General features: G+C 41.7%; 4 protein-coding genes across 5 annotated transcripts; 3 read left to right on the top strand and 1 right to left on the bottom strand.

The window, feature by feature from the left end:
- Positions 1 to 14,746: 14,746 nt before the first annotated feature.
- LOC138208307 (TNF receptor-associated factor 2-like) lies at positions 14,747 to 27,276 on the bottom strand. 2 transcript variants are annotated; one of them, XM_069166098.1, is made up of 10 exons: positions 26,900 to 27,276; positions 25,361 to 25,439; positions 24,829 to 24,927; positions 23,734 to 23,895; positions 23,312 to 23,386; positions 23,077 to 23,151; positions 21,362 to 21,844; positions 20,777 to 20,954; positions 20,513 to 20,661; positions 14,747 to 20,033 (listed from the first exon to the last, which is right to left on the bottom strand). In XM_069166098.1, the coding sequence occupies exons 1-10, from the start codon at positions 27,085 to 27,087 to the stop codon at positions 19,815 to 19,817; spliced, it is 1,707 nt and encodes a 568-aa protein (XP_069022199.1). In that variant the 5' UTR covers positions 27,088 to 27,276; the 3' UTR covers positions 14,747 to 19,814. The 2 variants fall into 2 exon arrangements, with proteins under 2 accessions (XP_069022199.1, XP_069022200.1); XM_069166099.1 differs by lacking the exon at positions 23,077 to 23,151.
- Positions 27,277 to 28,428: 1,152 nt separating this feature from the next.
- On the top strand, positions 28,429 to 42,033 carry rabl6b (RAB, member RAS oncogene family-like 6b). The gene is given in 18 exon segments (XM_069166049.1): positions 28,429 to 28,578; positions 29,432 to 29,858; positions 29,963 to 30,097; positions 30,971 to 31,018; positions 31,183 to 31,212; positions 31,632 to 31,684; positions 31,775 to 31,863; positions 32,716 to 32,856; positions 33,658 to 33,763; positions 33,919 to 34,022; positions 34,664 to 34,904; positions 34,906 to 35,083; positions 36,271 to 36,421; positions 37,098 to 37,298; positions 37,388 to 37,652; positions 37,750 to 37,936; positions 38,842 to 38,900; positions 38,992 to 42,033. Coding segments are annotated over 17 exon segments (2,310 nt in total). The 5' UTR covers positions 28,429 to 28,578; positions 29,432 to 29,728; the 3' UTR covers positions 39,184 to 42,033.
- A 150-nt stretch (positions 42,034 to 42,183) lies between these two features.
- Positions 42,184 to 47,218, top strand: imp4 (IMP U3 small nucleolar ribonucleoprotein 4). The gene is made up of 9 exons (XM_069166133.1): positions 42,184 to 42,244; positions 43,286 to 43,394; positions 43,509 to 43,592; positions 43,729 to 43,838; positions 44,613 to 44,745; positions 45,149 to 45,303; positions 45,405 to 45,499; positions 45,616 to 45,689; positions 46,797 to 47,218. The coding sequence occupies exons 1-9, from the start codon at positions 42,242 to 42,244 to the stop codon at positions 46,907 to 46,909; spliced, it is 876 nt and encodes a 291-aa protein (XP_069022234.1). The 5' UTR covers positions 42,184 to 42,241; the 3' UTR covers positions 46,910 to 47,218.
- Positions 47,219 to 47,767: 549 nt separating this feature from the next.
- araf (A-Raf proto-oncogene, serine/threonine kinase) lies at positions 47,768 to 60,364 on the top strand. Its single transcript, XM_069166151.1, has 16 exons — positions 47,768 to 47,811; positions 49,650 to 49,943; positions 50,544 to 50,647; positions 51,508 to 51,610; positions 51,706 to 51,860; positions 53,449 to 53,547; positions 54,083 to 54,227; positions 54,335 to 54,359; positions 54,443 to 54,573; positions 54,665 to 54,867; positions 55,556 to 55,732; positions 56,210 to 56,256; positions 56,508 to 56,626; positions 56,826 to 56,957; positions 57,363 to 57,497; positions 58,253 to 60,364. Exons 2-16 carry the CDS (start codon positions 49,833 to 49,835, stop codon positions 58,391 to 58,393), a joined length of 1,827 nt encoding a protein of 608 aa, XP_069022252.1. The 5' UTR covers positions 47,768 to 47,811; positions 49,650 to 49,832; the 3' UTR covers positions 58,394 to 60,364.
- The last annotated feature ends 584 nt before the right edge of the window (positions 60,365 to 60,948 follow it).

A 60,948-nucleotide genomic window follows, 5' to 3' on the forward strand; every position in this document is an offset into this window, starting at 1 on the left:
TAGCGGAAAACCTGACTGCACCACAGGCCTGTCAATCAAACATACCTGCTTTTTGAGGCCTAATAGCTAATTGATGACGGGATTATTGTCAGTAGAGATGCCAGAAAATAGCTGAGTCTTCTGAAGCTACGTTTCTATACAGTCTATGTCAAAAAGTAATGATATGTCAGCGTTGTGTTTAAGGTGTTTTTGCTGCCCCCTAGTGGCCAAAGATGTATTATTGCAATTTATTGTTTTAAAGAATCTTTTATACATATGATGTCCAACAACTGACAAATAAAATAATTGACAAACCTGTGTGTCATATAGAGTGTAGGCTGAGCTATTGGACAAGCTTCTTATGATTTCCATGAAATATCAGGTTTCTAGTTTTCAACTATAATCCATTTAACTCACCGTGTTATGGACTTTTGCAGCTTTTCTGTCCACTAATAAGTAATTACAGCAGGATACCTCAGTCCAGTGAACCACACAGGTCTGTAGTAACCACCGGTGTCGAGGCCCCCCGTCTTATACGGCTCCCCGGGGGCATCTCTGGAATGACGCCCAATTTGCAGGGTCTCACCCCCCATAAATTGATTTCAGTGTGTGTGTGTGGGGAGGTGGGAGGGGGGGGGGCGAATGGGGTCGGTGTCAAAGATCTTTTAATTACTGATGTAAACATTTGTAGAAAGCGCGGCGTCTTCCCTGATTGAAATACGTGCCTCTGCGCCGGTTTTCACGGGTAAATCCCATTTAGCCTCGAAAAATGCAACGACTTTACAGCAGCAATAAAAAAAAAAATGCTTAAAAAGCATCCGGAGAAATTGCCACACAGTTAACTCGGTCGACTCCTTCAATACGTGCCACTAATTTGTTCCACACGGCTTTAAAATTCATCAAGTCTGTGACAACCTGCACGGTGAGAAAGCTCAGCCAATTCAGAAGGTTTGAACCAAATCAGTGAAATTATCTGCTTAGCTTCTCTTTTCTCTTTTTGTTTTATTGCTACAAAAAAGACAATCCACCAAGGGAATAACACAAAGACATTTGACGGAGGATGATGCATTTTCCATAGAGAAGTAACCTATTAGAAGGTTTTTCCGGTGTCTAATGTGTTCCTTGATTTCCGGCTCATGAGGATAGTTTTCTTGGCGATATTTCGGGCCACAAGGAGTAATCTCCTGTTTGTTTGCAACAGACACCTTTAAAATAAAAAAAAAATAAAAACCAACGTACATTTCCGATCACCTTCCTCTTAACCTCTTGTGAATCCTCTCCGCCGCTTCTGTTTCTGTAACCTAATGGTTCAGATGCTCCCATTCCACGTTAACAGCCACCTTTCAGACCGCGGCGGAGGGAAATAATAACTATTATTAGCACGAGGACAATCCAGGTGCTTCGTAGCGCGCCGCGTCTTTGAACGAGGACGATCAAAGTGTTTCCGGCGAGGGGGGGGGGGGGGGGGGGGGTAGTCGCCTGAAACGCAACACTGTCCTTTTTCAAAAAGTGAGCAGAACGTAGACAAGATGGGGTTTTTTTGTTTTTTTTAAACGGCACCTGCAACACTTGAGAGGTAAAAGTCCGACAACAGCGGTGGTGGCTTTCTTCTAATGAATGGTTACTTAAAACGCCGCATGTCATCCTGGCATTTTTAGTGAAGGTGTCATCATCAGGGCGGTGATTCAGAGGCAGGGCGTTGAAAGTGAGCCTCTTTTAGAAAATGTTTTGCTCTCAACTATAATAATCTATATAATCGCCCGATTTTGTAATATAACTTAAGTGTGCTAGTCTCCGAGCATCTGATCTTACAAAATTCAATTATGCTCCAAAAATGTGTGGGACAGTGTTAAAATAATTTTAGAGGGGCAATAAACTGTTGTTGTTTTTTTACACCAGATTTATATTGAATTTTAAGCAACACAATTTAGGTTAAGCTTTGAATTTTTTTTATGAGTTAATTATTTTTTTATAATTTATTTATCAGAATTATTTTTAAAAAAAAAGAAGAATAAACTGTGTATAATTCCAGCAATAAAAACAAAAACAAAAAACGAAGATGATGTGCTTCAGCTATCTGAAAATAATCTGAGCGCAGTTACAGCTGGCTTTAACCAAATCTAATCCTGACCTTTTTCAGGACCTGTTTTCTGTAATTGAATAATCAATTCTGATGGTCCAACATGTTATAAGGTGAATTTGTTTCACCATATAAATAAAGCATGAATTGAATGGAATTATAATGAAGAAAAGTAATATGGAGAGTTCTGCTAAAAGCTAACTAGCCTATCTTAGATAGCTTTTCTTTTCGTTTTTCATTACATTACAACAATAACTGACTTTCTGCACACAAATTTTCTTCCATCTCAATTTAATTATGATGGATATAAACTTACGTCACCACGACATCTTTCATTATGTTGCTTCTGGTTTAAAAACAGCTGGAGTTATGACAGTATAACAGTTAACAGTTGCGTTATGTTTGTTGTAAATATTGGAATTTTCTAATTTCACTGCTGCTGACTTTTTACAGTGAAAACCAACTTTGCCTGTTTAATTCTTATTGGAAAGTTCTTCCAGTTGTGCTGTAGACTATTATTTTAAAAATGTTGGAAGGTTTTGCATTTTTTGTTTTTTTTCCAAGACCAAAAAATATGAATAAAAGCTGAAGGGGACGGCTTTGCTTTTTTTTTTTTTTCTCAAGTGAAATATAACGTTCCCCTACCTGATCATAATCATTTTTCACAGTCCCTGACATGGTGCAGTTCGATGAAAACAGGCTGTTAAAAGTCTGAACGGGAGTAAAAGAGGCGGTGGGAACACGGGTGGAGGAGTTTGTGACCCCATTTTCTTATTTCACTCAAGACATGTGTCTTAATTATTATTTTTTTAAATAAGTAAAACACATCTGCAGGATATAAAAAATTCAGACCGAGTCACCGGAGGGGTCGACGGTTAAAGGGGCTGAGTCTAAATTAGATGACTTAACGTGATTTAAGTCCCTCTACATCACATGCAACAGGCACTCATTTCACAAAACAGCAACATCTGTGCAGCAGTCCCGCTTGCGGGAGCGAAGCCGGCCTCGTAAATCGAAAAGGTTCAGTACAGAACGTGTGATAATGAGAACCATACAGACGACGAGGGATTTTTTGTTTTTTTTGTTTTGCTCCCCCCGAATGTCACTCAAAAAAAAAAAAAACTCATGCTACTGCGGCTCGATCAGCGAGAGCGCGAGGCCTCGAAAAGAAAAACAGTAGCCGCCGACAGAAATAACACGAGCGAGAGGCCCTACGGTTTCTTTCTGAGGATACGGCGTCCAGCAGTGAAAACAAAGCCTCCTGTAAGTCCCAGATCATCTAGAGACAGACGGAGAGAGAAAAGCCTCTCAGAAGCCGACCGCACGGAGATCTGGAAGGAATGAATGTTCTGATGGTTATAAAACCCTCCGAAGAATAGAGGCTTTGTTAGAACATCTCCTGCAGGAGGAAAAAAAAAATGAAATTTTTTTTTTTTTTTATGTATCTGTGGAACAACAGAGCGGTTCAGGACGAGCGGTTCAGGACGAAGAGGTTTTGTCTTCAAACCCTACCGAGGACCTGGGTTGCATTAGTACTAGTGTTATTGATTGCCTTATTTCATAAGTGAGGCAATTGACTCTGGAAATCTCGCTCATACACCAGCAGAACTGCGGGTTATTTCATCATATACATTATCAATATAAAAAATAACAATCTATATTTCATAGATGTTTTCCTGAGAGAATAATTCTATAAAGTTGCAGTTTCAATTCAACTCTACAGAACATTTTGGCATCTTTTAGCTCGTTGTTTTTGTTTTTTTTAGCCGTCAACTTTATTGTTTTGATTCTGGCATTACACTAGCTAGAAACTAAACTGAAAGTAGCCCTCAACAATTTCTACTTTTCAAGGTCATTGTATGTCAAATTTGAAGCGTTTTTACTGTTCTTGTGTTCTGCCCCCCAAAGTGGCCAAAAAACAATTAAGAAATTAAAGGTTTACCGTACATTGATTTATATACTCTGAATGTCTATAGAGGATCCCCCCCACAGAGTCTGCCATGTTTTTTTTCAGAAGCCCAGAAGGGACGAATCAAACATCGGCTCGAGAGGAACAAAAGAAAACTACGTGACAAATTGGCATTTGTCACACGACTCTGTGGGATTATTACAAAATGCATAACATACTTTTGAACTTCAAAACAGAATCAATGGTCAATAAAACGAGATGCCACCTAAAGTCATTTAACTACTTCGGCAAGTTTCGCCGACGATCATAGAATCTACCTGAGCCCAATTCAGACCAAAAATTCATAACGAGACTAAACTGTTTGAGAAAATTTTAGGGAAAAGTTGAAACTGTGAGCGGGACCACCTCAGCTGATGGAGTCGCCTCCGATTCAGTTTTCCGAGTCAAAAGTCGGCGTGAGAGTTCGTGTTTTGTCGTGTTTTTTTTTTATGTTTACACCGTTTCATTGCTACGAAAAATGCAACCATTGCAAGCAACCAACCGTCACTGTGCACTGTACATCTCCCTGTACGCACCGTGTCCAGCAGATACCATGTAGTGGAGTATTTAACAGAAAGATGGTGACGACCAAAACAGAGCTAAAAGGAAGGAGATTGGCCTTAAATTCATGAGGCTGGTAGAAACTCTGTAATAAAAAGAAAATTACTTTAGCTTCTCTAACTAATCATAATTTTTTTTTATCCTTTGAGCTGGTCTCATTTCACATATCTGTTTCAGGACTTCATTCTTTAGCTGTTGCTCACATTTAGTTTTATTATTCATGTTTTGTTTGTTCTTAGTGGAACAGAACGTGAAGTCCTGAATATTATTGTGATTAAAAAGCTCAGATCCCGTTTCTCACAGTCCAGACTTTAGAGGCTCTTTCTCTGAAGTGAGGGGCTGAATAAGCTCTTTGGCACCCCAGATTGTCTCTTGCATTTCACAGAAAAGTACCTCTACAAATGCGCTATTCATCGTATTCAGCGTAGCATACCTGAAACTTTCTTTTTGGTCCAAGTCGGGTGTAGTTGACTGCATGTCTGTCAAATTTAATCAAGTCCTCAGTGTAAGGACGTGGCTGTAATGAAATCTGAGCATATTTTAGTGGACCGGGTTCTTTTATTGGAGGAAACTTTAAATCATAAGAGCACGTATAAAGCTGTTAGGATTAAAACTTTTGGTCCTTGGTGCAGAATGAGATCAATTTTGCTCTTCTATTTATATTTAAAATGAATAAAAAAAAAGTTCCCGACGTGATGGATTCTGCAAGAAGACGGTGAAATGTTCAAATGTTGCTCTGATTCTTCTTAATGTTCACATTAAACATATCTACACCGGTTATCAAAGGTGAAATAAACTGTATATTATAGCAGCTGAGCTTTGAAATAATCAAATTAATTCTAAATATATAAAAATTCCTTATTTATGGAAATCTTTCAATTTCAGGTCTCTTGAGCTCTGTTTCCTGGGCCAAATGGAGCTCGTGAGCTTGTAGTTACAACACGGGAAGTTCAGGGGGTTTAGTCATAAATACACTGTTGCTAGGCAACAGCAACGTGGCCGGTGTCTAGAAGCCCCAGAGGGTAAAATATTTAGCATGCTAACGGGGAGGGTAACGTAACGCAGGAAATGCAAAGGCCCAGAGGGAAAAGATGAGGCCGTTGGGAAGATCAACAAGACAAACTCTACGTGTCTAAAATCAAAATTTATTAGCTTCTCATTCAAGGAAAAATGAAATTCAATGACCTCTGACCTTTCTGTAAACATCACCAAACACGTCACAACTCGTGAACTCGAGGCTTATAGAAATTTTTTTAATTCTGAGGTTGTGAATGCCATAAGAGGGCGTTGCTCATATGGACTCCTTCTCATGTACACGATAAATACTAACCCATAATCGATAATCCACCGTTGACTCCTCCCCCACCTCGTCCAAATATGGTCACTTCTGGCTCCTAAATAGCAAGACGGCGACGGCTGAAATCCCGAACTCGGGACTTCAGAAACTGACAGGTGACGTCACGGTTTGTTGCTGCTTTCAGGGAAATAATGAATCAAAAGATGAACTATGGAGATCAGCTGGGGCTCAAAAACAAAAGTTTTGCCTCTGAGGTCCTCCAGGAGATGAATCCGGCCACGGTTGCATCACATGAAGGCTTTTAATATGCAAAAAAAAAGAAAAACTCTGTATTTGACTACCAAACATTTGCTTCATCCGAGACCAATTTGCATTTTAAAGAATTCTCTGACTACAAATGAAAATCCTTCCAACCCTTAATTTAGTTTCCACTCGTCTATCTCCTGATATAAACGTCTTCATCCGGTCGTTCTGAGCTCGGAATGAAATCTTTTCACATTATTACAAAAAAAAAAAAACCTCGTAGGTGTAATAATTTCAGAACACTGTTGCATTTCTAACAAAATACTGCAAGTCGTGAGCTGTCAGTACGAACACTCTGGAGGACGTTCCTCGTTATAAAATGAAAAATTGCCTCCACCGAGCGAGCGTCTTCAGACGGTAGCGTTACCATCCTCGTTCCCGAGAGATCGGGACGCCTGTTTCCAACTCTATACCAGCTTCCCCGTCTGATAGTCGTAGTTAACCCGAGCTACCCCGGCATTCAGAAAGAAAATTACTTGTGAGCGAGCCCAATACCACCTGTGGTTTCTCACAGAAAGATATTTCACAGCTTCACATCTTTAATGTTATAATCACTGTTCATGTTTTTAAATGTCCTTTTCTTTTGCCTTGCGTTTTAATGCTTTTAATGGTTTTATGTGAAGCGCTTTTCAATTGCCTTTTTGTTGAAAGAGTGCTCGACAAATAAACCTGCCTTGCCTTCTGGACCCCTAACAGGACTAACGCTGCAACCTCCTGGTTAGATCCGGCAAAGCCATAAGCTTCCACTTTTAAATGCTGACTGTACGTGAAGCGTGTCCGTTGATGCTTTCATCAGAAGTGGTTCATTTTTAACGTGGGTGGCCCCAAAAAGGTAAAAAAAACAAAACAAACTCCGGTGGTGGTTGGACGATGCCGCCTGCAGCCAAGAAAGAAGATCTGACCGCGCTCACGATGTTTCAATGTCATGGAGATACGAGGTGAACCTAAATAAATACAGCATGTACATCGGACAGCCTGCATCCAGATGTTTGAGCAACGCCTGGTTCGCCTGGTGTTTATGGAAAAAGTCACTCACAGGGGAACCCGGGAAGCTTTCTCTCGACGTTGCTGATGGCGTTGCCATGGCACCGTGAACAGACGGTTTTTCAAAAGGTGCGGAAGGAGCCCCGACCTCCCGTCATCTCCAGTTTGTTCCATTCCCACCATCCGCCGGCTGCATGCATCTGTTTCAAAGTGTGTGTGCGTGTGTGTGTGTCTATTTCCGAGGACTAATGAAGGACATTACGAGAACGTGTGTGCTCAACCGCATCAGTGGGGAGGAGGTGGGGGGAGAAGGAGGGGTGGGGTGGACGCAGACTCATGAGATGGAGTATGGAAGTGAGCTCAGGCCACCAGAATGTGGGTTACACTGTTAAAAACACCACATGAAAGGGGCTCCTCTGGGTTTTTGTGGGAATCCGTGATTTCTTTTCTTCCCCCGCAGCAGAAGTTTTCCAGCCGCGGGCCTCCGTGTTAATCACGGGGGTTAAAGAGTGTTGCTGAGTGATACATGAACACGGCGAGTCGGCCACTGTTCGCTTCACTGGATGCTGGCGTACCTCCGCGGACCTCACAGACGCCGCGGTCAAAAAAACGGACGTGGCACGAATTTCTAATATCCGCGTAGTCGCTATAATCTACAAAATCCATTGTGCGACGAGCGTTCTTCCTTATTTCCCGTTTTTTTTTTTTTTTAACTGCCGCCTGGTTGTAATGCGTTACTCCCGTCAGAAGGTGGCGGTAATACGCATAAAAGCCATTAAATAACACGGGGAACGCCGCTTTCGGGGGTCCGGAGCTTTTTATCGGTAGAGCTATCTCGGTATTAGATGTCCCGGTTGCTAACATGGAGGAAACAAGCAAAGACGACTACCAGTAAAAAAAAAAAAAAAAAGACTAGCTAACCATTTCAAGACGCCGATGACCAAAATCTATGAAATACTTTAAATTTCCACTACGGCAGATTTTTGTGCAAAGTGTCATGAGTTTTTGAGCATTTTAAAGCTGCCAAAAAGGCATTTCATTTGCCAGAACGAGAAGCAGAAGAATTCCTTGCATTAGAACGGGCCTTTCGCACCACTCGGTGCTCGGGCCATAATGAGGTGCGGTTTAAACCACGCAGGTAAAGCTGGCGTACAAGTCGTCCAGCGCCAAACACACTCATTAGAGCAGTCCGTTAAAAACTCCAATAGCTCCAAGCAAATTTTGAACTTTCTTTGCTTGAAATTGCCCGTCCCTATGATTAACTCTCTCTCGCTCATTATACTGAAAATAACCCAGATGAACTATCTGAACCTGAGCTGTAAATTACCTGAAATGTTTCTGGTGAGCTGGCAAAAAAAAAAAAAAAAAAAAAGAAGGTGAACCCACTTTTCTTTTCTTTTTTTTTTTCCACCGTCTCTTAGGAAAAAAAGAAACTGCTTTTGCTTAACAGGCATATCAAGGTTCAGTTCAAAGTGAAAGGGCGGTTGGGGGGGCGGGGAGGGGGGCTCGGTAGGTAACTCTGTACCGTAATGATGAAGAACGCAGCAGGTAGAAAACTCCTAAATGCCATTCACTATTTCCACTGAGTAGTAAAACAGCTGCCGGCCCCCGAAAGACTAAAACCGGAGAACCGGAGTTTTCTCCAACAGCCCCCCCAGAAGCAATAACAATAAGTGATCGTCTGGCGCGGAGTGATCTAAGACGATCACCGGAGCTGAGCCGAGTCCAGCATATCTCTGCCAAGACAGATACCGGGGGAGGGGGAGGGCGAGATAGTAAAATATATATATATACAGCCTCTAAAAAATAATAACTTCTCTCACAAAAAGAAACTTCATAACACAACTTTTCAAGGAGGTAACAAGCCTCGCGCTGCAGATCAGATTTACTGATACATATTTCATAGCCGGTCTGTTTATCGTTATTTGCCGAGGCCCTGAATAAAAGGAGCCGTTCTCCTCGTCAGCACCAGAATTTTCTATTGATTTTTCTTGCCTGGAAGGTAGATTTCACACTATAAGAGAGTTTAGTATCGAAAGTCTATAACTGTCAAAAATATCATCAGTCCAGCAAAACCCGAGTTGCTGTTTGTAATGTAGCATGCATTTTTTTTTTTTTTAACTTTTGCATACATTACCCACAATGCAACTGGACAGCCCGGCGCTGGACTTTTTTTGGACGTGGAAGATGTCGTAACCTGGTTGGCAGTTCATCCAACTTCACCGAGCTCTCCGTAGAGACAAAAATATTTCATGCAACTTTTTTAGGTTTTTTTTTGTTCCTTTTAAACCCAAGAAACACTTTGATGAAAATACAATGTTTACAAAAGGTCTTATACGCTCGTTTATTTTTGCTTTGTAAGTGAATGAGTGCGCTAACGAGAAAGTATAATTTTTGTGATTTTGACAAATATAAAACTGCTATATCAGCAGTATTTCCATGCTGCTAACTAAACAGCCCGGCCAGCACGGCTGCAGAGCAAGCAAATAGGCTAACACAGATATCAAACAACAGGCTAATACGGCCTTCGTAGTAATGTTAATACGATTTAATGTTTCTTTGCTAATTATAACCGTTGGGTTAACATTTAAGCACAAATTAATTCTTTTTTTCACCGACTTTTAATTAAATGCTATTTATAGGCTGCTTACGGGCATCTGCACTGTAACTGATTAAATCAATGATGAAACTCATCTAATTGATAAAATAAGTAATAATAAAAAGCAGCCAAATAGTTTTGCTTGCAACGTAGATGGGTGGATGGATGGATACACAAAAATAGTTTTCATCTAACTTTAATTAAAATCTAATCTTTGTTGATTGAAGGAACAGATGGAGAAACACCAACATCTTTGTAAATGTGATCCGTGTTGCTCAGCAGAGGGCGGGCTCGTCTCACTTTTATTACAACCGACGCAAAGGAGGAGTGATTTTACTGTCATGTTGTGTCTCCCATAAAAATCTGTTGTGTCTTTATGTGTTGAAACACACACCGATTCACCGCAGGGACGATCCTGCAGCCCTCCTTTCACCGTTATCGGGGCTTATTAAGGGAAATATGTGGTTTTAAAAAAAAACGATACGCCTGGAGGACTGAGAGGAAATGGTCGAATTGATATCATTGAGGACGAGTGCTCACATCCCGGTCTCAGCGACGGGGAATGGGAAGGGAAGGAGGATGATGGATAGACGGAAGGACAACATTAATCATCCTCCTCACCCGTCACCAGTCTGCTTTATTTCCCCCTCTGAAGAACCTCCAATACTCAGTGCAGTGAATCAGCGACGGCGTGTTTCAGCAGATAAAAGATACAACCGAGACACAAACACGAGACTAAAATCACTCCTCGTTTGCGTCGGTTGTAATAAAAGTGAGACGAGCTCGCCCTCTGCTGAGCAACACGGATCACATTTACAAAGATGTTGGCATTAAGTGTTTCTCCATCTGTTCCATTAATCCACAAAGATGTTTATTTCATTTAAGTTAGATGAATTTGTGTTTATCGGTACTTTCAAAAGGAGACGGGACTTAGTTCGGTGCAACAGATAAATAACGAAACTTTCTCAAACAACTTGGGACATTTTATGAAGCGTTTTTGTTTTTTTGTTTTTTTTTATCGTATCAGTTATCCAGATGGTGTAAACTTCATATCTTGTTTGAAAAGAAAGATGGAAAAGACCTTATTCTTGTTTTTGAGAAAGTAGGACGTACGAGTACTCAGATGGAAACCTGTGTATACTCACTACTAAACAATTTAGTCAGGTTTTCAAATCTGTCTGCGGCAACCAGCGGCGACGTCACCCGTCGGTTTGCGAACGTCCATTACAAGTTCAGATTCTGTCCGTCACCATCTTTGCTAGTTCGGAGCAGTTTTGGAGCAGGAAGTGACCATATTTGGACGAGCTGGGGGATCTGACTCGATCTGATTGTAAGCCTGGCGATACTACGCCCCGCCCACCGATAGCTGTAACCTGACTGCACCGCAGGCCTGTCAATCAAGCAGACACGCCCCCAAAAACAGGTCTTCTTGAATCTTCTTTTCTAATGAATGAGGGATTATTTTCAGATGGACCTCCAGAAAACTAATAAGAAGGAGTGACTTTAGCTAACAACACCGAGATAACTGATGGACACATTTTATTCACTTTGGATTTGATGAGAGAAGTTGAATGGGAGTCTATGGAGCCGGAGGCTTTTTGGAGCCGACCTCTAGTGGCACTCGCTGGTATTGCAGATTAAGCCTTTTTTTTTTTTTTTTTTTTTTTTTTTTTTTTAGAGCTGTTAGCTACGAACTTTTATATCCAGTCTGTGGTTCAAGTGCATCATCATCATCATCATTTACCTGCAAGCAAAAAAAAAAATACACACAAAACCATCTTAAATGTCTATTAATCCGCTGCTGAAAATAGTCCACAAAAAATGCAGTCTAACCTCATATTTAAGTCAAATTTGATTAAAAACTACAATGCCGAGCTGTTTAGCTGTTATTTAGTCTGTTAAAAACCTGGTTGTCTCATTTCTACTTTTTACAAAAAAAATAAATATACAGGAAAGCTGAGCCCGGATATAATTTTTCCCTTCACTCTCGCTCTGTGTTGTTTATTCCCCAGCGCTGCTCGTCCTTGAGCAACACTTTCACAGCGACGGCGATGAGTTGATAGCGAGCGTTTGCTCTGCCCTTGGCCTGCTACGAGGGATTTACAGTTAAGCACATCCCACAATGCCTCTGGGGTATATGGAGGAAATTTCCCCCCTCTGGGATATGCCTCGCGCTAATCCACATATTAGACAACCTCCCCCCCCCCCCCACCCCCCCCACCCCTCACGACAGACTCTAGATGGGACTTAATGTGGAGTTGTGGGCAACACCAGGGTCCTGTTTCACAAAAGCAGAATTAAGATATCCAGGATGACGGAGAAAAGTCTGGCTTGACCCGAGTCCAGTCGGAGCATCCGGCTTCATCTGCGACCTCGAGACTGGACTTTGAACTCTGTTTGATTTCTTTAAAAGGTGTTTTATAAACAAAGTTTGATTGACTGATCGAAGTGGGAACACGATGAGACATGATGAGACAATATTTCAATGGTGCACTTTTTTTTTTTCAAAGTGAGAAAATAAAATCTTCAAAGTTCTCGATGTTGTTGAAATTAATTAACTTTTTTTTAAAGTTATACAAGAGAGCCAAAACAAACAACAACAACGGAGTTGACAAAATTGTCATATTGACATTAATTGTTAACTCATGGCCTTGTTTTGATCCGCTCCCGTTTGCCCTGTTTAAAGTTACTGCATTACAACTTCCTCTACCTGTTTCAAAATAAAAGCCCTTCAGGAGATAGAAACTCTTCATTTCTTAACAGGGCTTTTTATTGTGAAACATTTTCAGGAAAGTGTTGGGCCTGAATTTAGTAATCCAGGTTACCAGGTAAAAATAGCGTGATGATATTGTTGACAATGGAAACATACATCATCGATTACAGTGTGTGATCTTGTCACCACAGTAGTTGCACGACTTAACCGTGCGCCCCTTACAGGCGCGATCCGGTACTGCAATAAAACAGCTTACAGACACCTTTTATTGCCATTTCTCAATGAATTAGAGTCTCTCCTAGAAATACTTTTCGTGCCAAATACAATAGAAACACTGGCAGTAAAGTCTCAGTTAAAGAAGAATTTACTGTATATTCCAGATCCACATTCTGCTGCCTGAGAAGGCCTTTTATTACTTCTCTTCCCAGCTTGTATGATTTAAAAAGCAGCATATTAAAAAAAACGGGATCAGGGGAGAAGTGGAGGTCACATCTCACAAAGATCCTCCTGTCCGCAACAAACCATGGTCTCATTCATAGAAAACGCAGGTAATGTTTCCTCATCCTTAAAACCAACTCACCGTTTTCCTGAGTGCCTGTCACCGGTCACCGGTCCCCCCCCCCCCCCCCCCCCAGCCCCCCGAGGCTGCTCCTAAAAAGATCTTCAAAGCTCTGCATTCAAGAGTTTCCAACCTGAGAAGAAACCACCAAAACAAAAAATTGAAAATGACTTAAAGCAATGAGACAAAAAAAACAACAACCTAAACATGTTTTTCTTATTTCTTTGAAATTTTACACCATCAGCAGTTTTTTTAATCGTTGTTTTTTTTTTAATGCCGAGAAAGTATCCAAATACATAAACCATCCGACATATCATCGGTTTAACAGGACGTCACTCCTGTTCACGCTCACCGGGACGGAAAATTATTTACAGCCCGATCTTCAAATCGCACACTCGCAGGAGGAAGTCGTGTCTGAAGGGAGGCCGGTGAGATCTTTACCAGATGTGAGGAAGACGTTCGGGATCGCGACCGTCTTCAAACATCTCGCGGGAGATCAAGAGCAGCTCGTTCGTACGCGGTTACGTCGCTCGCGCTGTAAAATAAACACATTTTTTTTGACTATTTACATTGCTAAATCATCATTTTGTACTTAAGTGTTTACCGTGACGTTTTGTAGAAAGTTTACGTCCCGACGGTTCTCCGAGGAGGAACGGACCAAGAACCCGACGACCGGCGCAGAAGGAAGGGGAAGTTTTCTGGAACATAAAATCACATCTGTGGGACTTTAAAAGCTTCAGTGTGCAGAATTTTAGGGCGAAAAATGGTCGTAATTCATTTTTATTACCTTTCGGTTGAGTGCTTCGTACCTACGTGAGGGAGCGGGTCCTCGTCCGTGGAGGCAGACATGTTTTTACAGTAGCCCAAAAGGGACAAGCCAAACTCTTTGACACGTTTAGGGAGAGGGTGAGGAGTTTTCAGCTGGTTGCAATTTGTGACCTCACCACTAGGTGTCGCTACGTTTGATCATATTCAGTTTGTAAGTGTAAAATCACCACAAAATATGGTTTCAAAAGAACCCATAGCAAGAAAACACAACAACACAAACCACATCAATCATCAGAAAATAAATAACAACCCAGGCCTGCAGCAGCAGGACGACAAATCTCACTGTAAAAACTTATCAAATAGAAACGTTTAAATCCTGAACACTTTTAAAGGATCTTCTGCAAACGTCTTGGTGCCTGAGAACACCGGTCGCCTTCAGAGTGCACGACTCGGCGTTTTTGGACCGACAGCATGAGGCGGGAGTGGTCGTCATGTCTTGGCTCATACGTGTATGAATGTATATATTTAACCAGTTCAAACCTTTTTAGCTTATTATTGCGAACACAAATCTGTGTTTTAGTTGAAGCCCTTTTTCATATTTCATGTGTGAATTGTTAGCAGGTCGACTAATTCGATCATTTTTGTGTTGAAATGTGTTTCAAACAGATTACAGGCCGCAAATACTGATTTAAACTTTTAAATAAGTGAAAAAAAAAAAAAGTTTACATGTGACGTGATAAATCAATTATCAAAAGAGTTGATAAATTTTCTGTCAATTTAATCACATAATTATTACGCTTCAAACTGATGCAGTGAAATAAATTCAGCCCTTGAAGAAGTCCCAATCCTCTGGAGGACACAAGAACCGCCTCCCTGTGTGCATGTGTTTGCATTGGGCGCCCCCTGGTGGCGAAATCTCCAATGTGCAAAAAAGAAAAATTGAGAGACGCTGCACTTCTTTGCATAGAGGGCATCTTGAAACCTTTAATAAATCCAAAAAACAAAAACCTTTCCGTAGTACAAAGACTTTTCACTAACACACGACTTACTATCCACACAACAGGAGCTGAGAGAGAACGACACTTCGCTTTGATGTCGGTGCTACGAGACGAACGGCTCGTCATCTTAAAATCTCAACAACGGGCTTCGGAGAGAGAGAGAGATATGTCGATAAAATGTAAATCCTCTTTTTTTTTTTTTTTTTTTTTTTTAAATACACACAATCACATCCACATGTAGTTTTTTTTTTTATTTTTTATTCTGTTGCAGTAACAGTGAGGCAGTGTGGCGTCTCTCCTACGAAGTCGCTGATTCAGCAGCTGGAGTCCCGTCGAAGGGTTTCAGTCCGGTAAAAGAGCGGAAATACGCACGTGTGTGTGACGTTGGTGTTGCTGTTGTTTTTTAGCAAAATGGAAATGAAATGTGAAGCCCTTTTGTTTATGAAGAAAAAATAAAGTCCTGGCTCAAGTCACTCACACACACACACACACACACACACACTCTCACACACACACACACACACACACACACACTGTAGGGTGGGATAAATGTGGCAGCTGATGCGTTTGAGGCTCACATGCAAAAAACTAAACTAAACAGGAATCCCCGAAAGAAAAAAAAAAAGCTGCAAACTGCAACACGTGATTTTAAACTCTCCCAACGTAATAGAACTGCTTTTTCTTCATTAAATACAATCTATTTAATATTTAGATATGTTTAACTTCCACGCGCTCGTTTTACTACTGTATTGATCTCGAAATCGTAAAATAAAAAAACTTTCCCTACTGAGACATCTCGTGCACGGAGAGGCGTCAGTATCCGCCGGGAGGGTTTAAAAAGTGTTTTGTATTTGCCTTGTTGTTGTTGGTTTTTTTGTGTTTTTTTTAAATGACACCGTTAACATTCATTAGTTTTTTATGTATGCAAAAAGAGGGCGAAACATTCTTAGTCACTTATCACATCTAGTAAAGGGGTTCAACAATGTAAAAAAAAAAATTAAAAAATACACGGCACAAATCAAAAGCTTCACATTTTGTTCAGTTTTAAACTCACATGAGCACAACTCAATGAGCTTTTTAAAAAATAAGAAGAAAAGAAAAGGTACAGGCACTTTCTTTTTCTGTAAAAAGTAGGTCAGTTCAAAGCTGCGAGGAAAAAGCCAAAAATATATCACAACATCGAGCGTTTATCTAGTTTCTATTTTCTTTTCTCTGCTTCACATCCGAAAGGAGACGCCCACATGGAAATATAAGCTCCTGTTCGACGGCGACCATGTTTTTTGGGGGGTTTTAGTAACATTACAGCGTCGATAAATATCATCATCAACGAGACGAAAGGCTCGACTGTGATTTAAGGAAGAAGACACGCAGATTTTAAAGAGACACAAAAAAAACTAAAAGTCTTTGTGGTCATTTTATGTCACTTTGGGGTTGTTTTGCGACATTTTATTTGTGTTGCTTCACATTGTTCTCATGTTGAGTTTCTTTGAGGATGTTATGTGTATTTTTGTGGATGGTTTATGTCTTTGTGGATATTTTTTGTATCTTTGTGGATATTTTTTGTGTCTCTGTGGATATTTAGCATCTCCTTGTACTAATTTTGCATCTATTTGTGGTATTTTTGCGCATCTTCGTAGTTGTTTTGAGCGTCTCTGTTGTCGTTTTGCATCTGTTTGTTGAAATTTCCATCAGTGTTGTAATTTTGCATTTCTTCGCGGATGTTTTGCATCTCTGTTTTTTTTTTTTTGTATCTCTGTGTTTGTTTTGTATCTTTGTTTTGTATTTCTGTGTTTGTTTTGTATTTCTGTGTTTGTTTTGTATCTGTGTTTGTTTTGTATCTGTGTTTGTTTTGTATCTGTGTTTGTTTTGTGTCTGTGTTTGTTTTGTGTCTCTGTGTTTGTGTCTCTGTGTTTGTTTTGTGTCTCTGTGTTTGTGTCTCTGTGTTTGTTTTGTGTCTCTGTGTTTGTTTTGTATCTCTCTGTGTTTGTTTTGTATCTTTTTGAAGCCATTTGTGTCTCTTTTTGGTCACGTTTGTATCATCATCTTGTTTAATCGTCTCCACCCAAGAATGTCAGAATCTCTCCTGGGATGTTACGTCGGAGAACTAAAAACCTGCCAACATCAGGAAAGACTTCAAGATTTAGTTGACGCTATAGTTAAAAGCTGATAAAATGTTAGTTTTTTTTTTTACTAAATTTGTCAGAGGTTTTTTTGGACTAACTTCCTACTCTGACATGTAGATTCAGTCTTTTCTGAATTCATCTCAAAGGCCAACAATGAGTTTACCAGAATAACAGACGTCATGCAGGAAGCAACCCTTCACACAGTATATCTGTCCACATCAAGCGTTTTACAGCATCACAGCTCATCACTCCACCACCGAACACTTCAACGGAACCGAAAACAGCCAAAAAGTTGACTATCAAAAGATATTTTTACGGAACTTGTGTGCAAATATACGTTTATTTTCTAATAAAATATGTCATATTTCCATTTGGGCAGATCAGCTCGACGACCACCGCTGTTAATGTTTCGTCGGCCAACAACCCCCTGGAAACCTGTTGCAAGCTACAGTGCATCTTCCACAGATCCAACAGGAAAGCAACACCGCAACTAACAGCAAAGAAATGGAACCGCACACACATAAAAACATTCAGAACTGAAAATACTGCACTCAGAATTCATGGAATTCAAGCAATGTCCACCACCACAAATGATTACCAATGAACACAGGACCTCTAAGAGTTGGAGGCATAGATGTTAAGAAAAAAACTTAAACGAGTTCGAAATTCCAACCGCACCACAAACTGCGTGCAAAGCTGAGCGATATTCTGAAGGCTACACAAGGCGTCAACACCGTCGTCGGAAAACACCGCCTTTTTTTTTTTAAATGCAAAAGAAAAAAACAAAAAAAACATCGTCAGTTAACCAAACGTCAGGCAGTGAGCACAAGCGCCGAGACCTGCTTGATCTATTGCTGTGTCTGTAGGCTAGTTCATCTACATGGCTACAGTGTCACTGGTCTAAGGCTCATTATTTTCAGTTTTTAATTTGAAGGAAAAAAAAAAAAAAGATAAAAATCAGGAAATGGGTGGAAAAATACAATACAAAAACCAAGATGAAAACCAGCTAACAAAAATACTTTTTGTCTCATGAGCACTTTTTAGTTTGACACATTTTCTTCTTTTTTTTTGTTTAAAGCTGCCCAGGCGGAATTTTTATATCAAAATCCAAGATCTCCTTTTTGATTCTCTTTGGCGCCGCCTGTGGCGATAAGCGGTAATTGCAGTCATGATTTTGGACATCAATTCCCGGAGGCTACCGCCTCTGGTGGAAAAAAAACAAAACACAGCTGGATGATGGGAAATGTGTCCCTAATGGCACGGAGGTCGCTCAGTTCGTAATACTTCATTACGAACAATCCATTGAGTTACGTCATTCGGCGATAGATATCGACTTTAAGTTTTTTTTGTTTTATTTAACCTCAACTTTAACAATGGGACACAAAACTTTGTGTCGTGACGTTCTATATGTCAAAAGAATTATAACCAGTTTCTACAGTTTCCTTCACTTCTACCGAGTGTTTTAGTGTCTTTAAACAAACTGTTTTGTTTTTTTACAAACGCCAACGTTACTGTTCAGTCTCGCCACTCTCATCCAGCGGCTGATAAATAAACTGTTCACAGCCTGCAGGCACATAAAATTAACAGCTAGCTGTTCAACACAGTAAAGCATTTAGTCAGCTGAAGAGCCACAAACATTTTCTCGTGAGCTGCTGGAGACCAAAACAGCTTTAAGGGGAGAAATACTACTTAGATTTACCAGGTTGGCCGAGACCTGACTCCTGATGAACGCTAACGTTACCCTGCTTTAAAAAGTAATAGTTTTGTTGACATGGAAACCATATCAACTTTTGAGGCCCACAATAACTCAAACCTGTACTTTATTTTTGTTGCTAGTTTTGGAGGTAAACTAGCCTCATTTTACAAAAACAAAAACAAATTCCCTTTGTGAATATACGGGTCCGTCCGCGCTCCATGAACGATTGTTTTTTTAACCGTTGCAGCCTAACGAGCGTAGAAGTCGGGTTCATTTTTCTAACTTGCTGGAGCAGTCTTTAAGAAATTGGCATTGAGCACCATATATCGTATATTGTACGCCAAAACTCTACTATCACCGCCATTCATGGAACGACTTCAATGTCGTTGCATTTAGCCACACCCACTGCTCGCTGATTGGTCCGCCCCTTCGGAGAAGCTGAGCAAACCTTAATGCGAACAAGGTTTCCAGACTATAATCACAGCAAAGAGTGAAACCGCGAGCAAACGAAGTGGGCGGAGCCAGGCTAAAATTCAGTCCAAACTGTCCCAAAACGTTGAACGGCGCTTAAATTATTTTAAGAGGACTCACGTTACCACAGCTACGCTAGCTACGCTAGCGGCTAGTTAGTCCCAATTATTTGCGGACTTTGTTTACTTGCTGCGGGACACAACAAAAAAACTCTTGAAAAAGGAAAACATTTTGAGTAAAACTGAACATGATGAGCCTCATCTATGGTACACGAAGCCGTGGCGTGACTGGAGATCCGTGACGGCGTCGTTCATCGTCCGGTTATTTCACAAGCATGAAGTTTTACGAAGGTCTTGGAATGCTTCTATCGGTTCAAAATGCTGGCAAAACAACACGTCGTCAGCCGACTACTGGTATGTACGTTACTGTATGTTCACTCCTTCGGTCACTTTGGTAGGTAATCACTGTTTTCGTCCCAGTTCGATTGGTATAATAGTAACGATGGCTAAAGGAAGTTTTGACAAACCGACCGACCGGCTGCAGCCGGCGGCCCCAAAACGACTCGCTCTGGTCTTGCATATTGTCGCCAAAACAATTCGTACCAGAAACCCAACGAACTAGACGGACCCCGCAGAGAGATGCCAGTTACCGGTGATACAAAAAGCCTGTCGGATTCAAACGGGTCGGTAGTGAACGAAAGGCAAAGGGGTTGGGTGTACGACCTCGGCGTTCGCTCTAGAGCCCGGTGAGGTCCACGATGGCCTTGATGAAGATGGTGTCGTCGCGGATGTAGGAGTTTTTCGAGTCCAGCTTGGAGAGCGGACAGAAGAGCGGGCAGCCGCTGGCGATGTTCATGTCGCTGACGGGCCTCTGGAAGGACGAGGACGCGATGTCGGGCCGGAAGGCGTCGATTATGTGCTCCCGGTTGTTCTGGTCGAGCAGCATGAGGGTGACCTGCGTACAGACGTCAGCAATTGTAGCATTACAGCTGCTAATGCTGCCTTAGCGGGATGACACTTAAAGGGGGCAGGTGATAGAAGGTCTTAACTATTTAAAACCAATCATTTCTCACTTGAAAAGGTAAAAACTAAACTATACTGGTGACAAAAACCCGACAAAAAGTTAAAAACTGAAACAACAAAACAAGAGAGTGTTTCTGGATTTCAAAGTTAGCAAATAGGCTAACTAAAAATTTTTTAGAAATAAATAAATCAACACATTAAAAAAGATTTTTGCTTTCTTTTCAAGTTAAAGAGAAGTTATGAGAAGATATTAATCTCTTTTCTTTAAGTTTTAATCAGGTTAACCTAGCTAAGCCTAGCCTAGCAACGTTAGCGGTGAAAACAGTCCAAAGCTAAAAAACTACAAAACTTAAAACTCTTTCCCCTTTTTTTGTTTTTCAATAACTGTATCTGATTAAAAACACATTTTACCTTCTGATTAAAAGGCCACTTGAGGAGCGCGTCGCTGTGTCCTCTCATCACCACGAAGAAGAGCGACAGGTGGGTGCCGCGGCCCGTCCCGTCGCCGTTCAGGTAGATCCGCAAGCACATCTTGTAGCCGTATTTACTGGTATAAAAGGCTGGAGAACAAAACAAAAACACACCGATCAAGCGTCACGAGGACTCCAAAGTACCCGGCAAGAAGAGGGAAAACAAATTCCCGAAGCAGGAAAGCCGTCGTGTGAAGCGGTTTACCGGGCGAGAACATGGCGGGGGCGCGGCCGGCCACGGCGTCCTGCCTCTTCTTGGTGAAATCGGAGATCTTCCAGACGAAGATGCCGTCGTACGTGGCCGCGGACATCTCCCTCATCTTCCCCTCCATCTCCACGATGGACAGGTCCCTCAGGCTCACCGTGCGCTCCAGCTGACGAACCTGCGGAGGCAGCGAGACGAGTTTATTCATCTGGAAACCAAAAAAACCGAGGCTCGGCCGGTGCTGCCGCTAAATATGTTGTTACTGAACTACGGCGCGAGAATCTCTGAGAAAAAAAAAGATGTTTCTCACAGATGCTCGGTTCACTTTTTCCACTGCAGATAGTGCTCCTTTTTTGTTACTATAGCAACGCCACACGAAACCGCCGTGACGATATTCTCCAATTCAACCAAAAAAAGAAAGAAAAAGAAAATTGCACAGATAGTTTCTGCTCATGAAGTTAATTTTGGGCTTCGTTGCTCTTATTGGAACATCAGTCGGAGAGAAGCTTTGTTCGCCAGGTTGTTCAGAGGAAACATTCCCGTGGACGGTAAAGGAAGTGTAATTGACAGCGCTCGGGACGTCACCTTGTTGTTGAGGATCTCGATCTTGTCCTGGTCCAGTCGGTGTTGGCGGTTGTAGGCCTCCATGGTGGCGCAGGAGCGCTCCATCTCGCGGTTGAGGACGCACACGATGTTTTCGAACGTGCCCACCTTGAGCTCCAGCTCCTGGCAGCGCCGGCTCAGCTCCGCCACTTTGGCCTTCTCGCTCTGCAGCTGCAGCTCCAGGGCGGCGCCGGCGGCGCTGGGCAGCGGCGTGAAGGAGGTGGCCAGCGTCGGGGCGCAGGCGCCGTGCACGGGAGGCGCGCCGCTGCCGCCCAGCTGGCTCATCTTCAGCTCCAGGTCGCGGAGCGAGTGGTGGAGCTCCTGCAGCTTGTGGCTGGCCACCTCCAGGCTCTGCGGCTGCAGGCTCTCCAGGCTCACCTTGATGCCCATGATGAAGTGCAGCAGCAGGTTGAGGTGCTCGTACGAACACTGGCGCTCGTGCTCGTGGATCTTCTCCTTCTCCACCTTTTCGAGTCAAAAGACAGAAACAGAGACGTGAAGAGACCGAACGACAGTCCCGGTTCTCGGCGGTGTACGATGACGATGACGACGAGGAGGAGGAGGAGGAGGAGGAGGAGGAGGAACGGTACGGGCACGCAGCAAAGCAGGTCGTGGAGGCAATGATGGATTTATACGCTATACAAAGCATTCACACGTCACTTTTCATGGTTTATTGACTGAAAACAGACTTTGATGTCAAAGAGGGCTCACAAATGAAATCATTAACATGTATACTCTGAAACACAAAACGTCTGCCTCCAATTCAAAAAGCATCAAATTCTCTCTCTTCTATTAAATAAAAGTCAAAAAAATATTTTTCACGAGTCAACATGGTGCCATTAAATTAAATTCCCTCCTTATTATTAGTTTTTCTGGTGATTCTCCTGAAAATAATCTACTGGCCTCAAAAAGCCGTATGTTTAGGGGGCGTGTCTCTTTGATTGACAGGTGCAGTCTGTCTGTCGCAATAAGTGGGCGGAGCGGAGCATCCGAGTCAGATTCACCAGTTGCTCCTCCCCAATTCGTCCAAATATGGACACTTCCGACTCCGAAATAGAAAAATGGCGACAAACAAAATGCAAGCAAATAACACATCCGAATCTCCAACCGAAACACCTGGTGGGCACGCTGCATTGTGGGAAATGTAGGCACCAAGTTTTTTTGTTGTTGTTTTTTTTACAAGGACGAATTTTTTGGGGGGAGATTTTAAAAAAAGCCAACATGAAATTTTATATTTGTACTAAATTCTCCACTAAAGTTTTTTTTTTTTTTTTACTCTTTCTGTTGATAAAAAAAAAAAAAAAAAAAATCCTAAACACACTTATTTCATGTGTTATTGTAAAAAAAAAAAAAAAAAAAAAAAAAAAAAAAAATATCCAAGTCAGGTGAATACTTTCTATAGGCAACGTGCACATATACAAACACGGGCTTTGTACCAAACAACACAGAATTCATTTACAGGCAATAATCTAATACCTTGGCAGAGTATTATAAAACCGCTGATTCAGCAATAATGTAAATTCAATTTTTTTTATTAGACAGTAGAAATAATTGCATTATTAATGCCATTATTTTGACATTTCTACCCGCTGAGATCTTGTGTAATTTTGCCAAGTTATTAAATGATCCAGTAGTTATGAGATTAGCCATGTGAAACACACACACAGCAAAATTATGACAAATAAATGTCTACTTACAGACGTATCGCAGCCAACAACATGAAATCTGCATGGTGCTTTAAATTTACTGCAGAACTTAATATGGTCCACATACTGCAAAACAAATAAACAAAAAAAACAAAAAAAATAAAAATGAAGGAAGCTAATGATCTAAAGGGTACGTTTGTAGTTTGACTTCGGATCCGTTGCTAAATGGTTAAATGAGATCAATCTGACAGAATTAATGAACGTTAAAATATGCAGGAAATATTACCTTTTCTCTCGGGATCTTTTTCTTTGCGCAGCCTTCGCAAATCATCGGGTACTTTGGACAGATTTCATCGTGAGCCTGAAAGAAAAGAAAAAGAAGTAAAGTTTAGTTCACAGTAAAAGAACCTCCTTCAATTTCTTTTTTTTAGCCCGAAGGTTTGACCGTGAAAAGGAGGAGGAGGAAGATGAAACGATAAACACGAAGCACGAGATGGCAACGTGTTTTGTACGACGACGTGGCGTCTTTTTTCGTTAGAAAACCTAATCCTCGAGTTCGGGAAATATTTAAATCGCAAAAAAAATAAATAAATAAATAAAAACGTAGACCGCAAATTTGTATCGCGTTAAGAATATCGACAACGTAATATATCGTTAAAGACATCGACGCCAGATGAGTGTTGTATTAAAGCCACAAAGACGTCCGACCTTGATGTTCTTCAGGAGGAACGGCTCCTTGCAGTACTTGCAGTTGAGCGTCCTCTCGGGACACTCCCGCTCGTTGTGGCGCTCCAGCTCGTTGGCTCTCATCAGCTCTTTGCAGGAAGGACACAGGATGATCATGAAGTCGCAGTTGCCCTCGTGGCCGGCCTGCAGGTGACAAAGAAAGAAAGATTATATCAAGTTGTTGTCGTTATTATTAATATTAAACCAAAGTTCATGTTTTTGCTCCATTTTAAACATTTGAGCCGGTTAGTTTTAGCTTCACGGTTCAATTTAGTGAGCGCGCACATTGATTGATCGGTTTGTCTGACGTCGTCATATCGTTAATTCTTTTCTTTTCAGTTTCAATGGACAAAAAAAAAGAAAAAGAATGTGTTGTTGTTATTATGGTTTTACAAAAAGCACGTATTTAACCTTTTCAGAAAATAAGCTACAAGTTTCATCATTTTTATTTTATTCATGTCTTTTTACTTCTTATCGGGATTAATTTTCTTTAATGAGTGATTGTTTGGCCATCTCGGTATTTTGGAGCAGGAAGTGACCATATTTGGACAAGCTAAGGGGGGAGGAGCTAGCTGTGGATCTGACTCGATCTGATTGGAAACCTGACGATACTACGTCCCGCCCACCGATAGCTGTAACCTGACTGCACCACAGGCCTGTCAATCAAACAGACACGCCCCCAAAAACAGGTCTTCTTGAATCTTCTTTTCTAATGAATGAGGGATTATTTTCAGATGGACCTCCAGAAAACTAATAAGAAGGAGTGACTTTAGCTAACAACACCGAGATAACTGATGGACACATTTTATTCACTTTGGATTTGATGAGAGAAGTTGAATGGGAGTCTATGGAGCCGGAGGCTTTTTGGAGCCGACCTCTAGTGGCACTCGCTGGTATTGCAGCATTAAGACACCAACTCCTTTTTCAGACCCGGAAGCTACGTCCACTTTTACATACAGTTTGTGGACGTGCTGCTTGATGCTTGGATGGGGTTTAACACGCTGGTATATTTTGACTGTTATTGGCGAATTGGCGAATCAAGAATTGATGAAGAATAAACAAAATAATAATAATCACCTCAAAATCTTTGATGGTCCCCGTCCACGTGCATCCTTCGTTGGGACAGACGGCCGCCAGACCCTCCACCTCTCTCCGAGCTGCGTTGTCGGGGAACGCCTGGAACGGAAACACGGAGGTTAGTGTGTGTGTGTGTGTGTGTGTGTGTGTGTGTGTGTGTGTGTGTGTCCGATTACGCCCCCGGACGGGTGGAGTTACTGAGGTTCAGGGCGCTCGTCTCTCCTGGCTCTACTTTCTCCGGCACATATGGTCCGAGGAAAAAAACAAAACAGGACATTAACCGCCCCGCTCCGTCCATCAGGCGGCGCTGCCAAGAATCACCGAGCAGGTTTTCTGTTGTGTTGGACGTGACAACAAACAGCGACTGTGACGTTGCCGTGCCGACCTCTCAGGAGGATTTTTTTTTTTTTTAAGTTAAAAATACCTTCTTCTTGGTTTACTGACAAACTGTTTATATAACGCCAACACACCCGCTGCACCATGATGATGTAACTGTGAGGTACAGTATGGTTAAAAAAAAAAATGTACTTACACCACCTTGCTTGAGGATGGAGGTGGGTTCCTCAAACAAGTCTTCTTTGATGCATGCGCTGCATTTCTGGGGTCCAGAACTTAAAGGGAGGAACAAATAAATTTAAAAAAAATACATCACCACAGATACTCTGCTTCTGGTAAAAGGTAGTTTTGTCTTTTTTTATGCAATTATGCAATTTCTCAGAAATCAAGTGTTTAAGTAAAAAAAAAAAAAAAAAAATTTAACTGTAATCTTAAAAGTAACTAAAGCTGTCAGACAAATCTAGTGGAGTAAAAAGGTATAATCATCTTGGTTTTTAAATTTTAATTATTGTTTTTTTTTTATCTCTAATATTTATACTTTTTACTGAATTGTATTTATTGATTTTTCACAAGTTGTTTTATTGTTGTAATTTTAAGTCTAGCATTTTTTTCGAGCAACATTTTTATTATTTTTAAACTTAATTTTCTGTTTGTTTCCTTTTTTGTTGTTGTTGTGCGTGGGTCTAACGCGAAGCCCTTTGGGCTGCGTCCTTGTATTAAAGGTACTACATAAATAAAGCTGAATGTAATTGAGTTGAATATTTGCTTCTGTGAAAAATCTAAATATTTAAGTAAAGTACAAGTACCTTGAATTTGTACTTGGGTAAATATACTTTGTATTTAAGACTACATTAACCAACATCAATAATGAGTCAACTAAAATACACCTAAAAAATGAAACTGAAAAAAGTCTGCTTCTATCTCACATGCGCAGTGAAAGAAAAGAAAATCGGTGATCTCACGCGAGCTTCCTCTCACTGCGCCCTTAATCCAAATAAGGAAAACAACCCAATATAATTATTTGTTATTTAATGTATTATTGTTTCTGTATCAGGACAAAAAATTTAAAAAAAATAAAACACTAAGCCATGTTCTTAATGCTGCTATTTTAATACAGAAAAACTAGTAAAATATAAAAGTACCAGTATTACGTTGGATTTGATAGACCTTTCCCAGAATCCCGTTATTCATAATATAAATAAAGGTCATGCGAAACTCCAATAAGAAAAAGCCCTGTTTAAATGTTGGTCCGCTTATGTACACAAGATACAGAGTGAGAGGAACACATTGCGCACACATAAATAGTAGTCAGACCTTCTGGTGAATTCGGCATACATACCGACCTGATACTACTTTTGTATAACACCCTGTCAGGGTTAAAACTTCTCCAAATGTACACCGCTTCGCTCCGGTGTCCGGCCACTACCGAGGGATGCCTGACCAGCCCCCGTTACACACACACACAAGTTCAGATTTGTATTTTGGATAAAAGTGGCTATCAGTGAGTAGCCCTGTGTCACATTTTGTGTGTTTTTTTTTTTAAATTTATTATTATTATTATTAGTAATTTATGTACGGTGACTTTCTTTCCTTCCTCCCCCGTGTGCAGCAGTGCGCCCGTGACAATAAAGGACGGGCGGCGTTAAATGTTGCGATATTTTGAATGGGGTTTGGTGCGTGACGAGCGCTCGGATGTTGTAGCTTAGCTTCGCTTAGCAACCATGACACCACTCACCTCACAATTTTGTTGAAACAGAAGGAGCAGAAGCGGTGACCGCACTGGGCTTGGAGGGGCCTTCTCAGGACTTTCTGACACGAGTTGCACAAATGCTTGTCTTCGAGGTTGTTGGCCAAAATTTTCTTTGGGAAGCCCGGCTTGTTGCCTTCCAGGGAAGATGGTGGAGACGGCTCCTGTGCAGCCATTATTCCCCCTTGAACAATATCGGGGTGCTTCGGCGGGGTGTGTTCAAGACAGCAAACACAGCTGAATGGGATTTTTAGAAACGACCCGCCGGCGGCAGCAGCAGCAGCGACTCATCGCTCTTGAACCATTTTATTTAAAACGTGTATACCTGCTTATGTTAGGAAGCCATCTGCTTGCTCACATGGACAAGACAAATGGCACCAGGCGTTTTCGTGTTGGTTAAAAAAAAAAAAAAAAAAAAAAAAAAAAAGTGTGCAGCTGAGAGGATGCTGCGACTTCAAGCCCGCAGTTCACTACGTCTGCCGCTAGGGGTCGCCGGCACCGACAAGAGGAGCACCAGGAAGCAGGCTGGATGGGACGATGGGATTGGACCCGCAGGATCCAAAGCAAAACAACCAAGTTTAATCTCGGAAGTAGTGTCGTTAGTTCTTCAAAATAAAAGCGACGGTTGTTTTTTTTGTTTGTTTTTTTTTAAATTTGTTTTTCCTTCATTTGGATTCACATTACAGTTTATACAGTGATATTCAAATTTATGAAATAATCGATATTTTCAACTTTTTACAGTTTGACTATAAAAGGGAGGTATTATTATTTTTCATATATTTATTCATCCTGAAGGGTGGATTACTTAGTTACAGTGGCAGTGTGGGCAATAACATATGTCAAGCCACACAACAACAACAAAAATATACATTAGAGTAAAAAGAAAGTCGTAGAAACAATACAACCACCGAACTAAGTGACGTCTTCTTCATCTGTCTCAGTGAAGAGAAGTTGATGGGACAACGTAAGCTTTGTGATTTGGGTGATTGGAGATCGCCTCAGCAAGAATACACAAAGTATTGTGATTATTAGCGGAGATAAATGTCCGGAAATTGGTATGTAATGAGGTTAAGTAACAAAAAAACATTGTTGTTGTTATTTTTACTGGTATTTTTTTTGTCCACGAACCTTATTGTGCAGAAAATTAAAATATATATAACCCGTGACTACAAATAAATACAAAGATAGTTAGATGATAGATAGATAGATAGATAGATAGATAGATAGATAGATAGATAGATAGACTTTATTGGTCCCGCAAGGGGACATTTTTTTAGATATGGGAAAAGCAATAAAAATGACAGAATAAAAATAGAGGTAGTAAAGGTATAATTATACTTTATTAATGATGATGTAGGACGGATTAAATCTATGTCTATCTTTTAACATATCTCTACATTTTCAATAAATATATAAACGTACGTTGTGCTTTTTTTTTTTTCTTTTTTTTTTCCTATCTAACTGAGCTTTATTTTGAAATATCTCACCGGATGTTGTACTTTCGTTTCTCTGCGTGACGCTTGACGTCAAAGTCGTCCGTCACTGCTGCTTTTTTCTGTTTGCAAAGGAATGTCGCCGCTTCACGTCTGTCGGGACGGAGGTCTGGCAGATGTTTTGAGAAGGGGATGTCGTGGATGTGCGTGTCGTCGGCACCTCGTGAGATAAACGTGAGTATTTCACGCTCCGCCGCTGGCCAGAAGAAACGCATGACCGTGCTGCCGTGTAATGGGGGGTGGGGGGGGGAGGACGCTAAGCTAACAACGGCCACCTAAAACAGAGCCAACGGATAGCGTTACATTTGGGGGGGGGGGGGTAATGTTAGATAATGGCTGCCTCGTCTCTCGTTGACCTTGATGTACAATATTCAGCTTTGGTATTTTTTTTATTATTTTTTTTTGTAGCTTCAAATTTACGGGAAAAGTCCTCCGAGCTAATGCTGAGCAGGATAACGGTGAAAAGGGGGGGGGGGCGGGGGGGGCAATACACCCTAAAGAAATAAATAAACAAATAAACAAACAAACAACAGAACTAATCAACGCGTGTTGTCGGTGCATCGTTGTTCAGATCAGCTTTTAAATTGTAGGCCTCCTTGAAGATGAGCCTGGTGACGTCACCGCGAGCTGATCGAGATGGTGAATAATGGAAAAGCCTTCCTGGGTCAAACTGACAGCTTCCGTTAGGACGTTTATCTTTACAGGACACACGGAGTCCTTTTTTTTATTTATTTTTTTTTTTTATATGTATCACCGAACATCATTGTCAGTGGACCTACTTTGCTTTACAAAAAAAAAAAAAAAAAAGAGTTAGCTGACCACCTAAGTAAAAAAAATGGTTTTACGTTTTTCCAACAATCCAGATGTGTTTTCAAAGATGAAGGACATTTTTACGTCGCATCTTAACATCTGCATGAAAAAAGTTACATTAATAAACCGTGCTGCGTTCAGGAACTTTTCCGACGCCAGCTCATATGGGATTATATGCCTGACAACCACTCTATGTTTTTTTTGTTTTGTTTTGCAGATGATGCTCAAACCAACATGGTAGTTCCCTCCATCGCTGACGGGCACCGAAGAAAACCATCCAGTCAGTTTTAATCGTAAAAAAAATTCAGAGTCACTATCGACTCATTCGGACTCATTATTAGCGTCATTATTAGGAAGGATGGACCCTTGACTTCCGTGTCCGGGGGCCCGAATCAGGACGCGCTGTTAACACTTCGCCAGAAGGAAGTCGTCAGTCGAGGGAGGGAGGAGGGGGGGGAGGAGGTTTTCTCCGCTCTACTAACACGGCGTACGAGCTCGCGAAAGCCTCGTCGAGATGTTTTCGGCGCTGAAGAAGCTGGTGGGGTCGGAGCCGGGGCAGCTCCGGGACAAGAACATCCCCGCCGGCCTGCAGTCGATGAACCAGAGCCTGCAGAGGCGCTTCGCCAAAGGGGTCCAGTACAACAGTGAGTTCAATCACCAGACAATCAATTCGATTTATTTTTTATTTATTTTTTTATGTTGAATCTGTTTTTAGTTTTTTAATGACGACTTTTAACGCCTCCTCCAGTGAAAATAGTTATCCGGGGGGACAGGAACACTGGAAAGAGCACGTTATGGCATCGGCTGCAGGGCAAGAAGTTTGTGGAGGACTACATACCCACTCAGGAGATCCAGGCCACGAGCATCCACTGGAATTACAAAAGTAAGTCACGTCGCTTTCCGGACCGTTGACGGGTCGTTTAAAAAAAAAAATAATTATAATTTTAAATCTTCTCACATCTGTTGTTTCTGTTTTTGACATTTTCTCTGTTTGTGCCTCACGATTTAATTCCAGTGGCTCCGTATCAAGGTAATAAAAGAAGACACATTTTAGATGTAGCTTCAGCCAACTGTGTAATTTATTTTTTTTAGATTGGGGGAGTCATAAAGTTCAGAGACTGTTCCTGTCGGGCAGGAATTGAGCGCTGGAACCGACTTTGAACTTTCTACTTTTTTTTTTTTTGAACCCCCTTTTAGAGTAGACGTCCTGTACTTGGTGTTAGTACCTCCGTTGCTAAGCAACCACTTAGCATTTTTAGTCACCGGATCCATATCGGAGTCACTTAACAAGTCTGCACAGTTTGAACTTCTTCTCCTCTGCGGCCCCAGTTTAATTCAATGAAATTTTTATCTATCATTTATCAAATCACAACACGGGTTATTTTAAAAAACACTTTAACACATTCAAGTTCTTAAACTTTACAACATTATACAGACAAATTCAACTATTCCCACGTAAGCTAGAAGGGAAAAAAAAACCTCCTCTTTAAGGGAAAAAACCTCCAAACAGAACCGGGCTCAGAGGTGGGCGGAGCCAATCTGCCTTGACCGGTTTGAGGGGCGTGAGAGGGGAGAGCAGAGAGAGAAAAGAACAGCATAGAGATCCAAAACACGAGCTGTTGGTTGGCGGGACCGACAATCACAGAGCAGAGACATGCAGCTCCGCGGACGTCTGCAAAAAACAAAGAACGGGACGTGAATGGAGAGGAAACCCCAGAACATGAATAATGACTCCACCCTTTTTGTTCTGTCTCAGCTACTGATGACGTGGTGAAGGTGGAGGTGTGGGACGTGGTGGACAAAGGTGACTTTGTTGACACACACACACACACACACACACACACACACACACACATTGCCATTCACAAACTTGGGAAGTTTCGTTCCGCTCCTTTGTTTCTCGGTGTTGATGTTGTCTTTTTTTGTTGTTGTTGTTGTTGTTGTGCACCTTTCTTGCACTCATCTCAGGCCAAAAATACCCTCTTCCCGAAGGTGGAGGTGAGCGGCTTACTATAGTGTGTAGTTACTAAAACTGGGTTGTTGTGCCGTGGATTTTGTTTTGTTTTTGTTTTTGTTGCCCCGCCCCTTCCTCTCATCCCCCCTCCCCCTCCCCCCTGACTCCGATCTGAATGTCAATATACTCCCTAAGGTTTGGCTTCTCTCATGGTTTTGCTGTGTGGCTACGTCTACAGAGTTTGGCTGGTGTTTTGTTTATTTATTTTAAAAAGGGCAGCGGTGCGTGTTAAGCTGCGAGACGCTTTTTTTTTTTTTTTTTTTACCTTCAGAAAAAGCGTCCGTGCTGCTCGGCTTTTGCTTGACTCATCAAAAAAAAAAAAAGCAACAAAGTTAAGACGTTTTTGTTTTTCCACCTTTTCACACTGTGCAATTTTGTTTTTGTTTTCCTCGTTCTTTTTCAGGCAAAGGCAAACGACGCGGGGACAATTTGAAACTGGAGAATGAGCCTCAAGAGGTGATTATCATGTGACGTGAGGAGGGAAAAAAAACAAAAACATCAGCTTGTTTTAATAATAATAATAATAATGTGTTGTTGTTGTTGCAGTCGGACGAGGTGGCCCTGGACGCCGAGTTCCTGGACGTGTACAAGAACTGCAACGGCATCATCATGATGTTTGACATCACCAAGCAGTGGTAAAGAGCCGTCGTGTCCCGACGCCGATCTCGTACTGCAAAATGCATGATGGGAGGATTAGGTTTCAGTCTGCAGAGCCGCTTCCACCGCTGGACTTCGTTCGGCTTTCAAAGAGGCCTTAAAATACACTCCAGGTTTTTTTCTTTGTGCTATTTTTAGGCATCACGAGGGAGCAGACAGACTTTTTTTTTTTTCTTTTTTTTTTTTTAATATTAGCCTGTGACATAATTCAGCAGTAAGTCTTTAGATTCACTTTGACTGTGATGGTATTAGTTTCAGTTTGTAACATTAACTAGTGCAGCACGTACACAGTAAACGGGCCGATTATGACATCATCGCCTGAACGTGATGATTTGAGATTTGACTGTAATCAATGCAATTCTTTTCCATTAATTTCTATAAAACAAAAAAGAAACAGAATGATGAACACGTGTCTTATTTCCATTGCTGCTTCCACGTCGGCGAATGACGTCATCGTCGTCTTCTTCTGTGCTTTAACAGCGCCACCAACTGTTTATCTCGAGGCACTTGAAGTCTATTTTTTGTTTTTTTTACATTTCAATGAGCATCTATTGACATTAACATCACGGATTTAGCTGGAAAAAGCCTTTAAAATGACTTTTTTAATTCTCCATAAGTTGTGTTTGTGTGTGTTATTAAACTAAACCGTGATTAAGCTTCAAAGTGTCATAAAATGAACAGAAAAAGAAGATAAATTGTCAACTAAAATGTCCCGATTGTGACTGCTTCACTTTTATCAGATGAGTCTGGTGTGTTTTATTTCATTTACAACGCGATGCTAAGTTGTCTTATTGTTTTATTTACTCCTTTATTAATTCTGTCAACCGCAGGACGTTTAACTACATCCTGAGGGAGCTGCCCAAAGTTCCCACCCACGTGCCGGTGTGCGTGCTGGGGAACCACCGGGACATGGGCGAGCACCGCGTCATCCTGCCTGACGACATCAGAGACCTGATCGCCGGACTGAACAGGTAGCCGTCAAGCTGAACAACAACAATAATAATTATAATAATTATTATTATTATAGATGGAAATCACAAGTCTGACCGTGATGGTTAACAAGGAAGTAAGAAGTTGCTTCTCGGAGCTGTAGCGGCAGCGGAAAACTAATTTAAAGGTGGACTTTGAAGTTGATCGTGTTGATTCTGCTGCATCAGCAAAAAAAAAAAAAACGTATTAGCTCATCATCTGTCCGTCTACCAAAATGAGGGAGTTTAATGGAGCAGACAAATCGGACATATTGAGCTCGTTAGTGCTGCATGTAACACCACAAACCCACTGATAAACACTCTAAAAGCAGAATGTGTGTAATTTTGCTGTTGCTATGGTGATTTTCCTAAAAAAAAAAATAAAAAAAAAAAGGGAGGCAATTAAGGCTATAATATAATCTACAGGCACCACCAGTTTGTTCCCCTGTCCACACTGTGCAGACAATCTAACTTCAGTTATAGAAAAAAAAAAACACAAATTCTACCAGACTGCAAGAAATCTGAGAGCTGGTGTTACAGTGAAAGATGTCCCCCCCCCCCCTCCATCACCGGACTGTGACCTGCCCTGACCAAATTTAACCGACACTTCCTTTCCTGTCACAGAATGCTATGGGTCAGACTCAATACCGCCCCCTACTGTGCAAAAAAAGGAAATCCAAATTGGGTTTTAAATCTGACAGATTTGAATTTAACCTTTAGAGGATTTTGTTCGATTATTTACGCAGCAGACAAACATTACAGGCCCCGACCTTTGACCTTTGGCTCTCCCTCGTCTTTTTACAGACCGATGGGCTCGTCTTACATCCACTACGCCGAGTCGTCCATGAAGAACGGCTTCGGTCTGAAGTATCTGCACCGGTTCTTCAACATCCCCTTCCTTCAGCTGCAGGTCGGTGTTTCACTATCAACCGTTATTGTTCTTTATATAATCATATAAACGGGAGACTGGTGTGTGTCTGAGTTATTCATGTCGTGTGTGTGTGTGTGTGTGTGTGTGTGTGTGTGTGTGTGTGTGTGTGTGTGTGTGTGTGTGTGTGTGTCCAGAGAGAGACCCTCCTCAGGCAGCTGGAGACCAACCAGCTGGACATGGACGCCACCCTGGAGGAGCTGTCGGTGCAGCAGGAGACCGAAGATCAGAACTACGACATGTAATGTCTTGATTTTATTTTAATCTCTCGCACATCGTGATCGTTTTTCTGTGCTTTTTTTTTTATTATTTTTCATCTAGATGTTGAATTTTGCACAGATTTATGACTTCTTCTTCTTCTTTTCTTTTTTTAACCATTCTCATACTTTTCTTGGCTGAGTTAGTTGTGGCTGTTTAGAATTTAGATGTGTAACAGCTGGTTTTTCAAGTAAAACCTCCATATTTGCTGCAAAACAGTTGAACAAAGAAAACTTTAGTTTATTAGTTCATTTCTTTAACTTGTAAAGAGTTCCTCTTGTTTTTTTTCTCACAGTTTAAAGCACAAGACGATATCAAAACAATTATTATTACTGTCATATACATTAAAAGTAGAGCTTTACATTCAAATGTAATGACATACAGTTGCCGTAGCGACCACTCTCAGCCCTAAAAAAAAAAAAAAACAGCAAGGGGTAACGAGACGGTAAGAAATAAACAATGAATAAATAAATCATCAGTCAACACTGGTAGGAAAAGCAACGGTAACATTTAATACTCTTTGAGTAAAAACTAAATAGATTAATAATGAATTAAAACGCAGTTATTTTTAAATCCTTATTATTTAACATTGTGATTTTTTTTTTGTTTTTGTTTTTTCTGCAGCTTCCTGGAGAACCTGGAGTCGCGCAGTAAAGGCTACGGCTCCCCCGGCCCGGCCAACGGTCAGAGTCCCTCGTCGGGCTCCCAGTCGCCCGTCGTCCCCCCGAGCGGCGCCTCCACGGGCAGCTCCAGCCCCAGCACCCCGCAGCCCCCCATCCCCTCCCAGGCGCTGCCGCAGTCGCCGTCCGCAGCCTCCGCCCCGCCCCCTCCTCCTCCTCCTCCTCCACCTCCGCCTCCACCCTCGGCGGCGGGGGGCGGCGGCGGCGGCAGCGGGGGGGGTGGCGGCCGCTTCGCCCACCGCCGAGGCGAAGCCGTCGGTCCAGTCGCCCGAACACCTCCAGTCGTCGGCGCCGCAGAAACGCAGCTTCATGTCCCGCTGGTTCGGCTCGTCTCCGGCCAACGAGGCTCCTGCTTCTGGATCAGGTGACGTCTCTTCTACAACAGAGGACGTCTCTGCAACGTGAACACAAAGCTAACCGCAGCTTAGACTTTAATCTCCTCTGTGATTTACGGACTTTAGTCTTTAGGCCACAGATATACTGGCTTTAAACTGTGCATGACGGCCGCCTCGCATTATTCTACGTCAGTAACACAACGCCTCCGCTAGATCTAATATATGCATGACCAGTAGGGGGCAGTACGGAGGAGTGACGGACACCTGCGGCACTAAAAGGAAACGAGTCTGAGACCGTTACTTCCGCACATGACGGGAAATTCTTTAAAACCTGAGTGTGAACGGAACCTGCGATCTGTTTGATTGACAGGCCTGTGGTGCAATCAGGCTACAGCTATCGGTGGGCGGGACGTAGTATCGTCAGGTTTCCAGTTAGATCCACCGCTGCAACCTCCCCCCTCCTCCAGCTCGTCCAAATATGGTCACTTCCTGCTCCGAACTAGCAAAGATGGCGCCGGACAAAATCCGGACCTGTAATTCTAGTCCCATAATATTCAACATGATTTAGCCAGTTTGAAAAAATCGCAGCTATGAAGCTGTTGGCCATAAAGAAAGCCCCCCCCCCCCCCCAACCTCCCCCCGGCATGCCCCATCTACAAAGTAAAGAAATAGTACTTACTGTTACTACGCCGTACGTTCTGTGAGTACGTTTGTATTTTGTTTCTTTGTCCCAAGACGACGGCGGGGAAACCGTTTTTTTAGTTTTTAGGTTTTAAACGGTGACAAATATGTTAGAACTTGATAATAACAGGATGCAGCAGTCATTAAGTCTTAAAGCCCCACCCCCTCCCCCACCCTGAGGAAATGAGTGCTGCTTTGTGTGACTAAAACACCAAACTGCACTTTTCAGATCAGCTTCAGAACGGATTATTTAACCATGAAAGAAACGTAGTAATCAGTCACGAGATTTGGAGGCTAAGCGGTCTGGAAATGCGGAGCTTTTATCTGCGGTTCAAAAAGGGGGAAGCGGCTGGAAAGTCATGTGATTTCTTTCTTCTTTTTTTTTTTTTTTTTTTTTTTTTCCTCCGTTTTCACTTCGGTTTCTCGTGTGATTCACAACCAGCGCTGCGATAGGAGCTTTTTAAAAAGTCAAGATTTTTTTTTTTTTTTAACAAAAGTCGATCGTCAATTTGCGTCTCCAAAATGTTTTCCTCAGACGAGCCCCCGGCGCCGCCGTGTCCCGGCAAGGTCCAGAGCCTGGACGACTTCGTGCCGGACGAGAGGCTGGACAGGAGTTTCCTGGAGGACAGCCTGCCGTCCAAGAACAAGACGCCGCAACCTGCGGCGGCGGCCGTCGACAGCGACAGGTGAGCGGACACGTTTTTTACACTCCGCCTTAAATGTGGATGAGAAGCTTTATTTAGTTTTATGTCGGGTTTAAATGAAAGCTAAAAAAAAAAACGTAACGACGTACCGATCAGAGTCTCATCTTTGTCTCCTGAGCGCCTGTTTCAGTGCCCAGATGGAGCCTTTTTTTGGGGGGTTGGGGGACTTCAATCATAATATTATGTGAAATATATGGAATATTATTAATATTATTGTTATTATATCCAAACTCAAATGGAAGCTCTTGTTTTCTTTCATATCTCCGGCAGTAATCGACTTTATTTGTTCCATTTACAGCGTTGTCGTCGTCGTGGTGTTCGATGCCGTCTGTGTAATATTTTCTGTTGAATAAACCTACGTTTGCACAACACCTGTACAACCCTGCAGGGAATTTGATATAAATATTAATTATCAAGAGTTAAGGGAATTTTGTTGTTGTTGTCGGTGTGTGGAAAAAAAAAGTCCTCGTATTCTTTTTTTTTTTAGGAATAAAGTATATTTACCTAAAACTTCTTAGGATCTGACATAAAATACAAGTTTTTTTTATGACATTTTTGTGCATTTAAAGAATGATGTGTGTGTGCGTCTGTATATATTTATATCTATTAACAAAGGGTGAAGTTAAACCAGACATATCTTTCCTGTCCTCTCTCCCAGCGACGGTGAAGGCAGAGGAAACCCGATGGTGTCGCGCTTCCAGGACGAGCTCGACCCCGACGACACGGAGCCCAGCCTCCCTCAGGTCACGCTCCTCCCCCCCAGCAAAGACATCACTCTGACCAGCGACGAGGAGGAGGGAGTACCGGCCCCCGCCGTCACGCAGGTCCTGGACGTGGACAGCGAACCCGACCTGAAGGCGTGAGTCCACCTGACCCCTTTAACTCCCAGGAATGTATATAAACACTTATGATAAGTCGTTTAAACGTTCCTCGTCGTCTTCCTTTAAGTCCCGTGATCCACATCACCAAACCGAAGGTGGCGTCTAAAGCTCCGGAGCCCCGCGGTCAGACGCCCATCTCCCTCACCTTGACTCCGGCGTCGGAGCAGCAGCAGCAGCCGTCCCGACACCAAGGCAAGAAGAAGGGCGGCACGCCCAAAGCCGAGGACTCGGACACGGACCCCGAGGCCCCCGTGGCCCAGCAGTTGCTCTCCTTCATCATGGACGACCCCGACTTCGACTCCGAAGCGTCCGACACACCAAAAATAACGAAGGTAAAGTTAGAAGCGGCTGCTTATAGACATTTTAAACGCGCTCGTGTCATTTTTTTTGGTTTTTTTTCACCTTCGGCTCCCCTTTCGCCCGATGCAGGACGCGTTTCCGGTCCGGGACGAGCTCCTGTCCGACCTCTCCGAAGACGACCTGCAGCTAGCCAAGGTGGCCGAACCCCTGAAGCCCACTTTGATCTCCTTCAAACCCAAGGACGACGCCGACCTGTTCGGCCTCGGCTTCCAGGAAGAGCCTCCAGCGGCCAAGGACAGCAGCGAGGATCAGGAAGGCAAGTCGTCGCAAATATCTGCCCGACGCGATATTTGAGTCACCGCTAGTATCCACGAATGAGCTGTAGCTGCTGTTGTGATGTTTAGTTTTAACGCTACGTCTCTTTTTTTTAAGTTGGTAAATGATCCATTTTGGGGAGGGGATGGATCTCTTTGTAAAACACACTTTTTTTGCTGTTTACTGAATAAACGCGCAGGCTGTCTACCGGACGCTCGTTTCACCGAAGCCTCCTCCAGGTTTAGTTTTCTTTCGTCGACCTCGTCTGTCATTTCTGACTCACATCGGAGGCCCCGCCCCCCTCGCACAGTTCACGTGTCCACCGCAACGCAGAGCCGACCCTGTGAAACAATGCTGGAATAATTCAATAATCTGAGCACTGACGTGATCGGGTCCTGACGGTTCAGGTTGTGAATTACAAACTCCAGTCTTCAATGCAAACAGTCAAATTCACAATTTTTCAACTGTTTGTCTTTTTCTCTTTTTACAAGTGTATAAATGTTGAATAGACAATTCATTCAGACATTTTCAAATGTGAAATACGTCGCAAATTTTGAACAGAAGGAGCATTTCTGTACACGTTTATGTGTTTATTTACTTGTATACTAATTACTATATTTACATGATATACGTGTTTATTTGCGTATTGAGAATCCAAGCGAGTCTTTTTTGGTCATCCCGAAGCAAGATTTAAATGCCCAACGTTACGTTGGTCACCTTAATTTGATTGAAAGCAATGAGGTCTAAAGTTTCTGCTTTATAAAATAGTTTAGCCAATAAAAAAAAAATTAAAAAAAACTTTTTAACTTTAAAAAAAAATGTTTTATTAGATTAAATTTAAAAGAAATGTGCTTAATCTCAGTCAAACATCATCATAACTGTTTTATGTATCCGCTCCCATTTCAGAGAAAGACAGCAAACTCCCCTCCAAAGACAAGAAGAAGAAGAAGAAGAAGAGCAAAGAGGTGAAGTTGTTGTTGTTTGTTTGTACGACCAACCGAAATCACTAAAGCGTGTGCGAACGTCGTTTAAACTTCGTATCCGGTCGCTTTGCAGGAGGACGAAAAGAGCAAGAAGAAACACAAACACAAGAAGAAGGAAAAAGACGAAGTGGCGGCCGCCGACGAGAAGGAGAAAAAGAAAAAGAAAACCCGGACCAAGAAAACCGACGTGGATGAGCTGGAGGACTTTCTGGGTGGCGGAGCGGCGTCGATCAAAAGAGACGGCGGCGATTACGAAGAGCTATAAGAGTTTGGTTGGTTTTATTTTGTTGGTGAACGGCGCCGTAGGGGAAAAAAAAAAAATACTTGTGGTTCCTCGACTTGTATGTGCATAAGGCAGCATCTCCAAAGCCATACACGATACGCGAAGGCTACCGACGGCACCCGGGTAACAAAAAAAAAACTACAGAGGACTCCATACGTTCTCTTCCCATCTACACTACTGCTGTCGCTTCCATTCCTACCAATCAGAAGAAGCGGCGGCGACAGTCTCTTTCCGTACTTTTTAACCTGAATCGAAATATGTTCCACTTTGATTTGATCCACTCCGCATCCAGCCGCTGTAAATAAGGGTTTTACCATTTAGTCTGAATGTCTGCGTGGTCGGTGTAATAATTGAGAGCATGCTCAAAGAGACGGCTGAATCCTTAAAGACTCCTTCGTGTTCTTTCTTTCTTTCTTTCTTTCCTACTTGTCGGCTTAAAACGGTTAAATGGCAGATTTTCCGTCTCGTGTCTAATCGTGAACGCCGCAGAAGAATTCAGACTGAGCTGACTCCAGGCTGACTTCCCCCTTTTTTCTTTTCTTCTTTTATATCACTCCAGGAGTATATCGTCCAGGTTAAATCAGCTAAATCTGAAAATGCATCGTGTTTTTCTTTTGTTATCATTGAACCGATTGTTCTTACTGCAAAAACTGACATCAAAATACTCCACGTCTCATGTTTACACGTTTATATACTTCGAATATCTGATTGTGGTCAGATAACCAATGCTGTTAGCAACTTTTCCCATATATGATGCTTTTAATTTGAAAGGAGGGCTTTTAATTTGAAACAGAAAGTCGCGAAAGTTGCAAATTAGTCCCTCGGTGACATACAGTTGCGTTATTGGGGCAGGCGTCACCGTTGCCGTCGAGCCACGCAAGTGTTTACATTATAGACTGAAAATATAAAGTGGACGTAGCTAAAAAAAAAAAAGAAAGTTTCGAAGCTTTAAAACCTCGAGTTCAGATTTTGGCCATCTTTGCTAGTTCGGAGCGGTTCAGAGCCGGATGTGACCATATTTGGACGAGCTGGGGGATCTGATTGGAAACCTGACGATACAACGTCCTGCCTGTCAATCAAACACGCCCCCAAAAACGCCTCTTTTTTTTATTTCCTTTGAATTTCATGAGTTGAATGGGAGTCTATGGAGCCGGAGGCGTTTTTAAAGCCTCTAGTGGCACTCGGTGGTATTGCAGCTTAAGACACTTCTACATCGTCCTCATTTTTTTCAGACCCAGAAGCTGCGAACACTTTTATATCCGGTCTGTGAGATCGAGTCAGATCCACCGCTCGCTCCTCGCTGGGTTCGTCCAAATATGGTCACGTCCGGCTTCAAAAAATAAGAGGTAAAACATCGCTCGTCGGTTACCGTCCGTCGCGGTTCGATTAGTCTGCAGTTTCTCACGGCAACAATTTGCGACTGTAATCGTCTTCATCCGACGTCCTGAAAGACAAGTTTTCCTGTCGTCTTCAGAAAAACTGTAACGCATGCTGTAAGAATTGGCTGACTCAGCGAGGGCGTCGTCTCGGTCCGTCGCCTCCTTCAGGTTTTAGTTTCCTCGCCCTACCTTTTGTTTCCTTCTCCCTGTGCTTCACACAAACACACAACTTCTCTCCATGTTTTCTGCAGTTGCCTTATCGGAGGTTGACCACGAGTGGACGACGTGCAGCTGGTGTGTCCCCCCCCCCCCCACCCCCCCCATCCATTAACCATTTGAAGTGTTCTTACTGTAAAACGTGAGCTAGCTCGGTCGGGGGTTTAGTTTTTCGTAGCCTTTTTCATCGGTGGATCCGTTTCATCCTTCGTAAGATTGCGGTGAATCAGTACGTTTTGTCCTTTTTTTTTTTGTCTTTTGTTTTGAATCCCTCTTGAGTGTTAAAAGTTTTTGTTTTGTTTTTCCTCGCCGTGTTATCCTCGTGTTATTTATTGCATCAAAAACGTCAGAGGTCGTTTTGTTTTCTGTTTTTTGGTGCTTCAAATCGCATCACGCAGCTTCTTTTTCTTCCACAGCTTTTTACAGAAACGGTAACTGCTTTCTTGTGGTTTTTTCTTTTTTCTTTTTGTTCCAACGCCTCAACGCTTCCATTTCGCTCGCATCACCAAAAACGGTTTTTCGAAGAAGTAAAAGCATCCGAGAGCAAACGACGTATATCGTGGGTTGTTGTTGTTTTTTACGGGTTTCTTCGTACGTTTTTATTTTCTTTAGACAGTTACTCTCTGTTTGGTTTACAAAGAAATAACATTTGATATTCCAAAGTGGAAACTATGCAGCATTTGATCCTGAATACTGTACTTTTTTTGGTTGTTTTTTGTCATGTGATTGAGGATAAATGCTGACTGCGCAGTTTCAAGCAAAGCATGAGACTTCAATGTACAGTAAGAAAAGAATGTATAAAGTCTATAAATAAATATATATATTTGAAGAGCTTTGTTCCAAAATGACGCCGTACACCGTGTGGAAACAATTGCTCGGAAATCGTAATAAATAAATGCATAAACAAAAGAAATTTCCAACAGGGAAAAATTCTGCCGACTAAATTTCGGGTATGTTTTTTTCCCAAATGGTTGCACGACATTTTGGAGCGAAACCCTTCATTTATTTTTCACCCCATGACATGTTCCATCTTTACACTATGTGTGAGTTTGCCGATGTTTGGTTTGTCCAATAAATGCAAACTTATTTCTTCATAAAAAAAAAAACTAAAACATTTCTCCTGTCTTTTATTTCCTTCAAAACAACATGAGCCGGATCTTATCACTGCTTTTAATTTCATTTGGACTTTTAAAAGTTTATCAATAAACTTATTTTTCAGAAAAGATGAAAAAAAAAATATGGCTTCGTTTATCTATATCCATCCGTGTATCTACGTATATCTATCCAAATACTTGGTCGTTTTATTTTGAAAAGCTTATCAGTCAGTATCGAGCGCTCTCATTGGCTCCTCCGCTAGCCAATGACAGACGGTATTGTTAAAGCGCCATCTTTCGGTGTCCACGTGAGAAGTCTGTCCCGGCTTGCTAGTTCGCTAAAGAAACATCATGGTGAGTTAAAAAAAAAATTTTTTTTTTTAAAAAGTACTTTTTAATCAGCATTTAAGTGTTTTAAGAGTTTAGTATGAACGTTACGACGGTGAATTGCTAAGTTTAGTTAGCCACCGAGCTAACGGCGGACTGATCGGGGTAGTTTCGCCCCTCGTGCTGCTGCAGCACATCCTGGATATCAATATTATATTATCAATATTATATTATCAATATTATATTAAGGGTTAAAAACCTTCTTATCGTGCAGCGGATAAAATATTATCTCAGTCGAAAGAGTGTTTGAGGATCGTGCAGATGTTTTCAGATCATTGTCAAACGTCCTGGTTGGTTTATTTTTTAGTAAAAGAAAAGAAAACGTGACCTGAACAAACACTGAGGATTATTAATAATCTGCTGAATATAAACATGACAGATTGATCAGGAATTGTTGAAGACGGAGAAATCGATTATTGTATTGGCGAGTAATAACTAGATAATTTAAGAAGACTCAGAACTACACGTGTAAATATTTTAATAACGTGATTTATTCTTTATTTAACACCACACATTTTGTAAAAAATTACTACTTTGAAAAAAAAAAATTTTTTTTTTTCCCATTATTGATTAATATGCTGAGATTAATCAATTAGTTGTTTGGTCTTTTAAAAATGTCAGAAAATACTGAGAAAGGGGTGACAAATGTTAAAATGTTTAACTTTGTCCTCACTAACGGTCCACAACCAACAAATATTTAGTTTATCACAAATAAAAAGACTAAAAGAAGAAGGAAATAATCACATTTAAGAAGCTGGAAGCAGAGAATAAAAAAAAAAAGAATGAAAACAATCAATTGATTATAAAAATTTAAAAAATAATTCTGTCGTATTAAGTGTTTGATATTTGAAGTAATATATCATGTGTTTATTACATCTCCCCTTAATGTCTTGCGTTGATTTCCACTTTGTAAAATGAACACAAACAGTATAAATGATAGAATCTGTGATTTTGAGATGAAATGCGGTTTTCGGACTAATGTGTTTTGTTTTTTTATTGTTGTCGTAGCTGCGTCGGGAGGTGAGACAGAGGCGGGAGTACCTGTACAGGAAGGCCCAGGAGGACCGGCTCCGGACCATAGAGGACAAGAAACAGAAGATAAAAGGAGCGCTCGACGGTACGGCTTCTTTTGTTCCTTTTAGTTTTTCTGCCGCATTTTTTGCGCGACATCTCATTAAACCGCTGCTTTAAGACGTGTTTGCGTTTTCTTTTCTTTTTTTCTTCTCTACAGAAAATGTTCTGCTTCCCACCGAAGTCCGCAAAGACGCTCTGCAGCTCCAGAAACTTCTGGAATATGACGACGAAGGAGCAGAAGGTCGGTGCCGGACACTCCCGCTATCATCATACGTGTGTTGTTGGTTTTTTTTGTCGTTCACTCATCAGTTGTTGGTGTGTGTGTGTGTGTGTGTGTGTGTGTGTGTGTGTGTGTGTGTGTGTGTGTGTGCGCGCAGGCGTCAGCTCTCACATTGACGACGAGTATAAATGGGCCGGAGTGGAGGATCCTAAATTGATGGTCACGACGTCCAGAGACCCGAGCTCCAGGCTCAAAATGTTCGCCAAGGTCGGAACCTGTTTTTTCTCCGGGTTGTTTTGAGATCGTCAGAAAAACGATGTCAAAAAAACACGAGCTCGCTCGATGCTTCGCATCGTATCGCTTACAGCTCATTGTTTGATCGCCTCCCGAGCGGAGGGAAGTGAAACTTAATCTGCCGGCAGCTTCTTTTTCCCTTCGATCCCTGTGATGATCCGCAGGGATGAAAAAAAAACCGCCGACGTGGACGTCAACTGTAGTCGGGACTCACGTTAGACATTTATAGTAACGCTTATTTAAGACTTAAGTTTCTTAAAAATAACAACCTATTTTGTCACAGATTGTATTCAAATTGGAGTTGTAATGTTAAACTTTGAAATATAGTGTAACTTAACAATAGAAAAATGTAATTTGTCTACAGGCAACTAAAAATCTATAGTGTCCAGTATTAATAGAAAAATGCTTCTATATTATATTGATCATGTTTTAAACAAAAAAATATTACATATTGCACCTTTTTTTTTTTTTTTTACTTTACAGTGAAAATATATAAATAAATATACAAACTTGCATTTCTCTTTGTAGGAATTTAAAACATATTAATATACATTGCAAACAGACTTGAAAGGTCTTTGAAGGATAATAAACAGAAAGTAAGAGGGAAAGAACGGAATAATTAAATAAGGAGGTTACTTACTACTGTCATTTTGCATTATTATTATTATTATTATTATTATTATTATTAAATCTTGACGGTGAAGACCATCAGAACGTATTGAGAATTAACGTGTGTCGTCGTTCCAGGAGGTGAAGCTGATGTTTCCCGGCGCTCAACGCATGAACCGAGGAAACCACGAGATCAACGCGCTGGTTCGAGCCAGCAAAGCCAACAACGTCACGGACCTCATCATCGTGCACGAAACACGAGGACAGCCAGGTCGGCTTTTGTTTTTTTCTTTGCTTCAGTCTTTACGTTTTGGACGATGCGTCACCGCTTTCTCACATTTTACTTAAAGCGAAGCTGAAATAATCTCAATAGTAAATAAAAAAATGTTAAAATGCACATTATATACAAATAAAAATAGGGTAATATTACATTTAACTAGACTAAACTAAACAACAAGTGCAACGTCTTGATGTAGGATTTTGCCAGAGGTGAGTCATTGTACAAGTCTTACTGGAGTGGGAAAAATTAATGCAGCACAATTCATGGTGTGAATCAGTCGCTTTTATTTATCTCGACTTCTATTGAAAAAAAAAAAACAAGGTCTTTTTTCTTTTTTTTTTAAGTGCGACTACGAGGTCGTATTTACGTGATCGTTTCCTGCGTTGTTCCACAGACGGCCTGGTGGTGTGCCACCTGCCGTTCGGCCCCACGGCGTACTTCACGCTCTACAACGTGGTCATGAGGCACGACGTCCCCGACATCGGCACGATGTCCGAGGCCTTCCCCCACCTCGTCTTTCACAACTTCAGCTCGCGGCTCGGCACCAGGGTGAGCGAGCGAGCGAGCGGACCGTGGCGCCGCACGCACGATATTCTCTTTCAGCTGCTCGTTTTGTTGCGTTGCGACTAATTAATTCCCTCCTCGCGCAGGTGTCGAATATCCTCAAGTATCTTTTTCCAGTGCCGAAGGAGGACAGCAGGCGCGTGATCACGTTCGCCAACCAGGAGGACTTCATCTCTTTCAGGTCCGTTTTGAAAAGCTCTTCCTCAGTTTACACCAAATATATATATATAAATATATATATATATATTATAGAGGAAACAGTTCGATGTTATATCTTTTTTCTTTTTTTTTTAATAGACATCACACGTACAAGAAAACAGACCACAAGAACGTTGAGCTGACAGAAGTCGGACCAAGGTTTGAAATGAAACGTAAGTATGGACAGATATCGTTAATCCCTGTATTAATAATGAAAAAAAAAAACTCTGGAAGAGATAATACAGCTGCGGGAAACGTTTAAAGGTGCAACGTGTGAGATTTAAGTCCCGTCTTGTAGTACCACTTTGTACCTGAAGGGGGGGCGATAGTGAGTAACGTCCAGTTTGCCTTCCGCTTGGCTCAGTTTGGTCGAATTTTCTTGACCTGCCGTTAGTTAGTAGAGTTGTTTATTTATTTATTTTCATAACTGATGATTATAATTACAGTAAGATTATATGGATCCAGCAATCGATCAACTGATGAAACCATTTCAGAGTTTTTTTTTAGCAAGAACAACCGCTACAGCAAAACTATATATTTGACGCCGTATACGATGTTTTATCGGTAAGGTTTGTGTTGTCATCAGACGCACTAAAGATCCATTTTTAGATTCAGTTTTAAAGTCCGCCTGGTTTGCGAGCCAGATAACGAGCTAATTTGAGCTCGTCGGCAAGTACAGCGAGTCGAAACTGCGTATCGAAGAAACGGCTAACTTGGCAAACATTATTAATGCCTCATGTAACATTTTACAATTTAGTTATGTTCATAAAGCTCTCGCTACGTAGCTGCCGTTAGCATTAACAGCTAATCAATTTAGAAGAAATGTTTTCATTCTTTTCCCCAATTTTTTATTCTTATTTTGCTTTTTGAGTTTCAGCCATCATTGTTAATGTTGGCAAGAAGTTAGAATACTTTTCTGCTCCTCATGTTGGACTGAGAGCAGACTGGATGCTACAGTGACTCACTATCGCCCCTTGAGGTCTGGGTCGGTATTACATAGGATACATAGGACTTCTTTGGCAAAACAGCTATTTCTTGACATCCTGTTTAATTTTTTTTTTTTTTTATGTTTTAGACAGAAAATCGTTCATATCGCATCTTCAACCATTACGGAAGCACTGTGTGGTTTTAATGTAGAAATAAAATCAAATTTCTCCCTCTCGGGGGATTTTTCCTGTTTTTATTTTGTTTTTTTCAAATTCCTCTGCTTGTCTTTGAGGGCGTGTAAAGTGTTTACGTTTGTTCTCCTTCTGGGTTTTTTTTGCTGTTGTTTTTTTTAGTGTACATGATCAAACTCGGCACGCTGGAGAACGAGAGCACCGCAGACGTCGAGTGGCGTCACCACGCGTTTACGCACACGGCGAAGAAGAGGAGGTTCCTCAGTATCGAATAGGACATAAAAATAAAAAACTGGATGGACTACAGTTTGTCTTTATAATGTTAAATTTATTAAAACAATGACACGTGAGGTTTTGTAAAAGAAGATATTTGATAATCTCATGGGTTTCTGACTTCCCGGACATCTTTACAGGAAATGGGGACTAAAAACTACATCATATCTGTAATAAGTTACAGGAACGCTCAAATAAATTGAGCTTTTTTTTTTTTTTTTACAACCCAGTTTGTAAGCAAAGACCTAATTCATTCTGTACAGAGTGTAATATAACTGTTATGCTATTTTATAATAAAATTGTACATTGTCTCTGGTGTTTTTTTAATTTTTTATTTGGGTCAATATGTAATACGCATTTTTATTTTTTTATTCATATATATCAAATGGATAAATTCTGTTTTCATATACTTTGTGTTGTATTTGTTTATACTAACACAAACCAAGGGAAAAAAATAAAGTAAAAATAAGTACTTTGACTCAAGTGCTCTACTTGTAATTAATTTATTAAACTAATTATTTTTATAAATGTTTAAATGAGCCGATATTTCAGCAAAAATTCATAAAGTCAGAGGGACCAAATAAGGACTTTAACTTTTAAGATTTTAACTATATTTTTGCGTGTACTTTTATTTTTTTGCTCGACTTTACTCGTAATGGGAGTATTGTTCATTTACAGTATCCGTACGGTTACTCCAGTAACTCCCGCCCCCTTTTTTTTTTTTTTTTTTTTTTTTTTTTTTTTTACACGTACAGCCGGTGTGTTGTCCAATCACAGCACGCGGCTGCACGAACCGACCAATGAGGACGCGGCATTCACGGACGGTTTTTCCGCTTTCCCACCGAAGTCGTTCTTGACAGATCCGACTTCAGATTGAAGAGAGAATTCAAGATGGCTGCTACAGGTAAAGAGTTTTAACTTTGTTTTATGTCCAAACTGCTCTAAAAAAAACAACAACAACAACCACCGCGACGGAAAGAGGAGGAGGGCCGGCGGCGGGGAGCGCAAATTGTGCTGAATCCGTAGCGGGCGAGGCGGGCCGTGCCGTGTTAAACATGTCAAACTGCGGTGTGACGTAAAGCCAACAGAGCTGACGCGGTTGGTGAAGTTAGCCCGATAATCTCCCGTTCGTAGCATCCAGCTAGCGGCTCGAGCTCAGAGGACGCTTTCTGGGGTTTACGAGGAAAAAACAAAAAGCTTTGATCACTTCGGTGGATCACTTCCGACCTAACTACCTTTTTAAAAATGGTCGCCTGGTTTTAGTTGGTTTAAAAAAAAAAAAAAAGAAGAAAGCGGCGCTCCGGGGAGGAAACAAGGCCTCCCGGAGAACTCCCCATGTTAAGTGGACGGAGCGGGAGGGGGGAGCTAACGGCGGCTAGCGGCTAAGCAGCCTGTCACATCGCTCGTTGTTTCGGCCCTGCGACGCGACCCGTCCGCGTCAACCTGCTCTGCTCCTTTTAATCTGTACCTTTAAGATAAAATGAAATAAAAACAGCTGTCTGAGCCGATGGAAGCTGTGGAAACACTCGGTGTGGGGAAAAGTTCACCTTTTAATGAACCGGCGCGCGTCGATTCAATTCAGTTTTATTAATATTTATATGCATAAAGCGGCCAAATCACAACACATGGTTATCTATTTGTTTTAATGGCGCTTTTAACGCGTTAAAGTCCTTTTTAACTTTTTACAAAATTGTACAGAGAAACCCAACAAATTCACACATAACTCCTCTTTAAGGGAGGAAAAAAAAAACACAACAACTCCCATTTAACAGGAAGATAAAACAGTCCAAACAGAACCGGGCTCAGAAGTGGGCGGGGCCAATCTGCTCAGACCGGTTTGGGGGCGGGGAGAGTGAGAGGGGAGAGCAGAGAGAGAAAAGGACAGCATAGAGATCCAAAACATGAGCTGTTGTGTGTGTGTGGTTGGTGGTGGGGGGGGTTAGGGTTAGGGTCTGCGTTGACATTGAGGACGAACCTCTTCACGATTCGTTGGGATTTATTTGATGTATTCGGCGGGAATGTGTTTAGCAAACAAACACTCTTAGAGTGAGGAATTTGAAGCGTCTGGTGTACTTGTAAGTTCATTTTATCTGTTTCTTGTGCATCTCATTGGTTTTCTATATTTTTTAAATGTTCCTTTATATCTGTTTTTATGCAAAACACTGCATCTAATTTGAGCTGCATGTCTTGTATGAAAGGTGCTATAAAAATAAAGTTGATTATTATTATTATTATTATCTCTGCTTGGCTCTTCTGCATTTGTATGTAGGGGTGGAAGAGGTATTAAAGTCCTTTACTTCAGTAAAAGTAGAAATACCGCACTGTAAAACTACTCCACTGCAGGGTTTTTCAGGGTTTTTTCATATTTATTGGACTATTATCATTTCAATATCAATTTAAAATACACTGACCTGAGAAAGTTCAGCTTATTCACTTTAATTATTGAATATAAATGGTAAAACTATGATTTAGGGGTCGACGAAGTATTCAGGTCCTTTAGTAAAAGTACTGATATCACACTGTAAAAATATATATTATTTTAAATATACAAGTCCTGCATTCAAAACTTAATTGAAAGTATGTAAGTTTTAGCAGCAAAATGTACGTTAAGTGTCCAAAGTATCAATATTACTGCTGCATTATTGTCTACGTTGTATTTTACTGCTGTTTGTTGTTTATTTATTTATTTACACACGAGATTCAACATGTGTCTAAACTGGAGGACGTTTGTGTCGTTTGCAGGTTCGGAGTAAAAAAAAATAAATAAAAGGGTCTAAACTCTGGATGGACCCCCCCGCTGTGCACGAAGCTCTCCTGAGGTCGCGGTGTCTTTAAGTGCTGTGTCCCCCTCCCCTCCCCACCCCACCCCCAACCCCCCCACCCCACACACACGCACACACCAGCTTCCTGTCTTCGTCTCTCATCATGTCCTCCACCTCCTCCTCCTACTCCTCCTCGGGGGAGACCAGTCCGGAGGACGTACCCCGAGGTGGGGGCACCATCCGAGTCTACCTCCCCAACAAACAGAGGACGGTGGTGAGTTCTCTTCTTCTTCTTCCTCTTCCTCGTCTTCTTCTTCACCTCGAAGACACAGCTGGGGAGGTATACGGATATTATGTCCGATATCATCAAATGAGAAAAAGGTGATTAAAATCAGCAGCGTGGGATTATTTTAGATATTTAAAAAGGGGGAGGACGGATATCCAAAATGTGGAAACCAAACATGTTCCCCCATCTTTGAGAACACCGTCCCTCCCCACAGATCAAATACGTGTCCCGATTATAACTTTAATTCCTAATAAATAAAAAAACAAAAGGTGTTAATATTTAAACATCGATTATAAATTGTGTCATTAAAGTAGTTTTCGACGTCCCAGCTGCATCTTTCAAGACAGACGAGCGAGCGAGTTTTAATTATTACAAACCAAACAATCGGCGACGTCACGGTGGCTCGACCGACACCCGGAAGAGGTTTTTGCTGAATCGTCGCATTATCGTCTCGAAGTCTGAAGTCCTGACGGAAAGTTTCGCCGTCGCGACGCGGACGATCTGTCGTGTCAGCGTGAACTAAAATGTGCCGAGTCATTACAAAAGTTTGAGCTCAAATACGTTTTGTTTTGTTTTTCCTGTCGTCAGGTGAACGTCCGCCAGGGACAGACGGTCCACGAGAGTCTGGACAAAGCGCTGAAAGTGAGAGGACTGAGCCAAGACTGCTGCGCTGTGTTTCGCCTCCTCGAAGGGTGTGTAGACCGAAACACACACACACACACACACACACACACACACACACACACACACACACACACACACACACACACACACACACACACACACACACACACAAAGGATGCTGTTTATCATTCAGCACCGAGAGTTTAAAAAAGAAATGATTTCACTGAATCGTAAATTAAACACGTTAATTTTCCAAACATAGTTTAATTTGATCATATTAACGTTTTTTATTTCTTTCCTTATTTATTCGCACTTTCACGCCTTCCGTCGTCCTTTTAAAGTTACTTCAACATACTTTTATTGCTCTTATCTATTCTATGTAATCTTTTATCCGAGCTCCTATTTAACTCTGACTTATGATTCTTATTTACTTTTTATTTTAATTATTATTATTTATCTTTTTAATGAGTTTTAATATCCTCATTTTTCGTTCTTGTATTTTTTGTTTCTAGTTCTTATTTCACTCTAATTGTTATTTTAGCTTCCAATCTATCTTCTACATTTCTATTATCTCTGTCTTAAATCGTCTTTTCTTTTTCTCCTCTCACTTTGTATAGAATTTTTTTCCTTTAATAGTTCTTAAAATTTATTGAGTTTTTCTGGTCTGTCTCATTATCGGCCTGTCAATCATCCGTCAATTACTTTGAACTAGCTATAATAAAAAGGGGTTGATTGATGAGTTTGTAGCTGATACAGTCTGATGAACAAGTCCCCGTTTTATTCATATTATTTGAAGTAATATTAAGTTTAAAAAAAAAATTATTGTGGAAAAACACTATAAAAGTGTAAATAGCCTCGTTTTTTTTTTTTTTTTTAATTTATTTAATTTTTTTTATAAAATCTATGTTTGGTGTCTCTTCCTCTGCAGCCGTAAGAGACTGACAGACTGGGACACCGACATCACTCCTCTGGTCGGAGAGGAGCTTCTGGTCGAAGTCCTGGATGATATTCCTCTCACCATGCACAATTTTGTAAGTAGCCGTGCAAACTGCCGTACCTTTTTAAAAACAAAAAGTACGAAAAAAAAACATCTACGTGAACGTGTTTGTGTTTTTTGTCCGCGCAGGTACGGAAAACGTTCTTCAAGCTGGCGTACTGCGATTTCTGCCACAAGTTTCTCTTCAACGGCTTCAGATGTCAGACGTGCGGCTACAAGTTTCACCAGCACTGCAGTAGCAAAGTCCCGACCGTGTGCGTGGACATGGACACCGTGAGCAAACGGTGAGTCGGCAAAAAAAAAACGCCTTCAGTTCAGTTTAGAGATGCTTTTTATCTTCTTTTCTTTTTTTTTTTGAAAAAAAAAAAAATGACATTTTTCTTCAGTTTTACACACAAAACTAAATTCCATTAATAGTTTTTTTTTTTTTTTTTTTTTTTTTTTTTTTTCAATTAAATCCATCACAAAGTGCCTTGAAGACATATTTTGGTTTGAGCATCATCTGCATTTTTTTACTTTTTTAAAGCAGCACCAGTTGTTTTTCTTTACGGCAGGTTTTCCAGCATCTCGATGAACTTTTTCTACAGTTCTCGTGTAGATTCAGTCGCTCTCGGCGTCTTTCTGACTCAGACGTGACGCTGAGATCGGGATTCAGACCATCTGGTTACAAGACTCCTCGTTCCCTCTCGTGGCTGAAGATAATTCTGTATGACTCGGAGTGACGGATGAATTTGGGAGCGATCGGACGCCTCTCTGATGCTTTTTGCGTGATGGACACATAATGCAGTTTATTGTCATTATGAAAAAAAATACAATGAAATCGAGTTGGCAACTCATCAGTTCAACAGCAATGAACAAGGTGAAAGATTTATAATATAAAAAAAACATCACCATGGCATGAACAATAAACATATAAATAAGTGTAATAAATATATAAAATGAATCGTCTTGCGAATATAAACATCGGAAACGTTTCGGCAGCGTTTTGTATTCGCTTAAAATAAAACAAACTGCACTTGTTGTGGTCGACAGAAAAAAGACTCGTGATAAAGTCTGGTTTTCTCTGTTGTTTTGAGGTTCTGGTTGTTGTTTCTGAGGTGAAGAGTCACGTTCACACTGAAGATCAGGAGTGTTTAAACCTGACATTAGCTTCCAATATTGATCCAACACTATTTAATATGCCAGAAAAAGATTTACCCTGCGGTCGGAGTCGCATACTATTTCTTTTTACTGTTAGTACGTACTGCAGCTACCCCTTAAAAAGTACGTACTGCTGCATGTAGTATGTGTACAATGGGGACAAACTACTTCATTGTAAAAATACTTTGTCGTATCCGTAGCGCCACGTTTTGTCGTTTTAAAAAAAAGAAAAAAGGATGTGATTGGAACGCTTCCTTTTTAATGCTTCTTATTCTCCGTCTTCCTTTTGTGGGTGGAGCTTCAGCGCCGCCTCCGTCGATGTGACGTCTCTTCCGCTGCGCAAAGGATTGTGGGTCAAGAACAGCCGGAGTAGCACGCTGGCCTGCAGCACTGCAGAATACGACCGGATGTAGTAGGAACATCCTGGTACTTTTGGAATCCTACGTTTAACATACTATTGGGACGTACTAGATCTTTTTTTCTTTCTTTTTTTTGGCGTATTAAATAGTACGTTAGTATGGATGTTGGAAACGCAGGGTTAGTATGTCCCCAATCTGACCCACAATCCCCTGCAGCGGAAAATGCGTCGACTCGACTGAGCTGCCGAAACAGTTGGTGACTTTCTGGTTTCGGTTATCGAGTCGGGTTTCGGAGACTCGTCACCTCGGAAGTCTCCGTGATCACGTCTCATCCTCTTTTTTTTTTTTTTTTGTTTTCCCTTCCTCTGTCCAGCTGTGATCCAAGTCCCTGCACGGATGAATACCCGCGGATACTATTGCCGGAAAGTTCCCCATCGCAGAGCAACCTAGCCTTAACCCCCGAGCCTGCTGGGTAAGCGGACAACGTCGACACAGCTACCTCCAGGTTTAAAAAAAAAAAAAAAAAAAAAAAAAAAAATCTAAAATAGGGACAGCAGAGCCTCACTCAGTCTGATATTTATATGATAATCATCATAATAATAATAAACTTTAATTGTATAGCACAAAGAAATGCAGCTCGAAGTGCTTTACAGCAAGAAAATGACATGGTGTTTCACAAAAACAGACATAAAGGTCAAAATATAAAAAAGAAATGAGACGCATGAGAAACAGATAAAATGCATAAAAATAGATCAAATACATAAAATTAAATACAAATAGAGTTAAAAAGTAAAATTATCAATATGCATTTTAAAGGCGCGGTAGTTCAAAGTGCAAGAGAGCTTCAAGAGTAACTAGTTAAAGGCAAAAGTAAGGAGATATGTTTTTATCTTTCTATTAAAAGTATGAACTGATCTCCACAAAAAGCTGAATCCCCCAATTTTTTTTTCTTTCGGCCGTTGGCTGACTCGATAGATTTGATAATATATTCACTTCCTCGTCCTCAGAATGGACCTCCTGTCCCCGACCTCCACCTTCAACTTCCCCCGGACCGGCGGCGACGGGCAGTCTCTCCAGCGGCACCGCTCCACCTCCACCCCCAACGTTCACATGGTCAGCACGGTCGGCCCGGCCAGCGCCAGCATCATCGAGGTCGGTGCCCCGGCCGCTCCGTCGGGTCGCTCTTATTGTGAAAGGATCGAGCTGTACGGAAGAAGTTATAACTAAAAAAAAAAAAATGTCTCTTCTTTTCTTTTCAGGAAGCACTAAAGTTCAACACAATGGGTACGTTTTGTTCAGTCCGTCCCGTTTTTTTTGATGGGTTTGTTTTTTTTGGTTTCCACGTTTTGACTCGCGTCTTCCCGCAGGTCCCGAGCCCTCACCGAAGCCCTCCACCAGCCCGCCCTCCTCCCTCGGCTCCCCGGGACGGAGGCCGCCCAAGTCCCCCTCAGAGCACAAGGAGCGCAAGCCCTCCTCGTCCGACGACAAAAAGAAAGTGGTAGGTCGTCGTCGGATCGCCTCGTCCGTCGGTCTGTGTTTTGTTTTGTTTTTCTAGTCCCGACGTTCAAATCCGTGTTTTGTGGTTTCAGCACCGAGGAGGCTACAGGGACTCCAGCTACTACTGGGAGGTCCACTCTCGAGAGGTCACCATCCAGAAGAGGATAGGCGCCGGCTCCTTCGGGACCGTCTTCAAGGGCAAGTGGCACGGAGACGTGGCCATCAAGATCCTGAAAGTGAAGGAGCCGACGCCCGAGCAGCTGCAGGCCTTCAAGAACGAAATGCAGGTCCTACGGTGAGGAGGCGAACTCACACTCTTCATCGGGAGTTCAAGGGGACGTTTATTACAAACGAGTAGTTGAGACCCAGCTCATGAAACTTGGCGTCAGTACTGGCGAAACATTTACGTGTTATAGTGCTTTTGCGCGTGGGCGTGGCCTAATGGCTCGCTAAACACTCCTCCCCCTGAACATGTCATACAAAATAGAAAAAAATTTAATTTAATATAAAATGCAATATAATGTTGTTTTTACTTGTTATAGGTCTAAATGTGGTGAAATTGGGTTTCTTTGGGTCCTTTTTTTTTTTTTTTTTCACCCGTACCTTAGTTCACTCCTAGTTTAAAAATCGTAAAAATACACAAGTCCATCGATATCTTTTTTATTCCAGCAGATATCTTACAACAAGGTCGAGCTAGCTGAGCAGTTTAACGTTTCTACGTGCTGTATTTATTTCAATTTGAGAAACCATCTGTAGAAAGCAGTAAAAACGGGTCTAGAAATCGTCGTCTCCGTCGCTGGGGTTGTTGCTAAGGGTCGGCCCTACTTCCTGGAGTGGTAAACATACATTACATACGACTCTACCGACGCGACGGGTTGTTTTCCAGCTCTTCGGGCTTGTGTTGCCACGGAAACGGCAAAGCTGCAGTTTTCGCGTCGATCCTCAAGCCCCGGTTAACTCTTGACTCCGCCCCTCCTCCGCAGGAAGACCCGCCACGTCAACATCCTGCTGTTCATGGGCTACATGACGAAGCCCAACTTCGCCATCATCACGCAGTGGTGCGAGGGCAGCAGCCTGTACCGCCACCTGCACGTCACGGAAACCAAGTTCGACACCATGCGGCGCATTGATGTGGCCAGACAGACGGCGCAGGGCATGGAGTAAGACACACACACACACACACACACACACACACACACACACACACACACACACACACACACACACACACACCGCCACCACGCACTCACTGAGTGAGTTTCCACTGTCAAAATATAAGCCCACTCGAAGTTTATTGGCATTTAACGTTGAAAAAAAATTATTTTTTTTTTTGTCCTTCCGGCTTCGTAAAACAAAAACAGATCTGACATAAAGGAACTATTTTATTATACGAAGCCTTTAAATAAAACAAAAACATCTTGGAAATCGTGATGAAAATATAACACTTTTTTTTATATATATATATATATATATATATACGGTAACGATTTTTATCGATCATGCAAAATGATCACAGTCAGATCAAATAATTGCTTTTAGGAGATTCTCTCACTTGATTTATATACACATGATTATGAACTCGTAAGATGCTGTTGGATCACGTATGTCATCTCTAATTTCTTTTTTTTTTCTTTCAGTTATCTTCATGCGAAGAACATAATCCATCGAGATCTGAAGTCAAACAGTATCCTTTCCTTGTCTGCGCTAGTTTTTTGGGATTTTTTTTTTTACCTGCCAGTTAAAACCTGTTTGTGAGACAGAAGTTTTTTTTTGCGATTATTGCGATCAAAATTTTTTGATTTTTCTCGGGGGATTTTCTCAAAAATTGCGTCGTAAAATTTGCTGTTTTAATTAAGTGATTTTATTTTTTTTTCTTCTGAAATCGTACTGCAGCTATTTGTCGTCACGTTTTATTTCCTGAGCTCTGCTCGTCAGATATTTTCCTCCACGAGGGCTGGACGGTGAAGATCGGCGACTTCGGCTTGGCCACGGTGAAGTCTCGGTGGAGCGGCTCGCAGCAGGTGGAGCAGCCCAGCGGCTCCATTCTCTGGATGGTAAAGACTCTCTTCCATATTATTTCATTCAGGATTTATTTGTTTACTACAGACTTTAAACAAATAGTTGCACCAACAATAATGTCCCAAAACAAGTCTTCCCATGATTACTTCTGCTACGTTTTTAAGACGTAAAAAAAATAAATCCTAATAAACGGTTAATTAATTGTAACTACTGATCTTTAATTCCCGTTTCGAGGCTCCCGAGGTGATCCGAATGCAGGACAGCAACCCGTACACCTTCCAGTCCGACGTGTACGGCTACGGAGTCGTGCTGTTCGAGCTGATGTCGGGAACGCTGCCTTACTCCAATATCAACAACAGAGACCAGGTCCTGACGACAACAACAACAACAACAACACCATCACCTCTCTGTTTACACAACACCCGACTCACTCTGAAACAGCTGATCAGTCTGTCTGAAAAATTATGTTGACTGTGCTTCACTTTCCAAACACGTCAACAATATCATTTTTGACAAAAAAAAAATAGCCAGATAAGCTCTGTCACATTTTTATTATTTTTCTTTATTATGTTTATTTTCTTAAACCATTAATCAGACCAAATGACAAGTTAACGGCTGAAGTGTGTTTCTCACTTTTGTTCCCACGTTTCTGTTCATTATTTGCAATTTTCACGTCTCATCTGTCCCTTTTTTTAAAAATTTGTATTAAGCTCGGTCAGATTTGTTTTTTTGTAATCAACCGTCTCCTCCGTTTGCTTTTCCTTCCTTTAGATAATCTTCATGGTTGGACGCGGTTACTTGTCTCCAGACCTCAGCAAGCTGTATAGTACCTCACCCAAGTCGATGAAGAGGCTCATCATCGACTGCCTGAAGTTCAAACGTGACGAGAGGCCCCTGTTCCCACAGGTCAGTGCTGTAGACTCCCACCGAACACAAACGTATCCCATAATATTCTCCTAACTAGGTCCAAAAAAAAACAACATAATCATGTAAGAAGCCTTGGAACCACTTTTCTTCTACAGTCCTTTTTATTTAAGATTTAAAACAACTGGAGGCGACGAAAGTTTAGAAATCTTCAAATCGTAACACATGTTGGCTTTGACTTCATTTTTCTTAATCAAGCATCTTAAAAACACGAATGAAAATAGTATACGTTGTCTGTGACGTCCAAAAGCGCTGCTGTGTTCCAGATGTTGTACTTGTGTACTAACTCAAACATGCAGTGAACCACAAGTACCAGGATGATGCACTCAACAACAACAACAAAACAGAAATGTAAAAACGCTGGACACTTTGGCTACGTAAGAAGAAAAAGGGGGGCGGGGCCACAGACGTAGAGGATTTTCAAATGAAGACACTGACGTGTTTCTTTTTTCCACTAACTGCTGCTGCAACGGAAGAACCAGCGTGTTTACTGACTGTTCAACACATGAAATTGATTTCTGGATACAAAAAAAAAATAGTTAAAGCTGGAGATATTTGGTGGTGATGTGTTGTCACGGTGAGGTCATTTCCTGTCGGCGTGTGTGGTTGGGGAGCGGGGGGGGGGGGGGGTGTTAAAACCACACTATGGGAAGTGTGTCATCTTCACCGCTGAATAAATACCGAACTATGTTCCTGATTGTTGGAGTTTTCCTGACGTGTGCTCGTTCCCTCGTCAGATCCTGGTCGCCATCGAGCAGGTTCAAGACCTGCTGCCAAAAATCGAGCGGAGTCGCTCCGAGCCGTCGCTCCACCGGGCCGTCCACGCCGAGGACCTGAACCCCCTCCTGTTCCACACCACCAGGCTGATGCCCCTCTGAGCTCCACCCCCTCCCCCTGCTGCAGCGGCCCCCGGGGGGGCCACGGAGGCACTCCAGCACCCTGTCCACAAAAAAGAAAAAAAACCCTGCAGCATTCCCAAGCCTCCGAGAGGCCACACACAGCTGACACCCCACCCGCCCCCCATCACCCTCAACCCCCTGCAGAGCCCTGAAGCTTGCAGCACTCACCAGCAAAAAAACAACAACCTGATCTCCTTCTTTTTTTTTATTATTATTATTCCTTCATTCAGTCTTGAGATTTAAGTCGACGCCCCGACCTGCTGCTGCTGCGAGGTACGCTGTTGTTTGAGAAGGAAAACGCTTCGCACGCACAAAACGGTGTCGCTCCCGCGTTCAGTAGTAAAATAAGCTTTTACCTTCAATCACAGCCACAGATTCAAAAAAATAAAATAAAATCAGTTCAACAGCCATAAAGCTGCTGGTACAGGTCACCTGATCAGCTCACATACTTTCGGGCATCGCCCGTCATGCCCCCCCCCCCCCCCCCCCCGACCCACCCCTTTCAAAGTAATGCAACATAAGTGGGATCGCAGATGGAAAGCCGGTGATTTTAAAGCAAACTGAGTGCCTGGTTTTTTGGGGGCGTTTTATTGTATGTACTTTTTTTTTTTTGTCTTAACGGGAAGCTTCAGTACAAATATTTCCACACTGCGATGACACACCATCATGAGGAGGCAGAAACACGTCAGAGGTCCAAGAGCTACTAGAGACTCTGTTTCTGCTAAATTGTTCATTAAAACACCGTATTTCGCAATTTGCAAAACAAATTTTTTTGGGGGCTACGTGTTTTGTCTAAATTGGACTGCAGTAATTTAAAAAAGTCTAAAAGTAAATATTTAAAGTTATCAGTACCGGTAGCGACATTTTTTTTTTTACGATAAACAGCCCGATTGAAAAGTAACGAGACCGGCTCAAAATCTCGTATAGCTGGACTTCAGTATGAAACACTGGAGCGCTTTTATTTTGAAATGAGGGCTTTAAATTTGAAAAGGATACAGGAAGAATTTGGTCTTTGTTTTTTTAAACTACCTTTTCTTTTGCAAAATAACACTTAAACGTCATCGAATCGGCACTCGGTTATCTTTCAAATCACCAAATTCATCCGGGGGACCGAGTTTCCATCGACGGTGCAGTGAACTTATAAAAAGTTTGTAAAAAAAAATTTAAAAAGTGTGGAAGTTGATCCGCTGACTCGGCAGAAACTGGCTCTCGATGCGAATCTAAAACATCAGTCGAGTAGAAAACTTTGTGTGAAATCACCTTATCCTCTTTTTAGTCTTAAATAACTGGTTTAAAAAAAAAATGCCCCCGTCATGTCACGTAACCACTCAGCGATTTCTTTTAACTTGTTTTTAAGTTTAACTTTTTTTTTCTTTTATGTACGAGCAGAAAAAAAACAACTTGAAAAACATCCGTCGGGGCGTCGCAGGATACCGAACACCCGGTGGAATATTAAACCGTTGGTGGGACGGTAGATATCAGGAGGCTCGGCAGATTCTCGTAAACAAATAGGTGGAACGTTGTTGTTGAAGAAGCGGCGCGTAGTTTATCGGGCTAGCTCCAACACACGGTGGTTGACTCCTTACAGCTCTCACGGCGTCAAGTTCAATGGAACTCTCAAAGGAACGTGGAACTCTTTGTCGAAGGCGGTTTTTTTATTATTTTTTTTTATTTTATTCCGATTCCTTCGCTAGTTTTACCTGATCTCATCTGACGTCTTTACTTCATGTTGTTTTCATAAATATTTTCTATCCCGGCGAGGAATCGACTGCTGACTTCAGATGTGGACAAATTTGTTGGTAGAAGAAGAAGAAAAAAAAACACGAGTTCCTCAGAAAAACGGACTAATTTGTTTCCATCTGGATTTTTTTTTTTTTTTTTTTAATATAAAACCGACTTTTGATTTTGGATTCAACGGAATATTTTAAATAATAAAACAAAAGAAAATGGCTTGGACGTAATTGATTGGACCATTAAACCTCCTCTTTTCTCGGCTCCAGACCGCCCACTCGGCTCTTTCCATTGATGTTAGGTTGGATTCGGACCAGGACGGTGTTTTTGGTTCCGACTCGTTCTGGGTGATTTCCGCGGTGTTTTTTGGGGACATTGTCCTGTTGGAGGGACCTGAAGACGCTTCGTAACACCGGGCAGCTCGTTTCACCCCAGAAAGCCTCGGATAGTCTTTGGACTTCATCCAGCTGGATGTGTGATATACTTTTAATTGAATCACTTTTCAGGAGGATTTTGTTTTAATGGTGAGTTGTTGTTTTTTTTTGTTGTTTTTTTTTTTAGCCTCCCGGTGGATTATTTTTCACTCGTACGTGGTTCTCACACTTTTACGTTTAAACGACTACTGTAGCTGCTCGGACACAGCGTGAACACTTTGAGTCGAGCTCGACGTCGCCGCCGCCGCTCTTCGTTACGCGCGTAAAAAAAAACAACAACAAAGCGATTGGGTGAAGACAGAAAAAGGAGGCGGGGCCTATTTTAATCTGGCCGATCTCTGGATGAAGCGGTCGCGTTTGTTGGACTGA

The sequence above is a fragment of the Embiotoca jacksoni genome, unplaced genomic scaffold (genome assembly GCF_022577435.1).
Source record: "Embiotoca jacksoni isolate LCO1_2020_lvr unplaced genomic scaffold, fEmbJac1.0.p SCAF_37, whole genome shotgun sequence".
NCBI classification, from domain to species: domain Eukaryota; kingdom Metazoa; phylum Chordata; class Actinopteri; family Embiotocidae; genus Embiotoca; species Embiotoca jacksoni.

Bases quoted from the DNA above. Each gene is read 5' to 3' on its own strand.
- imp4 (XM_069166133.1), top strand. The intron at 43,593-43,728 runs GTCGGTGCCGGA...GTGTGCGCGCAG, and splicing joins TGACGACGAAGGAGCAGAAG to GCGTCAGCTCTCACATTGAC. The intron at 44,746-45,148 runs GTCGGCTTTTGT...GTTGTTCCACAG, and splicing joins CGAAACACGAGGACAGCCAG to ACGGCCTGGTGGTGTGCCAC.
- araf (XM_069166151.1), top strand. From the start codon at position 49,833: ATGTCCTCCACCTCCTCCTCCTACTCCTCCTCGGGGGAGACCAGTCCG. The intron at 54,228-54,334 runs GTCGGTGCCCCG...TTTTCTTTTCAG, and splicing joins CCAGCGCCAGCATCATCGAG to GAAGCACTAAAGTTCAACAC. The intron at 55,733-56,209 runs GTAAGACACACA...TTTTTCTTTCAG, and splicing joins CAGACGGCGCAGGGCATGGA to TTATCTTCATGCGAAGAACA.
- LOC138208307 (XM_069166098.1), bottom strand. From the start codon at position 27,087: ATGGCTGCACAGGAGCCGTCTCCACCATCTTCCCTGGAAGGCAACAAG. The intron at 23,896-24,828 runs GTGATTATTATT...TGTCACCTGCAG, and splicing joins GGACCATCAAAGATTTTGAG to GCCGGCCACGAGGGCAACTG. The intron at 23,387-23,733 runs GTCGGACGTCTT...CTTTTCTTTCAG, and splicing joins TCCTCCTGAAGAACATCAAG to GCTCACGATGAAATCTGTCC.